The following is a 62,221-nucleotide window of genomic DNA, read 5'->3' as shown; positions in this document are numbered from 1 at the left end:
AGGAGGGCCCCGAAACCAGGGGGGTAATCACTAGGGGTGCCCAGAGAATGCGACGGGGGGAAATCAAATGATTGTGGTTTCCAAGGGAGCTGAGCAAGAACCTATTCTGCAGGTCCTAGTGGAGGGCAAATTAACAGAGATGATGGCAGACACTGGAGCAGGTTTTTCCTGCATAAAGCAAAAATACGCCGCTCACTTACCCCAGTCTGGACAGTATGTTCGGACGGTCGGATTCTCGGGAAAAACACAATTAATACCCACGTCAGATCCAATCTCTATGACGTTTAACAACAAGACCATAACAATACCTGTATTAATTTCGGACAGCACCCCGCGCAATCTCTTGGGACGAGATGCAATGTGTAAACTAGGCTGTAAAATCCTATGTACGCCTGAGGGGATTCAAATTGAACAAGACGTGTACCAAATGATGTTACAAGGGACAGGGGAGAAAGAGGCCACTGTGTTCTGGCTGGGCAACATAGATGCAGAGCTGCAAAGGGTCTGTGACCCCTGGGAGCCATTTCTGAAAACCCAACTGCCTCAGTCTAGACAAACAAACATGGAGGCACATTGCACACTACAGTATTTGACGAATAGTGACCTAGTTAGGAACAAGGCATGGTTGCAGGGACAGCCCGAGCAGGTGCAGATTAACTCATCTACGATAATTGTAGGGAGACAGGGCACGGCGTTGAGGGTTAACACAAGTAAGTATCTACGGGAACAACATAGACTAAGAGACGCCGCCCCACACATCACTCTGAGAATAAATCCTGGTTACGAATCCGAACATCTAGGTTCAATGATACAGGAATCCGAGACTCAAAGGTGGGTCTCCACGGAATCTCCGCTAATTTGGAACAGCGCAGATGGGAGTTTCATAAAAATAATGATTTCCTTTTCAGTTTTGGCAAAACCGCAAGTAATCAGATTACCAGGAGACCCTTGCGTTATTCCAGAGGCGGATGCTTTGCTGGAACAGGACATGTTGGCGCGCACCCCAGAACGGTTGTGGTCAAAACACGACACAGATGTGGGTCTAATATTGTCGGCACAGCCAGTGAAGGTCAGGTTAAAGAAGGGTTGTAGACCACCCTTTATCAGACAGTATACAATGAAGCCAGAGTCGGAGGAAGCTATATCACATCAGATTGAGGGACTGTTAAAGGCAGGAGTGCTCGTCCCTTTCAAATCCAGATGTAATACACCTATCCACCCAGTGCTAAAGGCGGACAGGGCTAGGTACAGACTGGTACACGATTTGAGGGCGGTGAACGACGTGGTGTCTGGACCAGAGGCGGAAGTCGCTAATCCACACACCCTCCTGACAAACATCCCGAGTAGCTCGCAGTACTATACGGTCATTGATCTCACGCAGGCATTCTTCAGTGTTCCATTGGAAAAAGAGTCTCAGTATCTGTTTGCTTTTACCCACAGGGGGAAACAATACTCTTACACCCGGTTGCCACAAGGGTTCGCGCACTCGCCACATTACTTCTCGAAGACGCTCAAGGAAGACTTGCAAGGAGTGTGCGACACACTACTCAGCACGGTCTTACTGTATGCAGATGACATTCTAATCTGCTCGGATACACGTCAGCAGTGCCATGAGGACTCCATCAAAGTTTTGAGTGGATTGGCCGTGGGAGGCCACAAGGCATCCCGTTCGAAACTGCAGTACTGCCAGCCAAAAGTTGAGTACTTGTCTCGCGTCATTCAAAAGGGCATAAAAAACATCTCACCCACGCAGCTCGAAGCTGTATCCAAGGCACCTAGGCCATTGACGGTCCGACAGATGATGACGTTTTTAGGGATGACTGGGTACAGCTCTGAGTGGGTGGAGGACTATACGATAGCGACAGCGCCGTTGAGGATGATGATAAAAGAGGCGGGTACAGACAAGCTTCGCGCTCCCTTGACATGGACCGAGGAGGGGGAGGACGCGTTCATAAACATTAAGCGTCTGTTGTTACAGGCCCCTGCCCTGGCGCTGCCGGATTATGAAAAGTGTTTCCACCTATTCGTCTCACATAGAGCGCAGCATGCAACAGCTATCCTGACTCAAACACAGGGGGGGAGTGGGAAAAAACAACCGATAGCATATTACTCTAGAGCTCTTTCGCCGGTAGAGCAGGGTCTGCCACCTTGTTATCAGGCCCTGGCCGCAGCACATTTGATGTATGAGAAAGCAACGGCCGTGACAATGGGATATGACATTTGCATTTGGACACATCACAAATTGGCAAACTTGATTGAAAGAGGCAAATTTGTTCTGACCAGCCAACGGCAACAGGCTTACATGAGGCTCCTGCAGTACTCGGATGTTACGATAAAAACATGCCACGGCAGTAACCCGGCGGATCTGGTACCACTCCCGAGCGAGGGTCAACCGAGGTGGAGGTACAGGCTTTCGTGAAACTCCGTCCTGATTTGGGAGTCGACCCGCTCGCGATAGCAGAACTCTCGCTTTTTGTGGATGGGTCCTGCTATCGGGAGGGGGAAAATTTAAGGTCAGGATACGCCGTCGTACAGTGCAAACATAACGGAGAAACACTAACAAGAAAGGCCGGACAATGCATGCAACCATGTTCGGCCCAGCTTGCAGAACTAATAGCACTAACAGAAGCATGCATAATAGCTAAAGATCGCACGGTTAACATCTTTACAGACTCTGCTTATGCGCATGGCGTATGCCACCTATTCGCGGCCATTTGGAAGGCAAGAGGCTTTAAAAAATCGGACGGCTCACCGATCCTTCACCACAAGCAGGTTGTGGCGCTTATTCAGGCTGTAAAGTTGCCCAAAAGCATTGCTATCGTAAAGTGCCAGGCACACAGAAAAGACCTGTCCTTTGTGACGACGGGAAACAACGCGGCGGACGAGGCCGCGAAGGCGGCGGCTGCGGTGCCGTCCACGGCTGTTCTGATGTTTGCGGCCGAACTGACGACTGAGGTAACTGAGGATAATTTGAGTGATCTTCAGGACTCAGCCACGCAGGCCGAGAAACAGTCGTGGACGGAGAGGGGGGCTGTAAGGGGGGCAGATGGTCTGTGGAGGAGTCATAATGGTTTGATAGTCGCCTCCATCGATCTTCTGTCCTTGGTGATACCTGAGGCTCATGGTGTTGATCACTGTGCAAGAGCAGAGACCCTGAAACGAATCACGAAAATGGGATTTTGGTCCCCAAAGCTTCAGGCACAAATTGACGTTACACTAGCCAGGTGTTTAACATGCTTACAGGGCAATGTGTGCAAAGGAGTACCGACAGTGGCGGCTTACACACCCCTCCCTGAGGGACCATTCAGACACCTGATTATGGACTACACAGATTAGGGAGGGGGTAGGCACCCCGAACCTCTAGTCTGTAACAGGCGGCAGTGGGCTCGCAAGAGTCTGGGCGCACGTTAAACACAATCCTATAGTGCTGGGGAGAAACTGAAGGCCCTCGTGCGTAACGAGGTATGAAATAACATACCACTGTGGTACCGTCTAGTCGGCCCAGGAAACGTTGCACGTAAGTTGGTGTGGGCACTGGGTGGTACGTGGGCGACAGTCCACACCTAGGAGCAGGGCGGTGCACCGTAGGGGGCACAGCTCCTGCCGTGAACAGGCAAGGCTGGCGAAAACGGTCAATATTTCCATGCCCGGAGCAAGCGGGGTGGGGACAAGACCGTCGGTTTCTAAACTGAGTGGCTGATAGGTACTACGGACAGTCAGCCGCTTGGGGTCCTGACTTGATGACGGACTATGAGGTCGCTATCGACTGGGTCGCCAGCCGGTTGGGAGAGCGTTATGACCCTGTTGATAGTCACAGACACGCGGGATGTGGGACCGTGAGTGACTGGACAACAGTGGCATGAATGCACCTGGCTCAATGTACAGTCAGGCCACAGTAACCTTACTAACCGATACAGGGTTAGTAGGCGAGTTGTGCTTCTGTGATCAGCAGGTTTGAAAAGAACCACTGGGAAGCAGAAGGGTAAGGGGTGTCAATTCAGAGGAATCTGGATTGTCTCTCCTAAGGTTGGAAAGGGACCCAGCCTTAAACTGCACCTGAAGGTAAAATAAGGGGACTGCTTCCGTTCATGAGAGGAGACCTTACCGCCGGAAGTGGAGACCTGCATCTCTGTTGGGGGAGAGGGGCCGACGTCGGACAAGGCAGTCCTAAGAAAGGAGCTGGTTGTTGCGTCGTAGCGGACTGCCTAAACCTTACGGGGAGAGGTGCATCTAAGTAGGGGAAGGAGTGCATCCGAACGGGAGGAGGGTACTCTTAACTGGAAGGAGGTTAAAAGGGTCAAAGCGATGATAACGCCAGTGCAGGGCAAACGATACCTCCTGGTAGTAGAGGACTGCTTTAGTCGCTGGATTGAGGCCATTCCATCTAAACACAAGAACGCGGACACAGTGATCAAGTTCCTGTGTCGCGAGGTCATTCCGAGATTTGGAATTCCCACGATATTACAAAGCGATAATGGCCGCGAGTTCATCGACAAGGTGGTTAAAGGGCTGATGCAGAAATTAGGTATAAGACAGCGCCTTTCCTGTGTCTATAGTCCCGGGTCGCAGGTAAAGGTGAACCGCATGAAATGCTTACAGGCCGCAGCATGCCAGCACCGCCATTTAGACACCTGGCTAGGGGCCCGGCATTAGATATTTTTGAGCAAGATCTGAAAAAATATCTTCAGCAAGTGACTAAAATACATGAAGCTGTGTTTCGACAGGAGCAGAGAAAGGAGAAAAGGGGGGTGAAGGAGGCGGAGAAGGAAGCCACCAAACCGAGGCTGATCCCTGGGGACCTGGTCTTCGTAAAGGTCCACAAGAGAAAGTGGTCATCACCCCGGAGAGAGGGCCCGTACGAGGTGATCCGATCAACTGGAACGGCAGTCCAAGTCAAAGGATCAGCGACCTGGTTCCACTTCAATCACTGCATAAAGGCCAGCGGCGATCTCTTGGGGGATACAATCGATCGCAGTTATGCAGAACCCGACATGGAGGGCCCGAGACGGCAACTGGAAGGTGCAGTGCCTGCTGATGCTCCCGCAGATGTTGGCAGCAGTGTGCGGACGGTCGGCCGGGGGCAACGACGTCATTGAGAACCGTCACGGTCGACCCGTCCTTGAGGATGACGGGTTTGAGTGGGTAGGAGTCCCACGGGGTCCCGCTCAGGCTCAAGTACCGGCAGGCTTTCATGACCAGGCTCAGAATCAGGCGCCCCCTCTGCCCTCCATCGAGGAAGGGGGGGAGAAGATAAGACTACAACCAAAAGGGGTGTTTCCCGGAGGACCGCAAGGGCATGTTTTTGATTTTGACCATTCCCCCGTTACAGGCGGGGATACTTACCACTATACTAACGAGGATCGGGTTGTGAAATGTGCGGTGTCAATGTTGGTGTCAGCAATACGCCCTCAGCAGTATCACAATATGTGTGTAATCATCATCCATTGGAGTGCAGAGCGTAACAGAATGAGATTGAGTTTAGGGGTGGGACGGTGGACGGTGACGCTAAAAGAGGCAACGAAGTTCTGCTCGCTACCATCTGCCTCTAAATACTACTTAAGATCCGTTTCATGTTGGGCCGCTGAATGCACGGTGCGCATAGACCGTCCTGAGAGGCATATAGTGCGTGCATATGCCAACGCTACATTGACGGAGGTAGTAGACGTGGACGGGAGAGCTGACGTCTCCATTTGCGCAACTGCGGTGGGGGTAGAAAGGAGGGTTGAGCCTGTCCCGAACCAAGCACAGGGGACAGGGGTGAGGGGAAAAAGGGAGGTCAAGGACACTGAGTCGGAAGAGGTGGGGGGACAGGATATGTTCCAGAGGACAGCCGGAACGTTGAGGGACTCAGTGGGCTCACTCTGGGCCAGGTTGAGGGGTTTGCTTCCTCCCGGGGAACAAGATGGGGGCGACTATGACTATGACGAGGAAGACCCGGAGGCTGACCCGATGTATAGGGCGGCTTTAGGGAATGAGTGGTTTAAGTGGGTCCAGTACACGAGCGCGCAGAATCAGATAGAGGATTGTTATGTCTGCTCCAAGGCACGTCCGGATAGGCTGCTGGTGAAGGGCACGAAGTTCAGTTGGGCTCAGTGTGACAGGGACGCAGAGGCATGGGAGGGGCCCCATAATAGTCGCCCTTGGTGCGAGGCAGAGTGTTTGGGGTTTCTCGGCTCTAGTCGTTTTAAGGCGGCAGGAAACGTCACGGATTTCAAGGATGTCACTATGCGGGAACGTTGTAGGAAATTGGATGTACGTGTGCAGGGGGTAGCGACGGGGTTGCCAATACCCAGAGGTGTCAAACTATGGCTGACCAAGGATTTCGAGTGCTTGCAAAAGGAGGGGACCCGGGACGTAGGGGAGGTGGCAGAGGGGCGGTGCACTACTATTTGGAGCATCACGACTAACTGCACGAAAGAAGGAAAGTGTGGACACGGGGTCGTGTTAAAGGGAGTGGATACCAACCCACGGCCTGTAGCTTGCCCTTTTCATGTCCAGGATATAGCACTGGCGGACCAATACTGGCTCTGCGGTGGTAGGAGGTTGAGGAATACACTTCCTTTAGATTGGTCAGGTAGATGTGCCCGGGTTCAGGCGATCATGCCAATGGTGGTCCTACCATTATCAGTGACGGAAGGACCTTCTGAGTCTCCTATCTCTCGAACGAAGCGTAGCTACAAGGCAGACCCAAGGGTGTATCTGGACAGCATAGGACAGCCAAGGGGCATTCCAGCCGAGTTCATGGCTAAGAATGAGATTGCGGCAGGGTTTGAGTCTATTCTGCCATGGATATCGGTCAATAAGAACACCGGGTGGATCAACTATTTGTTTTACAATCAGCAGCGGTATCTCAACTACACCGAGGAGGCGTTGGATGCAATGGGGGACCAGATGGACGCGACCAGTACGGTGGCGTGGCAGAATAGACAGGCTCTGAACTGGTTAATGGCGGAGAAGGGTGGAGTCTGTTCCATGTTTGGACAGTACTGCTGCACATTCATTCTGACGAATGTGGGGCCAGGGGGAAAGTTCTCCGAGGCCATGGCTAAGCTGAAGGATTTGAGGGAGGAGTTGAGGGGGAATTCTGGCCGGAATGAAGAATGGTGGGGGAGTGGGGTGTTGGAAAGATTGGGACAGTGGGGAAGCATAATGATGCAGACGGGGATATCCATTGGGGTGGCAGGGTTGATATTGGTTCTCCTTTTCTGTTGTGGTATGCCTCTCTTGGGTAGGCTGGTAACTTCACACGTAACGAGCCGAATGCTGATGGTGGGGCAGAAAGAGATTGAGCCACCAATCGGGCCATGCCCTCAGCTCTATGCTGCCTTAAAGGGAGACGAGGGGATGGAGGATTAGGGGTATGGTGAGGAAGGGACATTTTCTTTTTGTTTTGTTCAGTTTTGTTTGTTTTATTCCTTTAACTAGGCGTATGGTGAGGAAGGGACATTTTCTTTCTGTTTGGTTCAGTTTTGTTTGTTTTATTCCTTTTACTTCAAAAAAAAAAAAAAAAAAAAGAGAAAACAACATGTAAAGGTTTTTTGAAGACATTTTGTATTGGTTCTTTCCTTTAAGAGTGACGGGGGATGGTCTGAGTGATGGTTTATTTTTTATTATTTTTGTTTATTTTACTCATGGTCCTGGTCAAACCGGAATGGGAAGGGGCATCGGTATGGAATGGTACGGAGTGTCGGTTCTGAGCCTGAGGAAGCATTGAGAAGAAGTGTTCTGGGGATCGGTTCTGGGGACTGAAGGGACAAAGGGGGGGGCTGACGCAGTGGGCAAGATGGGCACCTCCCGTCGAAGATGGGGGGACACGTGGTGAGGTCGGGACCAGCGCCTCCCGTCCAGGCATGGGGACATGCTTCTACGGGGACTGGAGGTGTGGCGTGGTGGTTGCTGTATTGGCAAAATGTGACTTTTGGCGATACGGTGAAGAGACTATGGCGTGGGCATGGAAGGGGGGCTGAGCGATGGACACTAGGACTCAATGTTATGGAAGAGACAATGTCATTTTTTTTTGGGGAGGGATGTTCTATGTTTAGTTCTGACGGTCAACTTCTCCTTTCCCTGATGAGAGTCGTGGTTTCCGGCCGGAACTGTGGCTCATTTGGTAAGCAGTGGAGGTTGGGGGGATTTGTCTGTCAGGTTAGGATTATAAATTGGGGTATTTTTTTTTGATGTTTTGTTATTACTCTTGTTTTGAGCGGTTTTGTGTTTATTGTGAGAACGGTAGTCAGCCTTTGTTGGTCCGTTAGGGGTCCAGTGAATGAAGTAAGCGTTCTTGTTTAGTTAGACATTTAAAATTTATTAGGTTTCTTGTTTAGACGTTCACATTTTCTTGGTTATATGATTTGGGTGGGACTAGGGATAGCCCCAAATGGGGGAATGTTGTGGAAAATGTGTAGATGGAGTGAACTAGTTTAATATAGGTCAACTAACAGTACTGAAAGACACTAGGGCGACGGTCCGGCTGATGTTCTTAAAACAGCTTTAAGATAGACAGATAGACATTTCAGTACATCACATCTTGTGCTTTTAATCCTGTACATCATATCTTGTCCTTTTAATCTTGTAACATCTTGTTCTCTCTTACACACACACTCATTTCTCTTTCACACACACGTCTCACTCAGTCACATACACACACACTCATTTTAATCTTGACTCTCTCTTTCACACACACACATATACACACACACATCTCACTCAATCACATCTCTCTTCGATGTTAAATCTATGTTCTTCTTAATGTCTTTATCTCTCTTCGATGTTCTTAATGTTTTTATCTCTCTTCGATGTTAAATCTATGTTCTTCTTAATGTCTTTATCTCTCTTCGATGTTAAATCTACGTGTCATCTTAATGTACGTCATGTCATATCTGATATAATATGACACGTCATCATATCTGTCATGTGGGGGCAGGGCTGAGAAGGGGTTTATCTGACAAGCACAGGGGTTGAGGAGTTAGAGTGTTTTTGTTCAAGCCGTGGTGACCGTCTGCTCGATCCATAGCTCTGCTGTTAAAACTTTCTTTCATTAAACAAATTGCCTGTTGAAATTGGAACTATCGTCTCCTGCTGTGTTAACAACCATCAGCCACAACAACACTCAAAGGTTTGAGTGTTGTTGGACACTACTAACTCTACCATGCAGGCTGCATGGTCTGGTAGGCCTGAACATTATACATGGTAACACACATGGTAACATTATACACGGTACATTATACATGGTAACATACATGGTAACATACATGGTAACATGATACATGGTTACATTATACATGGTAACATTATATATGGTAACATTGTACGCGGTAACATTATGTTGGGGCTAATGGACTGTAAAGCTGACAGGACCGTTCTTATTGGTTTGAGATGATTTTTGTTGTACCATATGTTGCTATGGGGTGCCCCATTTATTTTGATCCTCCTTTTGGTTAATACAACACTTTGAATTTAACACTGTTCCAGTACTCTCATTCTTTATAGCTGAACAGGTTTGTTTATTATTTCAAGCTTGTTACACCGTAGTGGCATACACATGACACACATATCCACCACATCAATCCCAGCGAAGCCCGGACCGACCCGGCATTTTCCCCCCGGAAAAGCACAAAGGTACCAGAACAGCAGATCTGCGCCCCGGCTGACAACGGGTTAACTGACTTGGTCCGGCATGACCAGAACCAGTCCCGCATCCTAGTCACGCCGCCATCCCCAGTCCTAAGAGGGGGGTAGGTACGCGTGTCGATTCAAAACCTCACAGAGGGCGCCACCAAGATGGACAGAACGTGAATGCGCTGCTCCTGGCGGCCCACCTCATGGGCGTGAGACCCCTGCGCCAATGTAATGATCTACTCCGTCATCTCCCCCCGGAGATGCACGTGAGTCATCGAGTGTTGCACTGGCGCTCGCTAGAGATAAAAAATCTTCTTCCTAGTCGCCCGTATAAAAAAACGCCATTTCTATGAATTGGGCAACCAAGGCGCGCCGGCCCAAACGCGTGGTTCCACATTGGAAGCACCCAGGGCCAGCGCTATATGAACCCGAAACACATCAATGGTGAATTCTAATAAGAAAACACCAGACGATGTTCCCTCCATGCTGTCTGGGACGAGCAGCAGGAAGCCGGTCAATAAGACACAGACACGGGCCTTATATGACACGACTGAGGGCAACCCCGTCAATGCTGCTCCTCACATAAGAGGGGAAGACAGAAGTTCCCCCAGAGAGACCTCCACGTGAGTACAATTTAAAAAGAAACATGCAATAATAATTGGGCCAAGTGACCAACGGCCCAATACACACTGTAATAGAGAGCAGAGCAGAAAACGAACAGTTTTCGAATGCAACGCATCATCCAACTTTGACAAAGACAGCGGTCTGCAGCACAGAGCCTGTAACCTCACGGATGCACGAAACGGATTGTTTTTTCATCTGTACATTTCCGTTTTATACCGTTTTGAAAAACGGAGGTTTTTGAAAATGTCCAGAAAAAAAAAGATTCTGTGATAATAGCTCTTTAGTGGAATACACAAAACACGTTGTCATTTTTCGGCCTATTTATGAATCGTTTTCAAATAAACGCTAGATTATCGATAGTATATGTGTACTTATGCACGCTAGAGAAGCGGGCTGAAAAATCGGTTATCTATTTCCTGGTCAGCGCTAACGTCATACACGCACACACACACAGAGACACGTTGAGATATATGTGAAAAATACATCTGATTACCACAAGACTGGTAACATAGATTCCTTACCTCACATCAGATGTTCTGCAAAAAGATTATTTCAATTCCTGATCGCCATTCCAAATATCGATCGCGTTTACTGATCGAACGTTAGGTACTTGAAACACATATTCCACGCTGTTCTGAGGGTCTACAATGAATCCGATCGGCTCGGGTTACATGCCTGAGAAGTAAAATGTGGAATCCGGATTTTTTTTTCTCATACATTTTCATTGAGTCCAATCCAATGGGTGCATTACCATTCGGGAGACGATAGGGGGCGGTATTTTCCCTGTTCGAGCTCATAGACAGTCCCAATGGTAACGTGAGGCTAGATTGATGAAAAATGAATGGATATCGCTAATAAAAGCAATAACGATTAAATAACGAGACTTCTCGTCATTGGCACTCAACGCATCGCATGAAATAACGAGATTTCTCGTGGCTGGCACTCAAAGTGTTAACAGCAGCATTTACCTCCATTTACCTCCTTGGCAAATAACCAGCTGTATTTCGTTTTCCATAAGGTCCACTGACTCTGTCCCCATCATTGTGGTGGTTGAGCAGCAGCCAGGTCTAGTGGAGACTCAGGTCTGGCCAGTGGCTAACACTACTAGCAGTGTCAACTTATCCTATAACCATAGTTATATGAGTATAGCGAGCGCTCTGCACTCTAGTGAAACTATCCCTTTATCCAATCTAGCACTGAATAATTTTTCTCCACATGTACACACCCATCCGCCTGGCCACACCCACATCCGCTCCACTACATAACAGCTCCTTCCCAAGTCTTTCACCACCGAAGGCGAAGACCACGGGGTCCTCAGTGAGTCAGTGCAGAGCGCTCGCTATACTCATATAACTATGGTTATAGGATAACCGTATGTTATATTATCGTATAGCTTCCGTTCTGCACTCTAGTGGAACACAGGAGCTGAGCAGAGCGGAAGCTCGACAAATGTACCCGCTGAGGCCCCCCACAACCATCAGAACCGGGGAGGACCCGAGCCCCCGGACACCCCTAGAGGAGGACGGGAGGGAATCGGATCCGACTGTGCGAAGAGGGTTTAGCACCTCAACGCACAGGGTGAGCAGATCGTGGGACTTACCTTCACAGAAGGACCCGCAACCACTCAGGCGCGCATCCCACATGCCACTAGGGAACGAACGGGAAGAAAACCCCCGTTACAGCTCCCAATATCAAGGGGGTCAAAGGCCAAGAATCCAACCCTGTGGCAAGGCCGTAGCAGCGGAGCGCGGAGGAAGACCCAGCCCCAGGAACAGCCTGAGGGCCAGGACCCCCCGAAAAAGGGGGCCCGGTGAGGTCAACGATGCCGTAGCATCGGGACCCCACCAGACGGTCACTAATGACACCACCCCCCCACATCACCAGCGTATCGGACAGGGCCCAAATCAAGAGTAGGCCCTTCCCCCCTTTGGCACGCCGCCCTGAAGCACTCCAGCTTACTGCACCTGGTATTCCCAGGGGGTCCCCCATCCAAGAACTACCAGGGCTGAACCTGCTTAGTTTCCGAGATCTGACGGGATCGGGCGTGTCCAGGTTGGCATGGCCGTAAGCCCCAAGAGGCTACCCCCCCACAATACTGTGGGGCCAGACGGTGCGCCGGGGAGACAACCCCCAAGGGGGTTGATCCCTCAATCCAGGCAACAGGCCAGAACTCGACCTGTGCCTGGAGCACTGCGGACTAGACAGGCGCCTAAAGGGTCTACTGTAAGAACAATACCCGGCGGAAGGGGGTGTTCGGTATGCTGTGCACCATGTCATGACCTCAACAAACCCAACCCCTCCAGCGGGGTCGAGGTTCAAAGGAGAAGCCGACACAATTGGCAGACGTCATGAAAAATGCGGGGGCACACTCTCGGGCAGACGGGGTCAAGCCCGGCCTCAACCCGAGAGTCGACTCTGCTACCAACACACCGGAGAACCAACCACCTCCCTATGTTTAGTTTAACAAGAGGCGGTTGTTCCCTTAACCCACCAAGAAAAACCTAGAAACAAAGTGTTTCAGTTTTCAAAGGGTTAACCCAGGCCAACAGGTAGACGGGAACGAGTCCGGACCTGGGCCTGGCGGACCGGGACCTACACAGGGATGCCTAGAGGGGTTGACAGCAACCACCTCGACAGCCCCCTCCCATACCTGCCCAGCAGGGGGAGGGAGGAGTGAATACAATGGAGAAGGACCAGGCCCCCTAACACAGCGCAACGTACAACACAGTATGGACCAAGCATGTCACTGTTATGGGCAAGCCGTAGTGGCATACACATGACACACATATCCACCACATCAATCCCCGCGAAGCCCGGACCGACCCGGCATTTTCCCCCCGGAAAAGCACAAAGGTACCAGAACAGCAGATCTGCGCCCCGGCGGACAACGGGTTAACTGACTTGGTCCGGCGTGACCAGAACCAGTCCCGCATCCTAGACACGCCGCCATCCCCAGTCCTAAGAGGGGGGTAGGTACGCGTGTCGATTCAAAACATCACAGAGGGCGCCACCAAGATGGACAGAACGTGAATGCGCTGCTCCTGGCGGCCCACCTCATGGGCGTGAGACCCCTGCGCCAATGTAATGATCTACTCCGTCATCTCCCCCCGGAGATGCACGTGAGTCATCGAGTGTTGCACTGGCGCTCGGTAGAGATAAAAAATCTTCTTCCTAGTCGCCCGTATAAAAAAACGCTGTTTCTATGAATTGGGCAACCAAGGCGCGCCGGCCCAAACGCGTGGTTCCACATTGGAACCACCCAGGGCCAGCGCTATATGAACCCGAAACACATCAATGGTGAATTCTAATAAGAAAACACCAGACGACGTTCCCTCCATGCTGTCTGGGACGAGCAGCAGGAAGCCGGTCAATAAGACACAGACACGGGCCTTATATGACACGACTGAGGGCAACCCCGTCAATTCTGCTCCTCACATAAGAGGGGAAGACAGAAGTTCCCCCAGAGAGACCTCCACGTGAGTACAATTTAAAAAGAAACATGCAATAATAATTGGGCCAAGTGACCAACGGCCCAATACACACTGTAATAGAGAGCAGAGCAGAAAACGAACAGTTTTCTAATGCAACGCATCATCCAACTTTGACAAAGACAGCGGTCTGCAGCACAGAGCCTGTAACCTCACGGATGTCTCCTGGCCAATAGGAAACGCACCCAGTGACGTATCCCATGGCCGGGGAGGGGAATCCTGTGACCCACCCATCCTAACAGGGAGTGGAACCAGGGACCCCCCCCCCTTCCCCCTCCCTCAGCCGACAGGGAAAACTGACAGGCAGGAGGTCCCACCTCCCGGCCAATCAGTAAAGGGGGTGGAGGATTTTATCATCCCACCCGTCATGACCCCTCACCCCTGATACGATGCAACGACAAAGCAGAGCCATGAAAGCGCATTATACCTGTTAGGGTAACAGCTTCACATTCTGCACGCCAGCCACAGACGATAACCTCGCCTGTGCAAAAACTGGTTTTATACATGGCTTCAGGCTCATGTGCGAACTTGCCACCTGAATTTTTACACCTTTACCCTAAAGGAAGAAAAACACAGACCAAGAGAGGGGCCAAGGGCCCTGGTACAAGAGCTACACATGCAACTTCTGTAGGCCAACACCTAACCCAGTTGTGGATCCTAAACGTGAATACGATACACACAACCCTCCATCACAACAAAAAAGGGCAAAAAGTACACTCTCACTACTGTAAGAGGAACGCCATTTTTTATGATGAGAGAAGACATAAGTCCTCGATTAAGTGCTGGTCACAGGCCTTGCTAAGTCTACATGACAGCGACCAAACAATTTTCAGAGAAATTGGCTCTCCCTAAGCAAGAGCACAACCCCAGCAGAAGCTGAGGGATTTACACCGTATCCCCAAAAATACATTTACACATTTTGTAAAGAAAATCATATTTGAGGGGAGGGGGGGGGGGGGGGGGGGGGCAGGGGCAAACCGGGGAATAATTTCACCCACCCCTCACCACCTTACCCCTGATACGACGCCAAATGTGTAGGGTAAGCTTTACATCATGCATGCCAGCACAGCCGAAGACCTTGTTTGAACAGGTTTCCCACAGCTCTGCTTATGTGTGAAAAAAACTTGCCACTTGTTATTTTCATCATTACCCTCAAGTAAAGAATAACAAGCTAAGAGAGGGACTCAGCCCTCGATCATATGCCACTATGCACAGCATTGTAGGGTAACCCAGCCAGTTGTGGGCTCAGCCACGGTGTCTAAACGTTACATGAAGACACACAACTTCTCATCATACAACAAAAAACCCAGTTAATTTTTACTCACGTAAAAAACAACGCTGTTCCTAGGTAGAGAGAAAGGCACAAGCCTTGGCCAACGCTAACCCAAGCTATACAAAGCGACCAAGACAATTCTCACACAGCACGCGTCGTATCTCCAAATGTAGTGAAGTAACATATGTTTTGTAGACAAAGACATCGTTATTAACACTTTGGTCGCCAGGCTTATATTCTTAATATACCATCCTCCGCCAGCTCTATTTGTCTATGGAGAAGTTTGCAGGGCTATAACTTTTTAAATTGTATTGCTAAATTGACATTACTATGGCCCATTCAACATCAAGTATCTATTGTTCAGGGTGTAGCAACGTTATACTTTTTCATTCACATATTCATACTAAAATACGGTCTAAAGTATAAGTATGTTTTTATCGTTTTCTGCAGCTTTCTCCAGAACGTGATTTATAGACCTAAATGCATTATATTGATGATCAAATACAGTTTGATAGCAATCTGCGCGAGATAAAAAATGTCAAATGGACGTGCTTCTAGAAGTTACTACTGATCATCTGATGTTGACCGGATGGGGGGGGGGTCGTTTATAATTCCGTGGCCAACGTTAGATGATTCATCTAGTGTGGGTGATATGATCATCAGAGCAGTTTATATCGAACACGTTAAAAAAAAAAACGCTGAATCTTACCGTAGCTTCCTCATAGCGTTGGGCGATGAGCGTGGAGCAGAAATATTCCTATTATGGGATGTAGAAATATGCGATCCATTTCCAGGTTGTATAATAGTATATACGTCCAAATCATGTTGTTTATCGAGTTATTGGTAACGGATTGCTATCCGTTGTGTCTAGCTCGAGTCCTGGGACTATTAGCGAGTGATCGGACCAAATTGAAATGAGCACCAGCTTCCATTTCCTGTTTCCGCTCTGGGCGATCCGCCGATCGGCCACCAGATGGCGCTCTTGAACCGTTGGAGAGTTGAGAGGGGATCAACAGTAGATCTCAAGTCTCCGGGGGAGAAATATGATTTAGATCACAGATTTTTGAAATATTGATATCAAAGACGTGGTACGGCGTCTTTGGCAGAATGAGCATGGCGGGGAATGACGTGGTACGGCGTTTTTGGCGACCATAGTGTTAACAAAAACATTCGGGAGGGGAAGGAAGGAAGAGTGGGGTAATGTCCATTGGACATCTTACCTGCACCTTACCTGGTCTCCACGTCGACGAAGGCCTCTCGCTGGCTAGGCCAGAAGAAGCTATGGCCGGCGCCTAGCTCCGGCGTGACGCCCCCCTCCTGCAGCCGGTCATGGCGCAGGCCCGACTACATCTTCTGCCAAAGATGACGTCATAGTCAGAGTGCCAGGGCCTGCTATTCTCGTCACGGCTACGCCAATGGTTGTAGCACAAGCTAAACAGCTAACTCTAGGCTAACTGATAGCATCAAGCTAACGTTCCCAGCCAAACGCAGGCGGCAGCTAACGTCGTAGCTAACAGCTAACTGGCTAACAGTTAGCTCAAACCGGCTATCGCTAGCCACTAGCTCACGCAGAAGCAAGCTAAGCGGCTACTACTGAAAACTGTACAACGTGAGAAAAGCAATACAGGCCAACACATCAGACAGCCGCTGTCTTTTCCTCTTCTCATCTGAAGAAAAAAAGGGAAAAAGGCAACACACGTCCCTCTTCAGAACGGTGTTTACCAGACACAGCGGTGTCGGCAACAAGTCCCTCGCGGACTATAGCCGACCTGAGCATGGAGATATTCTCATAACGAACACCAAGCTCACCTCACTCGCACCGGGTGTTTTTCATCTTGAAAAGCGGGGCCAGCACGGCGACAGTGGGTATCCGTTTGTCCAGAGACCCGTGGAATTGAACCGCAGATTCGGAATCACGGTCCCAGGAGAACAAAGCTCTTATTTGAGGAGGAGCTAATGTTATCGTGGGGCATCAAACTAGAACCCCCTCCACGCCGCTAAGGGGCAGTGAAAAAGATCCTAGCCTGGAGCCGACCTTCGTAAGCTGTGTAGTTGTCCCCCCACAACCGACACACCTGGCGCCCGCGTCGCAAAAACATCACTCGCCCAGAGAGGCAGGTCAGCCCCCACACGGCCGATCGCCTCCCAAGCAAAGTGTCCAGCTGCAGAGCCGGAGGCAATGCCGGTGGGGATTGCTCAGCGACGCAAGCCCCTAATGCGAAGTGCCGGTGGAGGTCAGAATGATCATCATCTTCTAGACACTCCGGTGGCGAAGTCATTATCGCTGTATTTCCTTGAAAAATAGTGAAAGAGAAAACAAAGATATAATGTCAATGCAGCTCCTTTTCTCCAAACGTAACTCCTTTCCAATAACTATTTCTATATAACTATAACTATCAGACTTGTCGGATTTGTAAATGGATGAAACTATCGAAGATTTGGAATCGTATATTGCCATGTTTTATCATAATATGTTGGCCAAAAAGGGCGCTGGGCGGGACAACAAACGTAGCAGGAAACAGCTTGGCTCTAGCGCTACGGAGGACCCGCTTCTAAAAGAAATTAGTCTATGACAAACATGCAAAAGCAGCTGTTAGATCTTTTGAAGAAGCTAAGTGACAACGTGGAGGAGTTAAAGAAATCGGTGGACAACTCCCTGGTCGAAGTCTTAAAGAAGGACAACGCTTCTCTCAGGGCTGACGTTATCAGACGACAGCAAGTCACAGAGGAGGTCCAAGAAGACCACTTTAATCTACAGAACCGAAGCATGAGAGATAATATACTTATACATGGGCTTCCTGAACAAAATGGTGAAGCAAGGGGAGGTAAGGAAGGTTACTTAAAGTCGGAGCAGATTGTTCGGTCTTTCTTGGTGGACAGTCTGAAGATTAAAAAAGCCAGACACGGACACAATCCGCTTCTGCAGAGTGCACGTGCACCGTCTTGGGCAATACAAGCCAGGGGTCCAGAAGTCTCGTGGCAAGGGTCACTGAGTCCAGCATGAAGCATGCCAGCATGGAGAAAGACAGACAGTTGAAAGGCTGTCTTCTCGATGACGGATCAATATCCACCGGAGATCATGAGGAGATGGCGTCTACTCAATCCAATTATGATCCAAAATTACATATTGGCTGACGGGCGGTGATGAAAAAGCACAGGCAGTGGGGTCTGGCAGCTAATGTGTTTCTCACTGCAGTAAACAATGGCGCATGCTTACACACGCAACCATGGTTGCTATGGTAACTATCCTCATTGACAGTAACATCCAGTTCCTAGGGATGTCTGTTGACCATTTATGTGTGTCCTGTGTTGTTGTAGTGTTTGTTACATATTTTTACAACATGTGTTAATAATCATCATAATCATCATAACAGTGTAATATTGTTATTACATTCAAAAAAAATATAAAAAGTCGATGTATATCTGTTAAAGGGGCAAAATTATGGAATAGCTTTGACAAAGAAGTAAAAATGTGTAGTTCGCTACATACTTTTAACACTTTCAGTGCCGGCCATTAACATGGTAAAGCATGGTTAAATGCCAGCACCCACTTCAATGATAGCGTTGTGAACGCATAATCTCTGTCTTAAATTATGGCTATATGTCTAATCTGCCCGTCGTTTATCAATGACTTGTTTGCAGTCAACATTGTCGAAACGGATTGTTTTTTAATCGGTTCATTTCCGTTTTATAGCATTTTGAAAAGCCCTCGTTTTCAAGGAAAATATAAAGATTCCGTGATAAAAGGCATTTACTGGAATATTCTGGCATACAGAAACACGTTGTCATTTTTCGGCCTATTTATTAATCGTTTTCAAATAAACGCTAGATTATCGATAGTATATGTGTACTTATGCACACTATAGAAGCGGGCTGAAAAATCGATTCTCTCATTTCCTCATCAGCGATCACAGCCACACACACACACACACACACACACACACACGCATAGGGCAAACGCTGAGATATAGGTGAAAATAGCTCTGATTATCCTAAAACTGGTAAAATAAATTCCTTACCTCAGATCAGATGTTATCCAAAAAGATTATTCCAATTCCTGATCGCCATCCCAAATATCGATCACGCTTATTGATTATAGTGTTGGGTACTGTAAATACATAATCCACGCGTTTTCCGGGCCGGCGAGCACAATGGATTCTTCAGTTGGCCTTGAGGGAAAAGTAAAATGAGGAAACTGCCCCCCCCCCCCCCCTTCGTCAGTCTAAAGTAATGGGGTGCCGTTACACAGGGAGAGACGATAGGGGGCGGTATCTTCCCAATTGAGCTCAGAGATAGTCTGCAGCACTAACATGAGGCTCGATTGATGAAATATGAATTCAAATCGCCAATAAATAAAAAATACGACAAACAAACGCTATATAGCGTTGCCGGGCATGAACTAACGCCAAAAAGCGTGGGTGGCATTCAAAGTGTTAAGAAATTACTCAAATATAAGGTGATACATAAATATAAAACATCATTATTATCCTAGCTATATTTTATCTATAACATAGCTGTGTTCAAATAGTGACAAAGGGAAAAAGAAAAACATATATATATATATATTATATAGAAAATAAAAGTATAATTTTTTTTAAACATAAATAAATGTGTATACGTTTTGTACATAAAACTATGAAACGTTTGTAACCTTTACTAAATGATATAAATGATGTTTTTTTATAATTTTTTTATCCTCCTTTTCTCCGCCTGATTTTCAATTTTTCTCCCCATCCCAATTTAGTCGTTATGCCAATTCCCCCCCTCCCCTACCTGGTTGTTGTGCGCATGTTCCTCCTACTGGTCGGTACAAGGGAACCCTGAAGTCCACCACATGCTTCCTCCGACACATGTGGAGACAGCCAGTGGCTCTCTTTCCACCTGGCAGCGAGGACTCTCATTGGTGAAGCGTAACGCGTGGGAGGTCACGCTGCCTTCACCATTTCCTGCCTTTCGCTGAGCAGGCGCCCAGACCTGACCTGTAGGCGTCGCTGTCCACAACGCCAGTTTACCACCAACGACTTCCCTCCCCCTAACTCAGCCAAACGAGTTAGTATGGTGACCGGCCCAAGCCGCAGGGCAATGCTGACTCCGGGAGTCGAGACCGCAGCCTCTTGCATTGCAATCTCCGCTACGCCACCCGACCGCCTAATTATGTTTCTTTTTTGTATTTTAATTTTTTTGTGTAAATAGTGTAATGTAAAAAGGGTAGGCAATTATAAGCCTCGGCTTCAGCCTATACACCTTTTCGGTCATTTTATAAACGAAATAAACTAAACTAAAGGTGCATAAATTATGCATTATTATATTCATCACAATATAATAGATATAGCTAGGCTACTGACATTGTGATAATGTCAGTAGTAGCTGTATATTGTTTACACTTGAAATGTGTATTTATTTATTTTGTCACAATATTATTTGGCTTAAATATAATTTTATATAAAGAAATAAGTTATTAATAAATTATAAAAAGGTGATGCCTGCGTTGGCCTGGGCTGTAATGCCTCCTACTGTATCAACCACATGATAAAGTTATGCATTTCATGGAAGATGAAATACATTGTATATTGCAGTCGTTAAGTGAGTGAGGTGCTCAGCCACGTTGCCATTCGCCCTCCAGTGGCTATTCTGCATATTGAACCATTACTGTTTTTAAATCAAAATTTAGGACACATCTCTTCCACAGTGCCTGATGTGTTTTACTTATGTGCTTTTCTTGGCTATTCTATTGTTTTAATTGATCTGCTTTTGAACGTTTTATTATGATGTATATTTTCATCTAGTATGCCATGTTGAAGCACCTTGAGATTACATTGTGTTCTAAAGTGTTCTCTATAAATAAAATGCATTATTATTATTACTACTTCTATTATATTTCATTTCACAACTTGCACTCAAGTCACACTGGAAAACTCAGCAACATTCCAATTCTCTGGCGTGACCCGTCATGTGTCCAGCCAAAATGTTAGTGTTCTTTGCTTCTCCTAAAGTTACTAAAGCAAAGGGCATTGTGGCATGTGAATAGTATACACTTCAATACTTACTGTTTGGAACAGAAGTAATGTCAACTTATTGTAGTTTCATAACACGTATTAACACAGAAATATCCTGATGAAGGGTGACTAGAAGGAAATAAAAATGTGGATGAGTCAGAATATCCTGAGGCATCATGGCAACCAATGTGGCGCAATAACAAATGTGTCGCAATGCAACAGCTCAGTACCCCCACCCCACCCCCGGTTGTCATTAATGACAATCATCTAATCTTTTTTTATTTCATTTGCAATCACCTGTTTGCCAACCAAAATGTCTGCAATCAAATACTATACATAGATTTAATTGAGATGAATCTCAATGAACTGTGTGCAGCAGTTGTCCCATTTGCAACAACATTCTACCACTAGTACCTATTTTTATATATATATTTTTTATTATCAAGCAGGCATTCTATCTCTATAAGACAGCAATGATAACCCCATAAACACATATGCATCTTACAGAGCAGAAATCTAGACATGAGAAGTAACAGTAATATTTATATGCAAATTCTTGGTATCGTTTTGCATTTCCATAGCTATGGTAGATAACTAGTTAATCCTGTCTAGGATACAAGTTCAGGCTCACAGGAAGAGTGATTCATAAATGGGGCGTTTCACCGAAAACACTGATTTATTTTCTACATAATCTCACACATATCCAAAGGCTCTTAACCATTTAGCACACATTCATTCAGTTTGACAGTTATTGAGTCAATGATTGTGAATATCTCCTTGTCTGTGTTAATTACAGCTCAATGAAATGATTTAAGAGCCCTTGGGTTCCTTTAATTAAAAGCGCCATACAAATTAAAATTAAATTAATTATTATTAGATTGAAGAGGTAAGGATTGCAATTTTTTCATCTACATCATTTTATTGAGCTGTAATTAACACAAGACAGGGATTCAGTGTCCTCTGATGACATCACTGGTGGCCATATGCAAACTCATTAACTCACAATGACTGTCAAATTAAATTAATGTGTGCAAAACTGTTTAGAGCCTTGGGATAAACTGTAAGATTATGTGCAGCAAAGTGAAGTGACCCTTTAAGACAACTACATTAAGAACTTGAGAGATTGGGGTTAAATGTAGCACATGTATACTGAATGATATACCATAAAAATAGCAAAATATAGCCTACTTTGTGCAAGAGAATACAATGATATTGTGGCTAATACGATACAAGACATATTATTTAAAACATTACAAAATGTGATTCTTTTATCTCATGTTTGTTATTCATCATTCCAAACCAGACGTAAAGTTTACAAAGGTTTAAAAACAAAACGTAGAATTACTATATATACTATACCGTAATAATATAGGGATAACTCAAAGCATGGTTATGAATTTACATATCCATTTGTTGCACACATATGCATAATTATTCACATATTTGATTTAGCATCTTTGATAACGTCAAGAATATGGCACAGATAGACCGTGTGTTTACATGTAAACAAACATCCCATTCCATAAGCTTTCATCCCGAATATGAGAAACCTGAGAAGATATGTGGAATAGACCAATATTATCTTGAATACTGAAGCATGAGTACCCCATCTTCTATTCAGGGATGGCTACCTGCTTAAACTCAGTTTCGATGGGAATATTCTCAATATTCCATTTATGCCATTTGTGATCAGATAGAAAGATGTGTATGAACAGTTTACGCTGAACAAGACCTTAAAGGAACACATCAACAATAAGCTGGTTAATTATACTCATAACCTCACACATATCTCATAAACTAAACCATTTGGTAGTTGATATCCTAATAATTGGAGTGGAGTGGTCCTTTAACTTGGACAATAGATGACATACTGAACAAGGTGTGTATGTAAATACACTTCATAATATATACACTTTAGCGACTATATACTATATCTGATATATTCTAAAATCATATTTCCACTTAAGAGACTGACATTTTGCTGTAGAACCGTAACACACATTAAAACAGCCAAAACAGTCACATTGCACTTGACCCATCCAGTCAGTAATAACACATTTGATCCTGTAAAAGCCTTCCTTCCCTGCTCCCTGCTCACAGTGTGAACGTTTTGCAGCACATCCGCAAGTGGGAACCCTGGACCTCACTGAATAATCTGGTAGTTCGTGTTTGGCAAATGCAATCAGCACAGCATGTAGGTATTGATTTCGGCTACTACAAGGTCCTTAAGCTCATATTTACACATGTAAGGAATTGAGTGTCAAACTATATAATTCCTGCAGACATTTCTAGCATCCTCTGGCAGCTATTTGCTGGCAGCATGATGTGAAATCCTTTCCCAGGTGGAAATCCCAATGTTGAAATGCTGGCTTTTCTCTCATAGTCTCATCGAAGGGTTTTGGTGATCCTGAGAATCGTGTACTTTTCTCCTCTCTCACAATTCATTTTGGTTCCCTTTTACTTTTATTAAGGTCCCATCTGAAATACAATAAAAGAGAAACAGAAAATAATTAGTGATGTCAGGCGATAAAAAAAAAATCTAATTAATTACAGGATTTGTAATGAATTCATCTAATTAATCGCATTTTAATCGCATAACCATTTTAGGCCCGATATTTTCATAATCATATTTCAAATAGCATGTGTCCGGATAGCAGAATTCAGTACTGTATCTACAAAACCTTCTGTTTAATCATCTTCCCTTTATTAATTTGCTTAGCTTTTTCAAGTCTGGTCAATTTTAGCATGGTGTTACTGTTATTCAGTCAAAGATTAAAAAAAAAAAAATGTATTGATATTCTCATTTGGTTCATTACAATTTACTCAAGCCTAGTAACATACACAGTATTTCTGACACTGGGAATACATTCCCTGAGATCCATAGATGTCCCTAGAATCAGATACCAAGAACATGCAAATGGACCATTTAAAAAAAAGTTTGTAAATGTTTATTCTACGTTCTTATGGAATTAATGAGATACATTTTTTTAAAGGATGTATAAAAAATATATATATATTTTTTTAATTAATTTTCATAACGTGATAATTTGCTGTGTAATTAATTAATCTAATTAACGCGATAAACTGACAGCCCTAAAACAATATTTATCACAGCAACACAAGCGGATACGATATAATACATTCAAATACGTTAGGGGTACAGGTCAGAGCTGGGTTTAATCCCCTGTAATAAAGCAAAATTTGAAATGATAAGAGTTCTTGTTCCTTCATCCATAAACGGACTTGGAAAGACAATAAAATGAGCTTGTGCTGAAAATGTAATCTGTATCTTTGGCCTGGATGCAGCAAGGGGGTGTCAGCCCTCCAGTCGCGCGAACTAAGGATGTACTGGTACATGACACGTCCTGCACAACAACAGAAAAGGGAAATCGGAGTCGCTCTGTTGAGCAGAGCAAATGGAAGAATTTGACAAGCAACTGTACAATCTCACATGCGACATGAACCTTGAGAGCTGAACATCGACAGAACAACAATGGCCAGTGGCCATTGAAACCTAAGGGGTTCTAGAATTCCAAGATAGAGTTCTGAGAAAACTTTACAAACAATGTACACTTGCGAGGGTTTATGAGAGGAGTGGTAAGCATGGCTTTCATGTAATGAAAGGGGATCATGTGAGTGGAGAAGGGGGGGAAGGTCAGTCTGACTTCTCTGGATAATGGAAGAAGAAACACAATGATAGGCGTCAGTGGCCTGTAGGTATGATGTGTGAGGCAGGCTGTAAGAAATGGGCCAGCTGATTCAACATAGCTCTCCCCTCAAAGCTATACTTATTAAAACTCTGAATATACGTTGATATCATGTAAATAAAACATTTATTCTCAATTACTTCTCGACAAGTGGGATGACACAGGTTTGTTTGTTCTAAGAAAACTGAATTCCTGGGATAACTGAAATGAAGTGAATACAGCACTGGTACAGTAGTAATAGTAATAATAATGACATCTTATTTTAAAGCTGTAATAATGATTTTCTGACCACTAGGGGGCCGCAATAAACAACTATAAACAAACTCCATTTCCCCAAAACCTTACCGCAACATAACTTAAAGCAACATAATGATATAATTAAACAAGGTAGGTAAATACTTCACCTACAAACACAATGCTGTTCAGACAGTACAATATTGATGCAATTAAGAGATTATTTTTTAATTCATAAAATAAAATATGCAGAGCTAAAGCGCGGACCGGGTTTTATCGACAAAGAAAATAAACGACAGGATAAAAGACTGGCCTGACTGGTACAGACTGGTAGCGTAGGTTCGTTGAGTAGGACACCATGACTCAATGAGACCTTCTGTTAGTAGGTGGTCACAAAAATACTGTTAGAAAATTGTTATTGCAGCTTTAAAAAGGGAAGTTCAGCCACTATCAAATGCAGGATAAGACTTGCAGCTACCTCATCACAAGTAGGACTAACATCCATAAAGAAAAGACGAAGATCGTGAGGATGTCGATGAATGCAACCAGTGTCGAACCAATCACACTTGAAGACAGCAGGTTCGAAGAAGTAGAGTCCTTTACCTACTTGGGGAGGCAAAATTTCCCAAAAGGGGTTATTATTAGGGGTGGAACGGTACGCATTCGAACCATACACCGTTCGGCACGACCTCCACGGTTCGGGGCGTCTGTGTATTGTTCGGTTCAGGGGATGCGCAAAAAAATAACTTCATTTGGCACGGAGAGGTGAGTGCTGGCTGCAGGCAGCAGCAGCAGCAGGTGCTAGTCAGTTTGTGGAAATGGCAAGCGCAATATAAATCAATCTTCATTACGACTTTAAAAACATAGCCATTAACATTAGATAGGCCTACACACATCTTGCCATAACGTTAGCACGGTTTGTACAACACAACGCATGTTTAACTATGGTAGCCCGCCAGCTCTAATACAGCCAATGAAATGTTACCGTAGCTACTATTAGCAGAGGAGAAAATGGGAGTCTGAGAGGCGGGGTGTTGAAAGACAATGATAGGCGTTTATTCAACATCCAAGAAGGCAAACATACAACTGTGTTTACTAACTCCAACCGGGACTATTGCCGCTTTTCCACTGCATGTTATCAACTCGATTCAACTCCGGTAACGTTAGAGTCAAGAAGGTCCGGAGGTACCACACGCTAAATTGTCCGTGCGGACCCCCCAACCCATCAACTCCCCGAATTACGTTAATCCACCACAGTTTCACAATAATTACTGTGTTAGTGTGTTGCACTCAATATTTAAATAATGTTAGTCTAAATAAATGTAGACGGACAATGTACGTATTTTTTTTATAGAATGAACAGAGCAGTGTTCTTTTGAAACAGTACAGTGTGTGTTAGTTTGATTTATGCTGCATTTTATATTGATGGCCTCCTTGTTTGTTTATTTATTTATTTTAAATAACAGTGACACTTTTCCTTTTGATAAGAAATCCAGCCATATTCCTTTCATTGTATTTCAAATACTGCACTTTCATTTCAAGCGGAAAACTAATCTTTCCATTTAAACATTGTTGACATTGTTTTTTTGTGTTTATTTTAAAGAAAGGAAAGTCTAGTGCTGGTTGAGCATATGCATACTTTATGTTGATGGCCTTTGTCTATAATGTGGCCACAAAAATAGAAAGGTTTAATTATTTTGTTTGTTTGCACTAAGTTAATACTTTGACAAATGTAGCCTATATTTGTCAGTCAGTTCGGTTTTTGTGTGGCAAATATTATTTAAGGCAAACCGCTGTAAACCTTTTATTTGTTTTCAAATAAATGAGAAGTATGTTTGTGTTAAATTCTTTTTTTATTATAAAAAAACAACGTATACCGAACCAAACCGAAAACCGTAACCACAAAACCGTGATACGAACCGAACCGTGGATTTTGTGAACCGTTCCACCCATAGTTATTATTATTATTGACAATATTTATGTCTACTATTACCATACCTGTACTTCCCCTCCCCCCTCCCCCATGCTGCTATGACACCCAAATTTCCCAGAGGGGATCAATAAAGGAATATCTTAAATGAACTTCTACAGCTTAAAACTTCAAACCAAGAAATTCACACCAAAACTATCTGAATGGATTTATTTTTGGTGAACTTCCCCTTTAAAAAGAACAACAAATATTCTATATATTCTTCAGAGATAGTTATATTGTTTACACTGCTTATTTTTTATCTTTACTATAGTTTTATTGCCTATATTTATGTCTTATACTATTACCTGTACCTCCCCTCCCCCCACCCCCATGCTGTTATGACGCCCACATTTTCCCAAGGGGATCAATAATTTCTCATTTCTTAACAACAAATCTTCATAACCAATTCAAATTTTTTTTGTAAAAAATAAAGTATGTGTGTAAATAATAATATAAATTAGGGATGTTCGATATTGGCTTTTTTACCGATATATTGTCCAACTCTTAACACATCCACCGCCGTTCACGCTGTACAGCGTTATTGCCCGCCATGCGTTGTCTGCCACACCACGCTGTACAGCGATATTGAGATCAATATTTAATTTTTTCACCATGGCATTCATAATTCATATATACACCTCCGGCGCTGCAGCTGGACCCTACGGCTCAATACAACGACTGCTCAATACCGCCGCCTGGTGGATGGTCGGGCGAGTTACACTGGTAAACAGGATATGGCTGCTGTGCGTCGATTCAATTCATCCGGCCATCAGATATTGTCGCAAGGCTCCCGACAGACACTATGTACATAATGGATCGCTTTATAAACTTAATAATCTATATGATTTCGGCGTTTATTGCGACATACAAACCGGAAATGGACCTAGGCGATCGACGTCCTATACCTGGGATCTTTCACCGCCAATCTCATTGGCGAACGGTAAGAGGACGCTGACGTTATTTTCAGCCCAATTGTTTATTCATTTCACTGCAAACCGATCTGATCAATATATCACCCATACTACATAAAGCATTTACTGACGATCACGGAATTATAAACGACCCCCCCCCCCCTTTCCTCCGCGCATGATGACGCATAACATATAGGATCATATACAGTTGAATTTTTTAATATAGCGTGTATCGGGAATAAACGGCAATCGATAATCTATATATGCGTTTATGCCTATTAACTCACGTTCTATGAATTACTGCAGAAAACGATAAAAACATACTTATATTCTAGAAGGTATTTTTGTATGAATGTTTGAATGAAAAAGTATAACGTTCCTACATCCTGAACGATAGATAATCGATGTTGAATGGGCCATAGTAATGTCAATTTAGCAATACAATTTAAAAAGTTATAGCCCTGCAAAGAAGGTGAACATCTCCATAGGCTTAGAGTGGTGGCAGACTGGCTATATTGATGGATATAACCAATGGCAGGGAATGTGTTAATTTCCGATACCGATATCAACCGATACCGATATCGATATCGTTTCCACCCCCCAAAAAATTAACATTACATATATCTTGTTATGGAATTAACAACATTATGCATACTTTTGACAATAAATAAAATAAGAATGTGTTCTTACTTGCTTGCCTGGGTAAATAAAGCTTAAATAAATGTAAAACATTTAAATAAAAATACTTTTTTGAAAACCGATACCGATATTTTCCGATATTACATTTTAATGCCAATATCGGACATCCCTAATATAAATGATTATAAAATGTACACACCTCAAAGCGGCTGTAGACCTTCCTCTCCTTCCGCATGCTCTGGAGCTTCTCCAGCAGCTTCTCCCGCTCCTGGGGTGTCTTGGACGGCACCTTGTTGAGTGACCTGACTCCCCGTTTCCCCCTGCTCGCACTCTTATCATCTTCTTTGTCATCATCAGTGACGGGCTCCTTGGTAGGCTCCATCCTGCTTTGGCTATTAGCGGATATTTGTCCCAATAGCAGCTTGGTGTCATCTCGGAGGTTGCTGCTCGAGAGCACGCTGGCCGTCGACGAGTGGTAGCGCAGCTGGTTCGCCTTCGGCTGCTTGGGCTGCGACGGCGGAGGAACGACTTCGGCTGACGTACTCTCTGTGGTATCGGTGCTATTGTTCTCCTGTGCTTTTTCCCTTGGGTTCCCGTGGCAGGTAGATTCCTGTTTTGTTTCGTTATCTGTGTCAGCGTCCATCTCCTCACTTACTGAGTCAGACTCTTTGCTTACTTCACATTTATTATGAACACCGTTGTTTTCCAGATTGGGCTCCGGGGGGCCTGGAGTATCTTCTGGGGTTGACTCAGTTAGGCAGTGATTAGAAGAGGAAGAAGATTCTGTTGATGTGGGCGTTAGTGATTTGCAGTCTGTTGGATTGCGTTCTGAAAGAGAACTGGTTTCTGATGGGCTGAGGTTAGTGGGAGTGATGGTCTTAGTTTTTTCAAGCTGAGGAGACACAGTTGATCCGTCTGGGACAGATCCAGGAGAAAGACATACCACTGATGTGGGGGAGCTGGAGCCTGTCTGGGCATCTTCAGATAAAGAGTTTGTTTGTGTTAATTTGAGTCTGGAAGATGCACTTGATGGAGACGAGGAAGACTTAGAGGGTATGCCACTTGATGGAGATGAGGAAGACTTAGGGGGTATGGCACTTGATGGAGACGAGGAAGACTTATGGGGTATGGCACTTGATGGAGACGAGGAAGACTTAGGGGGTACGTCAAAACCCAAGGCTGGACTAGGAACATAACTAGTTTCTGTTGCAGCAGGCTCAGGTGAAGATTCTGATGGGGGCAGGTTAGGAGAAGTAAGAAGCTCTGGTTTTTCAGATCTCTGTGACAAAATAGAACTTTCAGATATCGTGTGTGAACATGACGCAGTATGCTGCAGAGAGTCAGGGGACGCATTGCAAATCGTGTTTGGCTCATTTGCACAAGGCACAGAGGAAATATTAGGTTGCGGTGATGCTTGAATAGAGGTTTGGGGGGATTCCATTGGGGAGGGGCAAAGAGATTCATTTGGTTCCGTTTTGGCAGCCTTTGGAGACATCACCGACTCATGTAGGCTAGGGAGTGGACTATATTTAGAAGTAGTGGAGGGACGGGTACAAGTGAAATCTGATGGAATGGTTTGAGAAGAGACAGGCTCCTCTGTTGGTGTGACCTGAGAACTACACTCTGACTGAATGTTTTGAGAAGAAATTGATGCAGGTGGAATGGAAAGAGAACTGGATTCTGATCCTACGGGGGAAGCAGTGCCATGGGATTCAGACAGTTTAATGGGAGAGGAGGAGGTGCTGGATTCTAATGGCAGCTTCCCAGGAGGTTGGACGTTAGATTCTAACGTGGGAGGCTTAGAAGATGGTGGCAGCTTCGCTGAAGGGCTGAGTGAACTAGAATCCTTTGAGGCAGAATCCAGGGCTGGGTTTTCATCAATTCTTAGGAGGATAGGAGGATCTTTTACAGTAGGACTTAACCGCTTTGCTTCCTCCGGTAGTTGGCTATGAGACCCTGAAGAGACAGGAGTAGATACGCAGGCCTGGCTGCTCTTCTGTTCCATCTTCTCAGAATCAGTAGAGGCACTGCTGGAAGAGGCGTTTAAATAACTTCCGAGTCGATTTTCCTGCTTTTCAGATTTGTTCTTATCGTCCTTGACATCTAGACCGACCTGCTTTGACCCGTGTGTTCCCGTGGATGTGTTACCCACTCCATCCGGCGGAGTCTTCTTTTCGGACAAAGTCTCAGCTGTCGTAGCTGGCTTTTTGACCGAAGAATCTGCAAGATTTTGTGAGACCTCGTCACGTGCAGGTTCCTCCTTCTCCACAGTGGTGTGTTTTGATTCAGACGCTTTCCCTGTGCTCTTCTCAGCCGCCGCAGCCTTGGCTGCCTTTTGTTTCGCTGCCAACTGCTTGAAAAACATGAGTCTTTGGTCAGGATCATTCATATCTAAATAAGGCAGATTGCTCAGGAACGCCTCGGGTGGCTGCTGAGCTTCAAAAGGGTTGAGCGCAGGTACAGAGTTTGACAATTTAGTTAGCTCTACTTCCACAGGTTTCGATGGTTCCTCTACATCCCGGTTTCCTGGATCATCCTTTAACGTCTCGTTCTTTGGTAAATCCTTAACGTCTGCTTTATCTGCCACATCGCTATCTTTGGAGGCCTCTGTACTTGCATTGTCAAAAGTGGCTGACTTTATGTAACGGCTCCACTCAATAGGTTCTCTTGCTGATCTCCTTAGGCTCAAAACCTTAGAGGCGTAGGGCAATTCTGGCTGTTCCTCTTTTTTGACAGTTTCCTCATCTGGTTGGCTTTTCAGGTCATCATCAAAGTCTTCCAGCTGAGAGCTGAATATTAGAGAGGATCTCAGCCTGGAGTTCCTCTGCACTGCAGCAGTGTATTTCCTACGGAACGACTCATCTCTTCGAAGAGGATCTTTCGGTTCCCTCAGTTCCACCCCCTCTGCCTTGTCCCCTTCCGTGGTCGAAGATGATTCTGATGGTGATGGTGTCGTTTTGGTTTCCGCTGCCATAGGAATGCAACGGTCAGGTAAATTCTTTGAAGGCTCTGGGGCAGTGGGCTTCAGGTAATTTGGGACTTGTCTCATCCTGGGTACCGCTGGGATCTTAAACTCTCTGGTATTCGGAATCTTCAGAACTGATAATTCTGGGACTGATGACCGCCGCTGAAAGGGTTTAGGGGACTTTTCAAAAGGATCTGCTGCCATACCTGGTTGCAGGGGTGGGTTCTCATCGTCTGTGTCTTCAAATGCACTGAGGTACGAGCTAATCCTCCAATCTCTTAGCCCCTGCTTCACGCTTGGATCTTTGCGGTCCATGTTCGTCTCCTGGAAAAACTCCTGCTGGTCGGGTTGATTCAGGGGTGTGGGAGAGCTCTGACAGGCATACGGCTGCCCAGTGTTCTGTCTTTTAGCATGAGACAAACCGAATGCTGCTTCCCCTGGAGGTAAAAACTGGTCTGAGGCCTGGTCTAGCTCCACATTACTTGTCGATAATAGATAATTGGCTACAGGGTCAAAGCCATCAGGTGGTTCCATGTCTTGTAGAAAGCCAGGCTCAGGAGAGTACTGGTCCCCTGGATGGTAGCCTTGGCCCCGTAACCTATCATAGCCACCGTAACCCGTTTCAGGTCCTGCCCTCGGATATGTTTGCTGCTCCCTTTGGAACTGCCTTCCCTGGGTCTCGAAGTTTGGTATGCCTGGCTGCTGCAGGAATTGTCTGCCATGAGCCCCTTCGGCATAGCTATGCCGCTTGAGCCCGGCACTCTCCATCAGGTTGAGGGGCATCCTGGAGTGGCCCTGCTCGTAAGGCTGCTCTGTTTGTAACAGCTGGGGGGAGTACCTGTTGTACATATCTCCTGAGCCTTGTTCTCGTGACCTGTGGATGGACTCGTGTCTGCTCAGGGGCATCTTTTTCCTATCCATATCTGTGCGTTCATCGTAGGAGTATCTGGCCCAGTCTTCTGGCTCAGGGATGTCCATGGGCACCCTGATGTCTCTGTACAGCGGTGTCCCGTCACTGCTGTATTGTGCGTCAGACGCGCGGCTTAAATCCTCCATTTGAGCGAGGACATTTTCAACGATCAAGGGCTGGGACTGGGCAAACAGAATCCGGAACTCCTCATCAAAAGTAGTCACAAGTTGTCCGAGGAACAGGTGAGCTATGCAACGGTGTAGCTTCTCAAAGGACCACATGTAGCTGCAGGTAGACAAAAAATATCTAATTAATATGCGTGAATCAAACCATTATTTTCTTGGCGCATATATGGTTTCGTCCCAAAATGTAATAATCCATTTTAAGACAAATATAATTAGTTACATTCAATTCGCAAATCTTTTTTTTTCTTTTTTAAATACAGATGAACTCATGCTCAAACATTTTATTACTATAATTAAAAAAAATAAATGGTATGCCTCACCTGTAGTTACCACTCAGTACAGCCCTGCAGTCGGTCAGCAAGAAGCGATCCATCATTTGACCTTTGAGTGTCTTTCCTGAACGGTAGCGGTAAGTGATGCCAGACACCGTTCTCACACGCAGAAACTGTGAAGACAGGCATTGAATCAGCCACACAGGCGACATAATATACATCAGCTTTAAGCTACTGCCACACCCATCAGTATCATAACACTATCGCCACTCAGCTAGAACTATTTTATTGCACTACACTATTTTATTCTATTAAATAGAATATGTTATGCTAATTCTATGCACTGCGTTTATTCCATCTATTTTACTAATTTTATGTCAATTCTCTGCTCATTTTATGCCAGTCTATATTTATGCCAATTTTATATAAAAAATGTGCCTATGTCTATTTTATGTCTACATTACTGCTGTGAATTATTGTATGAAATGTGTTATACAAATAAGGTTTATTATTATAATTATTATTATAACTGTGGAGATATTGTACTGTTCATAGTTTCTTCAACATTTCACATTTTCGCTGTGTTTATACTTACTATATAGTATAACTTACTTTTACTAGCCAGACAATATCTTTTCACAACATCTTGATATATCTAGTATATACTTAAGAGTTAAGACGATTGTAATAGTTATAGCTAAACTCAAACGCAAGCTAGGTGGCAGCACTGTACTGAACTGAGGCTCCTGAACAGGAGGAACGTGATGTGAAGTGACAGCATCATGTTATGTTCCCATTCCAGATACAAAAGGTCTTGAGGACGACTACAGGGTTCCTGCGGGTTTCAACAAGTCACATTTAATTAAGACTTTTTAACCCTGAACTAATAAACCAAAACTCTTTATTATCAATCTTTATTTAATCTCGAAAGATCACTGAGAGCAGGCTCTGATTTACAATGATGTCGAGAGGTACAATATAGTACAGAATACAAAAACAATTAAACAATTAAAATCAATCAAAACTACAGACTGAGTGAAATGGTTGGCCGTTATAGATTTTAACTGACTAGGGATGCTCGATATTGGCTTTTTTACCGATACCAATATAGTCCAACTCTTAATTTCCGATACCGATATCAACCGATACCGATATATGCAGGGTTTCCCCCCCCAAGAAACGGAATCATTTCAGGTAATTAACATTACATATCTCTTGTCGTGTAATTAACACAACATTATGCATACTTTGACAATAAATAAAACAATAATTTGTTCTTACTTGCCTGGGTAAATAAAGGTTAAATAAATGTTTAAAAAAAAAACATTTGAAAACCGATACCGATATCTTCCGATATCACATTTTTATGCCAATATCGGTAGGCCGATAATATCGGACATCCCTATAACTGACCAATGGATACTAAAGTATTACGTTTTAAAGTGCTTTGCAAAACATTCCACGTGTCGGGGGCACAGAAGCTAAAAGCAGATTTTCCTAATTCAGTGCAAACTCTGGGGACCTTAAGCCTAAAAGCCAATCACCAGAGCGAGTATGATAAGGTCCAGAATTCCAGTCCAGTAATGAAGTGATGTAGGGTGAAAGGTCATCAATAATAGCTTCATACAGAAACAGATGCCAGTGCAAGTCACGTCTCTCTGCCAGAGAGGACCACCCGACCTTAGGATACAATGATGGGCACCATAACTGAGAAATCTATGGGAAGAATGATATAGAGAGGCTGTGTATGTACAGTATGTATATAAAAACTCACTTGGATGCTCTCGAGATTGACCCGGCAGTTCAAGACCATGCTCATGAAGTGATGCGTGTTCTGTTCGTCTAGAAGGATGTACACGGCGACGTTCCGCGCGGCAGCATCCAGAATATCCGCAAATATGTCAACGTCTGTAAACATGTCCATTACCACAGCGATCACCTGTAGAAAAAATAAATAATACAATAATAAATAAAAAAAAAGACACAGTCAAGACAATTGGGAAAAGGCAATACTGGTTTGTCGCCGGTGTGTGATTTGAATGTCGTTTTGTAATATGATCACAGGAAAATGGATGCACAGATACCGATATCATACAAAGCTAAAATAGGGCGTTGTTAACGGGAGGATTTACTCAATACTAACGTTTCAATATCAAGAGCGCCATGTGCAACATTGGAAATCAAAGTAAAGCGTGTGATTTTCTGAATAATTTGACACGTAGAAGGATATATGATATTATTACATGGCGTTTTCACATTCGCCGAAATGCTTGCTTGTGATTGGTCAACAGCCCCCCGACAGCGGTCATTATTTTTCAATAATGACCGCTGTTTTTTCAATAATGACCGCAGTGCGCAGCTGTTGGCAATCAAGCCCACTGACACACACTGTTTCAGTGCAATTCAGTGCTGCCGGCGATGACAGGGGGCGGAGCGACGAGCGGAGCCAGAACACAGCGGAGCCAGAACAGGCTGCCCGCGATAATAATAATCACTTTATTTGGGCTGACAGAGCCACAGAACAACTGCGATTTGTCAAATGAATTAGGTATATTGTTAGTAAGTTAGCCATGTAATAAGCGGGATAATGTATAGCTTTACTCGGTCATTGTCGCAAAATAATTGACCTTCACTGACGTTTAAAACACCTCGCCGAAGCGGCTCGGTATTTTAAACTACGTGTCGGTCAATTATTTTGCGACAATGACCTCGTAGCTATACATTATCCCTTACTTAGATGTAATGGTAAGAAATGTCATATATCTCAAGCCTGTTTATCCAGTGAGCCAAGTCTATACCGTTAGGTAAAAGTAATTCATTGGATCAGTACTTGGTATTGGTAGATATTTAAGTTTAGTATTTAGAATCGGATTCAGCAGTGATAAAGTTGTTCCCTATAATAAAAACAACTGCGGAGCACGGCCATGTCTGCTTAAAACAAAATCAATTGTAAATTAATAGCCTAAATATTTGCCGTACATCATACACCCCCCGGAACTTTTTTGTTTGTACATTTTAAAGTTTAAAGCAAAATAAAGAGGCTAGATCTATGATTATACAACTGTGGCGGGACTAATTAGACTGGCGGGCCGCCACAGTCTAGGTCATTAATGGGAAATCCTGAGACTACATCCTGAAGAATGTGAAAGACGGGCCGTCCTGGTGAGTCAGCTACGTGGCTACGGCACATGCAGTACCATGTACTCTCAATGTTGTTGGTTTGAATCCCAGTAGCAGTACCATGTACTCTCAATGTTGTTGGTTTGAATCCCAGTAGCAGCACCATGTACTCTCAATGTTGTAGGTTTGAATCCCAGTAGCAGTACCATGTACTCTCAATGTTGTTGGTTTGAATCCCAGTAGCAGTACCATGTACTCTCAATGTTGTTGGTTTGAATCCCAGTAGCAGTACCATGTACTCTCAATGTTGTAGGTTTGAATCCCAGTAGCAGCACCATGTACTCTCAATGTTGTAGGTTTGAATCCCAGTAGCAGCACCATGTACTCTCAATGTTGTAGGTTTGAATCCCAGTAGCAGCACCATGTACTCTCAATGTTGTTGGTTTGAATCCCAGTAGCAGTACCATGTACTCTCAATGTTGTTGGTTTGAATCCCAGTAGCAGCACCATGTACTCTCAATGTTGTAGGTTTGAATCCCAGTAGCAGTAACGTGTACTCTCAATGTTGTAGGTTTGAATCGCAGTAGCAGTAATGTGTACTCTCAATGTTGTAGTTCAAGTTCAAGTTTCAAGTTTCTTTAATAGTTGTCATACAGAAGTACAGAATACTTTTATACAAAATGCTTCTTACTGTTACGCTCCAGAGACTGTGCTAGACAAGATAGTATGAAATAAAATAGTATAGCATGTAAAATAGAAGTACAAAAGGTCACAGTGTTCAGTATAGACATATGTACAATGTTCGATGCAGAATAGAAGTAACTGAGTTACCATACAATATTCTATGCAATGTACTAATATACAATACTATATAGTGCAGAGCAGAAATGGGATGAGGTACAATTTAGGTACAATTTACAGTAAGGTGTACGAGTTGTAGTGCAAATCCTTTACCAATAAATATAAAGTGTAAAGTGTGTTTAGGTGATCTAAAGTGTGTAGAGTGGGTGCTGCAGTGTGTTGTTTGTTTAAGTGAGTGTGTGCGTGTGGGTGTGTGTGCTGTGTGCATTTGATGGTTGTTGCATAGTGTTTATTGTTCGTTGAGCAGCCTAATGGCCTGGGGATAGAAGCTTCTTCTGAGTCTTTCTGTGCTCGCCTTAAGACTCCGGTATCGCTTGCCTGACCGCAGTAGTTCAAAGAGGCAGTTGTTCGGGTGGCTGGAGTCCTTGATGATTCTCTTAGCAAGCCCCCCTCCAATTGTGCGTAGGTTTGAATCCCAGTAGCAGTAACGTGTACTCTCAATGTTGTAGGTTTGAATCCCAGTAGCAGCACTGTGTACTCTCAATGTTGTAGGTTTGAATCCCAGTAGCAGCACCACATACACTCAATGTTGTTGGTTTGATAAAATAGATTTTATCCATCTCTTCTCTTTAAGCCTAGTCTTTTTTATATCTTGTGAAATGCTTTTGTGGACATTGTTTAAGAAGAAACTGCATAAAAAGTTGTTTTATTATTATGATTATTATTACAATTATTATCCTCTAACAGAGCAGAAATGCTTGAAAGACAATCAGAGAAAGTGAAAGACCTACTTGCTGTGCGTTCTTGATCAGTCGTCTGGCCTGCTCCTTGATGCTGGGCATGTTCTGCTCCGGAGGGTTCACCAGCGTGGTGACCTCGGTGGGCCCGACGAAGCGGTGCTGTTCGGGCCAGCCGAGGTCCAGGCCCGGGGCGTCCAGGTCAGAGTGGACGGGCCAGTACGTGTCCGAGGAGCCCTCGGCCCCGCAGTCCAGATACGGCAGTTCGGGCTGCCTGGTCTCCTGCTGGGGGACCTGAACGGTGCCCTGCTGGATGTATTCCACCTCAAGCCTGCAGAGGAAGTCCACCACATCCGCCTGCTGGAGGAACTGGTGGTAGCCCTCCTGGTCCTCCTCCACGAGGGCGTCGATGGCCAGCCGGTACTCCTCGCGATAGTGAGGGGGGAGATAGTTGGGGTGCAGGGGGTTATCCCCCGCGGAGGAGCACTGAGAACGCCGCGCCATGTTCTGCTACCTGAGGAGAAGTCACAGACAACGGTTAGGAAGAAGAAGAAGTCTTTATTTAATGAATAGAATAGAAATACTTTTAATATCCAGAGGGAAATTTAACACTACAAATCGCTCACATTAAACATTTAGACAGAACAAGTCACGAATAAGAATAACAAAACAAATTGCCTAACAATAATAGAATAAAATATACAGTACAGATATACTGAAGTCTACAGTAAGTCTATAAGTGTGAGATATAGAGAATTCAACCAAATACTCAGAACAATTTAGACCACAGACTGTCAGTCACTCCAAATAATGCAACAGCGTGGGTAACAGGAGAAAGGATGCATAATAATTTCACCTAGTAAACCTGAACCTGTATGCCGTGACAATTAAAACTCTTGACTTGAACCCGGGATGCAAGTTAAGGTCAAGGTCAGATTTAATTATATAGCACATTTAAAAACAACCGAGGTTGACCAAAGTGCTGCACAATACAAAAGTACAAAAGTAATGTAAATACAATTTACACAAACAGAAATACCACTGCAAACAGTACTACACACATATAACAATACAAATACAACAGAAAAATACAATATAAAGTCAAAAGCACGGATGTCAACCCAAGCAAGGCTTAAAAATCGCTGCAGGGTTGCAGCAGATCAAATACCGGTATGTAAAAGGTGAACTGTTCCACAGCTTGGGGGAGAAGCCACCCTAAAGACTCAGACACCTTTAGATTTGATTTGATTTGAATTCTTTATTTCGAACATGTAATAAAATACAAACAATATAAAATCAAAACTAATTGAAAAAGAAATTAAATGGAAAAAATATATAAATAAACAAAAAGCAAAACATAACTCAATTTACATGTTCAAAAAGGAGTAGGAAGAAGTATACACTTATTTAAATCCTACCCCTTTTCCACTACTCAAATGAGTGTACTAATTTAAAATCTTCAAAACAAATATATATATATGCAAAAAAAGAAAAAACCGATATATGTAAAACATGAAAGAAATAAAATAAAAATGTAAACACCCGTGAATGTCAAATCCCTTCCTCATCCCTGTACCTCGTGAACATAATTTCCTTATAATTCAATTTGAATTGTCTCATACTTGGACATTGCTTTAGCAATTTTTTGTATATTTAGATTTGAGCCTAGATTTTAGAACATCCAGAAGCAACTGATTTGATGATCTCAGTGCTCTAGCTGGCATGTGAAGTGTCTGCCCCCCCCCCCCAACTTTGCCTGGTTCTGTGGCTCTGAGTGTTTGCATTAGATTCTTGTGGTGGTGACAGGCCTGGGTGTGGGATAGACATAAACAACAGTGGTGAAAAAAACAGTGTACTTCCAACACAACACAGGAAACACTGTCTTCAATGTCGTGATAACTATGTTATTGTTGCAATTTGTGCGGTCTGTTTGTGGCGTGGGCCTGTCTGATAATTCATGCCTGTACGAAAATTCATACTGTACAAATTAATAACTTAATGGAACCTTTATTGCCCCCAAGGGGAATATGCTTTGCACCATGAGCATAAAAACATCAACAACCATACATACTGTACATATTGACAGCACATAATATAACATAACATGAAAAGCATAGAAAGCATATGTAAAATAAATAAATAATAATAAATGAAATGCAAGTGCTAAAAAGTGCCAAAATGCAGTTAATGTCATGAAATGTTGGTCAGCTGACAGCTGTGTGGAACAAAAGATGACTAAGAGACACTGGCCTACAGGAAATGGAAAACATGTCGGATATTCTTTCATACCACAACCCCTGCAATGATACAATGAGGGACTGAGATGGAATGTGAATATAAGAGGGGGATATGGAATGAAAACCCCAAACCACAATTCAGAAGAGTTATGGGCGCGGCTCCTCCCTCTGGCCAGACAGCAAAGTCCTCCATTTGCAAGTTCATACTGTATTGCCTATTGCCACATGGATGAGAATTTAAAACTGAACAAGAAAAGTATGACAACTTCAAGTTGACAACAGTACAATGGACCAATGGACCCTTAATGATTAGAAGAAAAAACGAAACATTTGGGGTTATCAGTAAAGAACAAATCCGTTGGGATCCGACCAATCTAGACCTATTGATTTGTTAGTTGTGTTTATATTTGAACCCAGGTGATTTTAGCTATGATTTTAGTTTTTTTAGATTATGAAATGACACAGTGGCAACTTTATAACACATACTGTACCTACAGTAGCAAAAGGTAAGAAGTTTGATTCGCCATAATTGCCTTACCTTACAGACTTCTTCCAGCTGATGTTTTCTTTTAAATGAAGCCGGTCATTGTAGCTCACAGCAGCCTACTCCCAAGGTCTGTTTTCGCCCAGAATGAAATGTGTCGCATTCCTAGTCCGCAGCAGCAGGACTCGTCATAAGTTTTCTTGCTACATTGCTTTATCTGCACCCCGTTGAACCAGTTCGCGTTCGCGTGCTTCGGGCATGTTGTTGGCGAGAATGTTAGCAGCGATACGAAACACAGAACAGACTCCAGTCGTCAGTCAGATAGTCTCTCTCCGCCCCGCCTCTCCCGTTGCAGCTTCGCACCGATGTCTTGACTTTCCGTGGTCCTGTTGTAAACTTTATTATTCCGTTACAGTGAGTCAGGACGCTGCTGAACTCTGGCCAGGCTCAGCAGGAGCGCGTCCCGTGACGTGCGATGTAACCCTTTCACTGCCACACTACACTCAGTGGCGGCTCGCCACCGGGGGCGCTAGGGCGCCGACCCACCTGTTAAATGAGAGAAGAAGAAAAAAAAACGTGTTTGTTTTTTGTTTTATAGCCCTATAAATAATATAAACATGTTTAAAATGAATAATATTTACTCATTTTAAGTATGTTTGTGTTTCCAATGCACAATATAACTTAATTTTACAAAGATTAATAATAGTTTTCCTGAACAGGAAGTGACGATTCTGTCTGATATAGACCTTTTCATTACGTAGCCGCAGGCATTTCTCCTCGCCGTATTTCTCTCTGGGCTAGGCGCAATTGCGCCTGGAGTGCGCGTGCCCGCCGTGCACTGGTTCATCGCTGTATCCGTCGCAGCCACGCGCTTTGCGTTGAATATGATGTATTATGATGGAACTCGGGCGCTGGTTTGAAACGACCTAGCAAGCAGCCGAGCGTCTAAAAGCTCTCTGATTGGCCGACGCGGTACTTTCCGTAACCGCAGTTTGCAACATGAGTTTATGCTGTTGTTGTGTTGTGTGATGCAGATATTTGTCTTGGAGCGTGATGGCAAGTTCTTTCAACGGTTAGGCTTAGGCACTCTTTCAAAGTTGGTTAAGGTTAGAGTTTGTCTTAGAGCAGGGCGATAGAACACCAGGTAGTTTGCAGGCTGTTCGAGGCGGACATGGACAAAGGAGGGACATGCATGGACAATGGATGGACATCAACACAGGCTGGATGGACAATGCCATGGAGTGGATATACTTTATCAACAAGCCAACAACAAGGTTAGCGATCTTAACTCTAGTTTAATACATGATACGTTGTCTACTGATGCCGCATAATATCAACAGCTGATTCGTTGTAACGTTACAGCTTTCAGCTAACGTTAGCTACTGCTAGCTGTTAGCTCCATTAGCTTAGCTGGCCACTTTTATAATTACTGCATGGAAACGGAGTAACGTTAACATTTAAACGTTATGTCGAGGTCATACAATACTACAGTCGACATAAGGTTAACGTTACCCCGTTTCCATGAAGTGTTTAAATAGCAGCAATCTTGTTGAAAATGTAACGTTACTAAAATGCTCTCTCTCTCTCTCTCTCTCTCTCTCTCTCTCTCTCTCTCTCTCTCTCTCTCTCTCTCTCTCTCTCTCTCTCTCTCTCTCTCTCTCTCTCTTTCTTTTGGATTGAAAATACGTGGATTATGGCTTGTTCAATATCGTCTATGTTTGAATGAATGAATGAATGAAAACTTTATTAACAGATTGCAGAATGGGTACAATACAGTACGGCTCAATACACACAATTGTTAAGGGGATGCAGACCAGAGAAAGACGTTTGTCTTGTTTACATCAGGGTCCCAGATTTTCGATTCATATCGATAGTTTAATAGCTAGCCTTGGCGGATATCGGGGCTGAGCGATCATGGAGTAGACGTGTTTCACATGAGCTCCCTTCTACCGTGCTGAATATACGTTTCTCCCCATTAGTCTTTATTTTATTTTTATTTGTTTTTTATCTGTTTGCTAGGTCGTCGTGTTTAGTATACATTCATCAACTTTTTTCGACTTTCTACGATGGCGGGGGTGGAAACCAGAGCCATGAAAGAATTAGGCACGACACCGGCACCGCCGAGCATGGCCGCACCGTCTCCCGCTGTCGGGGAGTTAAGCGAAGCTGTGCTCTTGGTCATGACCAAGCTACACGCAGACTCTGAGACACGCATCGCTGAAGCACAGAAGAAAGTACACGCAGACTCTGAGGCACGCATCGCTGAAGCACAGAAGAAAGTGTTGGCGGATTTCTGTATCAGCCTCCGTCGTGAGATATCAGAAGAAATACGGCTGGCGGTAGTCCCGCTGACAGACAAGATGGAGACGATTCACGCTGCCTCATCGGCTAATGCTAACGAACTAGCCATGCTAACGACGGAGGTATCATCACAGTGTGAGAAGATGGCGGGTCTTGAATCCGCCCTGCTGGCTAGGCAGGCTGAAGTCAACAAACTACAGTCGGCGATGGAGGAGATGCAGTCCCGGGATAGACGCCACAACGTCAGGATTGTTGGAGTACCGGAGACCAGCGGTGAAGGCCGTCTCTCTGAGACCATGCCCGAACTGCTGCAGAAGATACTAGGGACGGACGTCCTCCCTATGCCTCCTATCTGTGAGTCGGCCTACAGAGCGGGCAGGTTTTCTCCCGGCGTGAACAAAGAACCGAGGCCCATCATAGTCAAGCTGAACAGACTCCAACAGAGAGAAATCATCATGCGGTCGGCTCGTACCAGAAGGGGTACTCTGAGACTTGGCGATCACAAAGTGGCCATTTTCGAGGACTTTACACCGGAGGTTCAAGCTCAGAGAGCCGAGTACAAGGTGGTCCTGACTAAGCTATGGAAACTAGGCCTGAGGCCCACGTTATTCGCTCCCGCGAAACTATCTGTGTTGGAGAAGGTCGGTGGTCAGCGTTTGTTTTGGTCGTTGGCTAAAGCGAAGGAATATCTCGCGGAGACACCCGAGTCTGTTGCTTGATATCTATGGAGGGTGAGTGACTTGGCGGTTTGGGCCTATATACATTGATTAGGTCGACTATTCACAAACACTTGCTGTCATGCCCAGACATGCTAACTGTCCTCTGCCCATCCAACTAGCGGGGCTTCCCAATGACTTCTGTTACTTGCTAAAGCTGACCTCATGGTCGTACTTGTGTATCGCCTCTTTGGAAGCTAACGAGCTAGCTGAACAATGTACATAGTAGGCTAACGTGCTATCCGGATTCATCACTAGCTTACGCGCTAGCCTCGGGCTAGCCAGCGGGCTTCGTCTATGGTCTGCGCTGAGACATTCGAGACCCGTTAATGGTTTCGTATTTTGGTAGCTGTTGCTGTTCAAGGGGACATTGGTTTGCACAGTTCAAGAGTGACCGAGTCCCTAACTAACTTCTGGTATGCTTTTTATTTTTATATCCAGGTTGTTTTGAGCTTTGGTGATCCAAAGTAGACGCCAAGGTCGGTTGAATATGCATATACAATATTCGATAACAGGTTGGGTCGGGTATGGCTTGCACTTCATGGCTATATGGTTATATGGCTTGCACTCTAGCCATTACCCTCTTTTCCTTTATTTTTTGTTTCCTATTGTCGCTGTTTTTATGTCATCTATATGCGCGATTTAAATGTGATCCGGTTCTACCTTGGACTAACTGCTGACTCGCCTTAATTTTGTTTTGAATTTTCCGTGAGGCACTTATGCTATAACGTTGATACATTAATATGCAGACTCCAAGGTAGATGGTTACAGGTTGGTGCTGAGTAATTATATAATAATTATTGTCGCTGTTTTAATGGCATTTGAATGAGCAATTTAAATGTGATCCGATCCTACCTTGGACTAACTGCTAAATCTGCCTTAATTTTGTTTTGAATTTTCCGTGATCCACTTATGCTATAACGTTGCGACATTAATATGCAGACTCCAAGGTAGTTGGTTACAGGGTTGATGCTGAGTAATTATATAATAATTAGTGTCGCTGTTTTAAGGGCATTTGAATGAGCAATTTAACTGTGATTCGATCCTACCTTGGACTAACTGCTCCGACCGATATCTTTATTGAAACAATGTATGATGACAGGTGGTGTCAGGTGTTGCCTATTACCATCCCCGGATTGATTAATGAATGATTGTGTTTAATTCTATTCTTACATAGGTTAGGTCATTTCAGCCGTTGTGCCTGATCAGAGGGACGGCTAAAGGGGTGCACTTTGACCATAACCCTTTTTTTCCCTTCCTCCTTTTTTTTTGTCATGGTTTAATTGACACTGTTCACACAATTTTGCACAATTAACCTGTGACCCGAACCTGCCTTAGACTATCGGCTGGGATGCTTTAATTTAATTTTGTTTTGAATTTTCCTATACCCTTTTGGGCTATAAAATGTGATGTTGAAGCGCAGATTCGGAAATAGAGGGCTGCAGGTTGATGCGGAGTTATTATTTAATAATGGCTATTTTTACCATTATGGTTGTCTCATGTTGGGGCCAGGGCTCAGGTGGGTTTCGACCGATATCTTTATTGAATTTTATTTTATTAATATTTGTGTTTATTGGACTAGTGGGGGTTTACTCAGGGGTTTATCTAGAGGGGGGTGGGAGTGGGAAGCGTCTTATTGATCCATGTCTCTAGTGGGAAGTGATAGGAAGATGACCATCCTCAGTGGATGGGGCATAGGGTGGGGATTGGAGAGTGGGTATAGGGGAACTTATAGTAGGACGGGTGGGTTAGGGTTTAGAGTAGAAGGAGGGGGGGTTGTAGCTGGGGTGGTATTTTTATGTGTTCTATGTACTGTTGTCTTATATATGTGTAAGTGTTCCTCCTCTGAACTCCTGGGATTGACCGTCCGGGCCCGCCGGGATCGGCACCTCTGTACTCAGCCTGGCTGCACGGGTATGTTCTCTACGCACTTATACAAGCTCGACCATGGCTAAATTGAATATTTTAATTTGGAACGCAGGAGGGCTTAACGCCCCACACAAGCGTGCCAGTGTCCTTTGGCTATTGAAGAGGAGAAATATTGACCTTGCTCTCCTTAGTGAGACGCATTTAATGGTAGGTGACGTGTCAAGACTGGCAAATCGGCAATATCACGTTATCTCCTCATCCTCAGCCGATGATAAGACGAAAGGAGTAGTCATAGTTACAAGACGTAACCTTGATATCAAAATCTTGGATGTATGGTCGGACACGGAGGGAAGGATTACTATAGCAAAAGTTGAATTCTTGCATAGGAAGATGGCTATAATAGCATTGTATGCTCCTAACACATTTGATTCAGCGTTCTATAATACAATCACGAAGAATATGTTGGAACTTAATGGATACGCTCTCATTGTGGGTGGCGATTTTAATGCGTGCTGGGATGCGGAGATGGATAGGTCCGGGCCCGCTGAAACGAGCGACCAGAAACGGGCCTCTAAGGCCCTCAGGATGTGGGCCAAAGACACGGGGCTCACAGACCTCTGGCGCTTATGCAACCCCACCCTCAGAGATTACTCTCACCTGTCAGCCAGACACAAAAGCTTCTCTCGAATTGACTATGCATTCGCGTCCCCTAATATGTTTGATAGTTTCGATGTCTCATTGGTTCCCTTGGCTCTCTCAGACCACAAGGGGATTTTCCTTACGGCAACCTTTGGCAGGCTCTCCGCAAGAGCTCCCAGATGGCGTTTTAATTCGACCTTGCTAAAGAACGATGACTTCTGTTCTGAGTTCAGGAGTAAACTAGCTGAATTTTTGCAGATCAACGTTGGCACAGTAGAAGACCCTAGGGTCCTGTGGAACGCATTGAAAGGATTCATCAGGGGTCATGTCACACTATTTGCCTCCAATTTGCGAAAATCCCGGTCAAAAAAGCTAGAAGGACTGGAATCATTATATGCTGACCTATACGCATCCTTGCAAACTGACTATAATGAACGACTAAACACACAACGTAAGATAGTCAAAAAAGAAATAAACTCCATACTTAAACAACAGTCTGAGTTTTTGATACATAGGACAAGACAAAATTACTATTTTCACGGCTCCAGACCTAGCCATCTATTGGCAATGAAAATACGCTCAAATGATCATTTCTCAGATATCCCCTCGATTAGGACGAGCCAGGGTGCAGTCACTACTGATTCGAAAAAGATCAATGACACTTTTAAAGAGTTTTACTCACAGTTATATAGCTCAGAGGGTAATCTGGATGACTCTAGATTTGAATCGTTCATTGGCGGGCTTGAGATACCCCACATTTCTGAGGAAGAGGCCAAGGAACTGGGGAGACCGATTACTCTCGTAGAATTGAGGGAGACTATTGTTGAAATGCAGAGGGGTAAGGCGCCAGGCTGGGATGGTATTCCACCCGAAGTGTATTTAGCTTTCTGGGACCAACTGGGTCCATTGATGCTCGATATGATCAATTACGCTATCGAACAAGGGGAGTTCTCAAGAGATGTCAATATGGCGTTGATTTCTTTACTTCTCAAAAAGGACAAAGATCCCAATGATTGTGGTAGCTATAGACCCTTGAGTCTTCTCGGGGCCGATTTAAAGGTGTTTGCCAAGGTGCTGGCCCGTCGCCTGCAGAGATTTATGTCTGTATTGGTACACTGCGATCAAACTGGTTTTATCCCGGGGCGTCTGGCTGCAGATAATCTTAGGAGGCTGTTGCATGTAATCGATAACAGTAAAGACAATACAACTCCATCCACAGTTCTGTCTTTGGATGCCATGAAGGCGTTTGACAGACTTGAGTGGTCATACCTGTGGAAGGTACTTGAGGTCATGGGTCTTGGAAAGAGTTTTATTCATATGATTAAAGTCCTGTATGCCTCGCCGTCTGCGATGATACTCACAGGCAAAAACTGTTCCACACTCTTTCCAGTCTCCAGATCTTCTAGACAGGGTTGCCCTCTGAGCCCGGGACTGTTCGCGCTTTCCCTCGAACCTTTGGCCCAATTTATTAGGCAATCGGAGGACATCGTCCCCATAATGGTCAACAATACTCCACACAAAATTGCTCTCTATGCGGATGACCTGCTGATTTTCATGGACGACCCCTCCCGGTCGGCCACAAAATTATTGAGGATAATCGACGACTTTGGTAAATTGTCAGGTTTTAAGATTAACTGGAACAAATCAGCCTGCCTACCTCTTAATGAACTGGCCAAGGCGGTACGACTACCAGCTGATATCCCCATAGTAGAACATTTTAAATACCTGGGCATAGAGATATTCCCCACGCTGAACCAAACTACTAAGTACAACTTCACGGGTACTTATGATAAAATACGCCAGGATCTAGACAGGTGGTCGTCCCTTCCTAACTCCTTACAAGCCCGGGCTTCCATAATCAAAATGAACATCCTGCCTAGGATAAATTTTATTAGCTCAATGCTCCCCCTGCCCCCTCCAATAGACCACTGGCGCAAGGTACAATCGATGGTATCTAAGTTTGTCTGGAATAACAAACGCCCGAGAATCAAAAGGGCTACTACTCAACGTAGGAAACAAGATGGGGGCCTCGCAATCCCTGATTTTAAACTTTATTTCTGGTCCTTTTCACTGAGACCTCTGATGTGCTGGCTAGACCCTGTAGAGGCTGTATCGTGGCGCTCCTTAGAAGCGGCGGCGGTATCTCCGCTAAGATTGCAGGATGTAGTGTACTCCACTGTCTCTATTGCGAAATGCCGGCTGAGGTATGGACCGATCATAACTCACGTGATCCAAACGTGGCGTAATGTACAGAGGTCGTGTGGGGTTAAATGCCCTTGGCACCTGGACTCTCCAATTTTTAATAACCAGCAATTACTTGTTGGACACAAGCCGGTTAATATTCCTCAATGGCAAAGGAGGGGAGTGCATACTCTGGAGGATATTTATGATAAGAACGGCCTCCGTGCGTTTCAGGACTTAAGAGAATTTTATGATCTTCCCGGCGAGTCCTTCTTTCTTTACCTTCAACTAAGGTCAGCACTGAGGGCGCATGGCGTACCGTGGGCTCAAGCCTTGCACCCACACCCCTTCCTCAGGCTCATAGTGGACAGGACGACATCCAGAGGGTTTGTCTCCGACTTTTATACGCTCTTAATTCAATCCACGTATAAAAATTTATCATTGGATACAATCTGGCGTGTGGATATCCCGGAGTTGGACCCCGAGTTTGACTGGGATGATGTTTGGGCAAATGTGGCATTATCTTCCCGCAACCCCAATCACCAGCAAATTAATTTTAATTATATTCATAGGACCTATCTTACACCTAGGAAGCTATTTGCTATGGGACTGATAACCGACTCTCGGTGCACTTTGTGCTCTCAAAAGGCCACTGGCACTTATATGCATATGTATTGGGATTGCCCACCAGTGGCCCGCTTCTGGAGGTCAATAACGGACAAACTTTCAGATCTGTGTGGCTTAACTATCCCATTCACAGCTGTTACGCTACTCCTGAACGATATAACGACACTACCCGCGTCCGTACAACTGAAAAGGGTTGTCCTAGCGGGCGTCACAGCAGCGAAGAAGCTAATAGCAATGAGATGGAAGGAGCCTGAGAAGCTTACAATGATTAACTGGTCCCTAACTCTATTGGATGTGATTTATCTTGAGATATCCACAGCCCGGGTGATTGGGGTGGGGCAGGCTGGAATTGACCTGTGGTTCGCAGCAGCTGAGAAGGTAAAGACCGCAGTGTGCGGCTGAGCGGGGTTGGGGTGCGTGTTCGGGTGAGTCCGGCGGTCTCTTGGGAGGGGGAGGAGGAAATGTTTTTGTCTGTCTTGTCCCTTGTCTTGTCATCTTGAGTTTAGCTGGGGATATTATGGGGGGGCAGCTATTTAACTAGTTCTTCACTGTTTGGCCACTTTTACACGGTCTCTGAGTCTATGGAACACCTCTACAGGTTTTTGTTTTTTCATGAAGGTTCATTGCTCTGTTTTCAGGTCGTGTTCCCCCAAAAATGGTCCTTGTGGTAGGTTGGAGATGTACGTTTTATTAATATGGGGTCACACGGCCGGGAATCGGGACTGAACACTGGGAAAGACCATTTATTAGATAGTACCCCTTGTAATTAATTTAGTAGGTTGAACTCTGGTTTCTTTTCTCTTGTCTGTATAATTGTTAGTCATTATTATTATTGTTTTTGTTATTTTCTTGTGAAGTTCTATGTATTGTGATTGTGGTTAATGTGTTGTCTTGTTTCGTGAGAATGTCAATAAAAAAATTTGATCAAAAAAAAAAATAGCTAGCCTTGGCTCGTTTAACAATATGCAAAATATGTGTACAGCCCTGTACTCATACTGAAGTTATTCTTGGTATATAATACGTATATACTAGGTCTGATTGTGTAACGAATCGATTCCACGTCGCGCTGTGTGTGAGAGAGAGAAGGAGAGAGAGGGAGAGATCTGCGTGTGTTTGGAGACGGAGCGAGTTTTGTTTCTAACTTTTCTATTTATATATTGTGTTTCAAGTTGTGAATTAGACTATACTTTATTTGACTGGTTGTGTGTTGTTGTAGTAACAGCTGAGCGACTCGTTCATAAGAGCCGATTCATTGCCGTGAGCGTGAGTCGAATCGCTCACGTCTTGCCATGAGTCGGTTGCGTGGTACTGTACATGTTTGCAAAATGTTTTGGTATAGCGCCCCTAGTGGAGAGAGAACCAGCAGCCGCTACTGAGGTTAACCCTTTACTATCACCGACGGTCGGCTGTTGTTGTGTGGCAGTGAAAGGGTTAACCTTCACTGCCACACACGACAGAAGGTTAACCGGCTGTCGTGTGGCAGTGAAAGGGTTAACCTTCTGTGAATTGTCGCAGTGAAAGGGTTAACCTTCCCTGCCACACACGACAGAAGGTTAACCGGCTGTCGTGTGGCAGTGAAAGGTTCTGTGAATTGTCGCAGTGAAAGGGTTAACCGTTTTGGTAGCACGGCAGTGAAAGGGTTAACACAATTTTCAATTCATCATGTAATGAAGTAAGTAAAAAAAATTACTAAAGTAAATTACTCTGTAGTCATTTGTATAATTTACATGTTGTATACCCCGTTTAATCACCTGTACATTGTAGCCTATATACTATTGCACTTACTGTGTATTACTATTGCACTTTACTGTTACATTTGCACTCTGTTGGCTAGTGTTTGATGCCTTAAATAATACAGTCTGTGTGTTTTGGGAACCAAAAATCCCCAGGTAGGCGAAGAGGGCAGGTTTCCAATAGGGGGACTTGTCTTGGTATTTTCTTTTTTAGGCGGCCGCAAAAACGTAGGCAGAGACAGGCACTGGCATAGGCGCTTTTGTCCTCTCGGGAGCACGTCTCTGGCTCAGAGGAGTGGCTGTATAACAGGTACTTTTTCTGCCCAGAGAGTTCTAGTGCATCAGTACCCCCTACAAGTAGTGGCACGAAGATTGAGGTTTTGAGGTAGTTAGTTAGTTAGTTAGGACCTGTAGTTAGTCAGGGTGGGGAGGTTCATTGGATCAGACTGTCTTATTATTGGTGTTCACGCTTCATGGTCCCGACATAGGTTTGGTTTGTTTGTAGCCACTGGTACAGTACATTATGGCTTCTGTTGTGGAGGAATTTGCGCAGTCACCATCAGTAGAACTGATTGATCAGTGTACTAAGGAGCAGTTATTAGCGATTGCTGAGAATTATGATATTGAGATACCTGTTAGACTGTCGAAGGTGGCAGTCAAGGCCACTTTAAAGGCAGAGTTGGTGGAGAAAGGTGTTCTCAAGCCAGCTGGGGTACCGCTTCTCAGTTTTGAGCAGCAGAAGGAACTTCTGCTACTGCAGGCAGAGGTCAATACAAAGGTGCAGCTTGGTAAGCACAGACAGGAGTTGGCTTTGGAGGAACTTAAGCAAAAGACTGAGCTTGCCAAAGTAGAGGTGCAAGCTCAGGTGCAGAATAGAAAGCTAGATTTGGTCGGGGAAGGAAATTGGCTCGGTTCTGATGTTACTGATGGTACTGGGGATCCGTCTCAGGGGGGTAAATTGGACGTTTTACGTGAACTGCGTTTGCTTCCTCAGTTTAATGAAAAGGACCCAGATGTTTTTTTTTCATTGTTTGAACGTTTGGCAGATGCAAGGCACTGGAGTAGTGAGGATAGTTATGATGTTACAGTGTGTTCTCACTGGTAGAGCCCAGGAAGCGTACTCTGCATTGAGTCCCACGGACTGTAAGGTTTATGTGCGGGTGAAATCGGCAGTGCTTAAGGTGTACGAACTTGTACCTGAGGCGTACAGACAGCGGTTCCGTACGTGGAAGAAGAGGGACAAACAGTCTCATCTTGAATTTTCACGGGATTTAAGTACCCAGTTTACCCGTTGGTGTGTAGCGTCTGGTGTCGATACCTTTGACCAACTCTCTGATCTGCTGGTGTTAGAACAGTTTAAAAACTCTGTTCCTGTAAATGTGGCAACTTACATTACACAGCAGGGTGCGGTGACGCCGGGGGAGGCTGCAGCATTGGCAGATGAGTAGATTCACAAGGGTAACTTCGGTGGTTTAGCTATAGATAAGGCTCATAGCAGAGAGACTTTTTCTCCTCGTCCAAAGTTTGGATCGGAGAGGAGGGGTGATTGTGACACACGGTATAGACAGCCACCTGCATCTGACACACGGTATAGACAGCCACCTGCGTCTGACACACGGTATAGACAGCCACCGGCGTCTGTCAAAACATGTAACTACTGTAAGCGTTCTGGACATTGGAAGGATGAGTGCCCACTTCTTGGCTCGAGGGGTGGGTTTAAGGCACAAGTAAAACCTGCTCTGCTGGCCAATTCCCTCACCCAAAGGATGGTGTCACCATCGGTACCGTCTGCTAAGACCATAGGACAGACGTGCCTGGAAGAGTATGGTGCGTTTCTTTCTGATGGTTTTGTGTCTTTACAGGGCAGTGACGTTAGGGTGCCGGTCAAGATACTGCGGGACACTGGCTCAATCGATTCGTTTGTGCGTGAGTCGGTGTTGCCTTTTTCAATTGATTCTGACACAGGGGATGTTATCTTGATTCGAGGGAGGGTGATGTCTGTGTTCCCTGTTCCTGTGCATAACATTTCTCTTGTTTCAGGTTTGGGGAATGGTGATGTGCAGATAGGTGTGCGTGCTGAGTTGCCTGTTGATGGAGTGGACATAATTTTGGGTAACAATCTGGCCGGGGTACGAGTGTGGGCCGATGGGCCTCTCCCTAATGTAGTCACCCAAAAGTCACCTAGTCCAACTTTGTTAGACACTTCATCTGATGTCATTGTGTATCCAGCCTGTGCGGTTACGCGTGCCATGACAGCGGCGGGTGACACACCGGGTGTTACCCAGGCGACAGGTGTTGAATCGGTTCATGTGGGTTTGATTCTGCCTGAGCAACTCCAGTCCATGTCGAAGGCTGATTTGGTTGCAGAACAGGTGAATGATCCAGCTTTACGAGAACTGTTTGAGAAGGCCGTGCCGTTTGAAGACATAGGTAGCTCGGCGCAGGGATACTGTCTTCATGACGGTTTATTGTTTCGGAAGTGGATACCGCATGGGGATGCTTTCGTGGGTGACCCCATTTTTCAGTTTGTGGTACCATGCAAATTTCATACATTGGTGTTGCAGACCTGTCATGACAATGTGGCAGGGCATCTGGGAATGAGGAAAACGTATGACCGTGCGCTGAGACACTGTTTTTGGCCCAGTTTAAAACGTGATATATCCGCATATATCAAAACGTGTCACACGTGTCAGTTAACTGGGAAACCGAGTCAGACCATCACACCGGCCCCGCTCTCTCCTATTCCTGCTGTTGATCAGCCATTTGAACATTTGATTATTGACTGTGTTGGACCATTGCCGCGTTCCAAACAGGGACATTTGTATTTGCTTACGGTAATGTGTCAGGTGACCAGATACCCGGCAGCGTTTCCGCTTAGGTCAATAACGACAAAGTCTGTTGTTAAGCGCTCACACAGTTCATTTCTGTGTTCGGGGTACCCAGGATCATTCAGAGTGATCAAGGTTCCAATTTCACCTCACACATGTTTGCGGCAGTTCTCCGGCAACTGCACATCAGGCACAACAAAGCGTCAGCGTATCATGCCCAGTCTCAGGGAGCGTTAGAGCGTTTTCATCAGACGTTGAAGTCGTTGCTGCGCTCCTATTGTGTGGAGTTAGGGGGTGACTGGGAGGAGGGCCTGCCCTGGCTTCTATTGGCCTCCAGGGAGGTAGTCCAGGAGAGCACGGGGTTTAGTCCTAATGACCTGGTTTTTGGTCACAAAGTCCGTGGTCCCATGGCTGTGTTGAAAGACAGCTGGGACATGACAGAACCCCCTCGGAAATTGGTTGATTATGTCAATGGTTTCAGACGCAGGTTGTTTTTGTCTGTTGAGTGTGCGAAGGAGAAGTTGGGGAGGTCTCAGGGAAAGATAAAGTCCCTTTATGATCGTCGCACTGAGCTTAGGCAGTTTAAGGCTGGCAATCAAGTTTTGCTTTTACAGCCGGTAGTAACGTCTCCCTTTCAGGCAAAGTTCACGGGCCCTTACACTGTTGTGCGGCGGGTGTCTGACCTGAATTATGTTATTGCCAAAGGCAGGAGGGCAAATAGGGTGTGTCATGTGAACCTTTTAAAACCCTACTACTCTGGCCGTGCTGAAGGGGGGGTGAATGATGGGGAGAATAATGGGGAGACTGAGAAGGTTTCTCTTTGTACCACTACAGTGGACAGGTCCACCTCTCCAGTAGCCGGCCCTGAGGAAGGAGTAAACCCGGATGTGGTGTTGCAGGGGCGGTTGAAAAATTCAGAGTCATTGGGGAGGTTGGATGTGATTTTGGCAGATTTGGATGACTCGAAGCGTGTTGAGTTAATAGCTCTGATTAACCGTTTTCCTGCTTTATTTTCAGATGTACCCTCACGCACACATCTAATTGAACATGATGTGGATGTGGGAGAGGCAGCCCCAATAAAGCAGCGCTTCTATCGTGTCTCACCCGAGAAACGCAAGCATTTGGACAATGAGGTTCAGTATATGTTGGACAACCAAATTGCCGAATCATGTTCGTCAAGTTGGGCGTCGCCTTGCCTGTTGGTCGGTAAACCCGACGGAAGCTATAGACCATGTACTGACTTTCGTAAAGTGAATAACATTACCAAACCAGATGTCTTTCCTCTTCCCCGCATGGAAGACTGTGTAGATCAGGTGGGATCGGCTACTTACGTGAGTAAGTTTGACCTTTTAAAAGGTTATTGGCAAGTCCCGCTGTCTAAGCGTGGCCAGGAGGTTTGCGCTTTTATCACTCCCTCTGGGTTGTACAAATATTTAGTCATGCCGTTTGGTCTTCGAAACGCCCCCGCTACTTTCCAGCGCCTTATGAACAAAGTACTGGCTGGTCTGGATGGGTGTGCCGTCTACCTGGATGATGTGGTGATCTACAGCGACACATGGTCTGAACACCTTCAGCGTATCCGGGCACTGTTCAAAAAATTGGTCTGGGCACGGTTGACTATTAACTTGGCCAAATGTGAATTTGCAAGAGCCACTGTCACCTATTTAGGAAAGGTGGTCGGTCAGGGCAGCGTACGCATGGTTCAGGATAAAGTTGTGGCTATTGGAAAGTATCCCCCTCCAGCGACAAAAAAGGATTTGATGCATTTTCTGGGTTTAGTGGGCTATTATCTGAGTTTTTGTCGCAACTTCTCATCCGTAGTAGAGCCGTTGACTAACTTGTTGAGGAAGGACTCCAAGTATGTCTGGTCAGGCAGATGCCAAGTGGCATTTGAAAATGTGAAGGCCCTATTGTGCTCTGAACCTGTGTTAACTGCTCCACGTTTAAATGACTCCTTTTCATTACAGGTGGATGCCTCCAACGTGGGGGCAGGGGCAGTCCTCCTGCAGGCGGATGTGCATGGGGTGGATAAATCGGTGGCCTTCTTCTCGAGGAAATTTAACACCTACCAACTTAACTACTCAGTTATCGAGAAGGAGGCGTTATCACTGATTTGGGCACTCCAACATTTTGACGTGTATCTGGGGTCAGGGGTGACTTCCCTGGTGGCGTACACGGATCATAATCTTTTGACCTTTTTAAAGTCCCTCCAAAATCCCAACCAGAGGTTGATGAGGTGGGCTTTGTTTTTACAGCCCTATTCTTTGGACATTCATCACATTAAAGGGTCTCAGAATGTGATTGCGGACGCATTGTCCCGCATACCCTAAGTTGGTCCCATGAGGATACCTTGTTTTGCCTCTCTCTATCTGTTCCCCAATCCCTACTGTCTCCTGCTCTCTTAAATAGCTTCTTAGGGCCCTATGTTGCTGAGAAGGGGGGGGGGCAGGATGGTGAGGGGAATGGGTGAAGGGTAAAACAATTTAATTTTTTATTTGAATATAGGGGACAAAATATTGTGTTACTTGAGTTTATGTATGGATTTAGTTTGGTTAGTCACTTGTATATAAAAATGTAATTTGTTAATAGGGAAGAACCCTTTTCTTTAGGGGGAGGGTGTGACGACCCCCACTCTACCTGCTAAATGGAGAGTCTGACTCACCAGGAAGCATGGTGGAGTGGGTGGCTCGTTAACTGTATGAGACTCACCTGTGCAGAGCAGAGCTGCCTGCACCTCAATATATGTGTCTCTGTCTAATTCCCTCTCTGTCTGCTTTCTCCACTCCCAGGCACAGGTTGTACCAACACCCAAGCTGCATCCTTTAACATATTGTAACACTGATACTTACACCAAACACACACCACAGCATATCTACTCACTCATCCACACACTGCACTCACCACTGATTCTAATACAAAACATTCCAGTGTTCATGTGCTTATGTTTTTGTGTGGTTAGATAGGTTTAAATAAATCATTCTTTGTTAAATTGTTATCACGTGTGGACTCCCTATTTGTCATAAATTACCTGTTTGTGACATTTGGCCGGTTTAATTTCACTCTGACCTCTGTCAGTCATTAACCCCTCAGTTGTCAGACTCCAGCTTCCCTCCCATATGCGCATTCACCCCTCATTCCATGTCTCCCAGCTGAAGCCGGTGGTCTCCAGTCCCCTGTCTCCCCCAGCTCCGGAGCCTCCCCTTCCGCTGGTCATCGTCCTACATCGTCCGGCAGCTGCTGGACGTGCGTCGCCGCAGTCGCGGCTTCCAGTACCTGGTAGACTGGGAGGGCTACGGCCCAGAGGAGCCTGGAGGGTCGCCAGGAGGCGCCCGTAGAGGGGGGGTCCTGTCATAATCACGGCGAGAGCCTTCCTCACCCGTCCTCCTTCCACACCATCACGGCGGAAGCCTTCCTCACCCCTCATCCTCTCTCACCCTTATATGGGCAGCATCCGATCCCCGGATTCCCACGCTGCCAGTGGGACTCTAATTGACACGGCTGTGAGGGATTCCACGTCAGCGAGATCATACTTCAGCCCACGGATCCTGCTCTACCCTGCTCTCTAACTTCCTAGGTACGACAACGAACCCTAGCCTTGCTACTCAAACCTTGTTGAATTACCTTGCCCTAATCTTATTCTTTCTGTGCCCCAGGACCACCGCTCCGGTACTCCACCCACCTGGATGCCCGTGCTGCACAAGGAATGCACCACCCCTCGTCTATTGCACATTCTTGTACCTGTCGCACATTCTGACCTGTAAACCTGTCTGCTTGGGGGTAACCATTAAAACCAACCTAAACCGCTCCATTCTCTCTCCTCCTGTGTTCTGCTATTGGGCTCCGCCAACCCCTATCCTAACACTTGGCTTACATCCAAGGGGCTAAACGCCTTAACACTCGCCAGGCCAGGTGGGCGTTATTCTTCACTCGATTTTGATTTTCCATCTCCTACCGGCCTGGTTCCAAGAATGTCAAACCTGACGCTCTGTCTCGTCAGTTTGATACTCCGGACCGGGAGGAGAAGCCCCACCCTATTATTCCACAGGCCCTTATTTTGGCGCCCGTGTCATGGGGCATACCTGTAGATAGGGTGGTAAGATCGGCTCTGGCACGGGAGCCCGATCCCGGTGGGGGTCCTCCGGGGCGGATGTATGTGCCCAAGGCTGCACGCTTGCGACTTCTGCAGTGGGCACATACCTCTTCACTCACCGGCCACCCTGGGGCCGCCAGGACCCTGGAGTTTATCCGTAGGAGGTTCTGGTGGCCTACAGAGGAAGGGGATATGTGTTCCTTTGTGGAGGCCTGTCCGGTGTGCACTCGTAGTAAGACCTTTCGCCGTGCACCGGCGGGTGTCCTCCGACCGCTTCCTATTCCTAAACGTCCCTGGTCGCACATATCCCTGGATTTTATTTCTGGCCTTCCCCCGTCAGATGGGTTCACTACCATTTTGGTGGTAGTGGACCGCTTCTCCAAGGCGGCCCACTTCATTCCCCTTCCCAAACTTCCCTCGGCTCGAGAGACTGCTGACCTGGTGGTGCAGCACGTCTTTCGGGTCCACGGGTTACCAGTGGATATTGTGTCTGACCGGCGCCCTCAGTTCGCCTCCAGGTTCTGGAAGGCATTTGCCTCCAGCCTCGGCGCCTCCTTCATCCGCAGTCGAACGGGCAGACGGAGCGCGTCAACCAGGATCTGGAGGGTGTCCTGAGGTGTTACGTTGCCGGGTGTCCGGCAACGTGGAGTAGGAGGTTGGCCTGGGCTGAGTACACGCATAATACCCTCCTCTCCTCCTCTGCTGGTATGTCTCCCTTTCAGTGTCAATATGGTTTTCAACCTCCTCTGTTTCCCAAACAGGAGCAGGAGGCTGAGATACCATCGGCCCAGGCCCACGTGGTTCGCTGCCGCAGGACGTGAAACCGGGTTCGGACGGCGCTGCGGAGGGCCTCGGTTAAGGCTCAGCACCAGGCTAACCGCAAGCGGCGTCCGGCTCCGGTTTTCCGTCCTGGGCAGCGGGTTTGGCTTTCCACCCGTGATCTCCCTCTCCGGGTGGAATCCAGGAAGCTAGCTCCCCACTTCATAGGACCATTTAGAGTGGTTTGTCGGGTGAACCCTGTGGCTTACAGGCTGCGGCTCCCGGCCTCTATGAGGGTCCACCCGACGTTTCATGTGTCCCTGTTGAAGCCATTCCTCTCATCGCCCTTGTCCCTGCCACGTCCTGCGGTTCCTCCACCCCGCATCCTTGACGGTCAAACGGTCTACACGGTGTGGAGGATCTTGGGTTGTAGGCGGAGGGGTAGGGGGTTCCAGTTCTTGGTGGATCGGGAGGGGTACAGGATAGAAGAACATTCCTGGGTGCCTCAAAGGGATATCTTAGATCGCAGCCTTATCGACGATTATTGCAGGCTACATCCCGAGGCACCCAGATGAACGTCAGGTGCCGTTCATCGGGGGGAGGTACTGTAACGTCTGGGCTTTCTCTCCCTATTCAGGATTGGAAGCTCTGCTGTCATCCTGGAATTCTCACTCTGTCTCTGTAATTATCTTGATTGTCGTCACCTGCTGTCTCTGTAATTACCCTGATTGTTGTCACCTGCCTGTGTTTGTGTCACTGGTTCTAATTGGGTCTGCTGGCTGTATTGAGGCCTTTATAGTAATACCTTGCCTCTCTCTTTCTGTCGGTTCTTCAGCAGTGTTACTGGGAACAGCCATCCACGGGCAGAAGTCGGATATCTCGCCCGTTTTCATGATTTAAAGTTATCTTTGCTTAAGGTCGAGAAGTCGGATCTCTCACCACCCTTTTCTCTCTTTGCTTCTTTAAATTGTTTATCTAAGTATCTTTCCTTGTATTACTATTACCTGCTTTACCTTGTAAAGTAATGTTATCGCTCAAAGTGGTTCTGATAATAAAAGAACACGTATTCGAGAAGAGCAGCACCCTCTCCGTCTCCATTCTTTCGTGCCACACTTGAACTCAACATTCATACCTGGATTCCTAACAACTACCCTACTGCCCACCGCCCTCTAGCGACTAGAAGTGCCTCTACCCTCCTGCCCACCACCCTCTAGAGACCAGAAGTGCCACTACGCTGCTGCCCACCGCCCTCTAGCGACCAGAAGTGCCACTACCCTGCTGCCCACCGCCACCGACTGCCCTCTAGCGACCAGAAGTGCCACTACCCAGCTGCCCATCGCCCTCTAGAGACCAGAAGTGCCACTACCCTGCTGCCCACCGCCCTCTAGCGACCAGAAGTGCCACTACCCTGCTGCCCACCGCCACCGACTGCCCTCTAGCGACCAGAAGTGCCACTACCCTGCTGCCCACCGCCCTCTAGTGACCAGAAGTGCCACTACCCAGCTGCCCATCGCCCTCTAGCGACCAGAAGTGCCACTACCCTGCTGCCCACCGCCCTCTAGTGACCAGAAGTGCCACTACCCTGCTGTCCACCGCCCTCTAGAGACCAGAAGTGCCACTACCCTGCTGCCCACCGCCCTCTAGTGACCAGAAGTGCCACTACCCTGCTGCCCACCGCCCTCTAGCGACCAGAAGTGCCACTACCCTGCTGCCCACCACCACCGACTGCCCTTCAAGGGTATGACTTTGACATCCAACATTGGGCAGGGCAACACCATGGCAATGCAGACACGCTCTCCTGGCACCTCTGTAGGCTTTGGAGTGCCGCTATACTGCCAGCGGCAAGAGGAACAGGGCCAGGTGACACGGAGGTTGGCGGCCATCCAGACCATGCAGCAATGAGGGGTGGCTCCTGTTGACCATGCAGCAACGAGGAGGGGTGGCTCCTGTTGACCACCAGCAACGAGGAGGGGTGGCTCCTGTTGACCACGCAGCAACGAGGAGGGGTGGCTCCGGTTGACCACCAGCAATGAGGAGGGGTGGCTCCTGTTGCCCACGCAGCAACGAGGATGGGTGGCTCCTGTTGACCACCAGCAATGAGGAGGGGTGGCTCCTGTTGACCACCAGCAATGAGGAGGGGTGGCTCCGGTTGACCATGCAGCAATGAGGAGGGGTGGCTCCTGTTGACCACCAGCAATGAGGAGGGGTGGCTCCTGTTGACCACCAGCAATGAGGAGGGGTGGCTCCGGTTGACCATGCAGCAATGAGGAGGGGTGGCTCCTGTTGACCACCAGCAATGAGGAGCGGTGGCTCCGGTTGACCATGCAGCAATGAGGAGGGGTGGCTCCTGTTGACCACCAGCAATGAGGAGGGGTGGCTCCGATTGACCACTAGCAATGAGGAGGTGTGGCTCTGGTTAACCACGCAGCAATGAGGAGGGGTGGCTCCTGTTGACCACCAGCAATGAGGAGGGGTGGCTCCGGTTGACCATGCAGCAACGAGGAGGGGTGGCTCCTGTTGACCACGCAGCAACGAGGAGGGGTGGCTCCGGTTGACCGCGCAGCAACGAGGAGGTGTGGCTCCCGTTGACCACCAGCAATGAGGAGGGGTGGCTCCGGTTGACCACCAGCAACTGGGGAATCAGCAGTAGAGATGTGCATGACTGACCAAAATCTTTTTTACTGTTCCACATTGATGGCCATTGGGGCCCATATAATGGTAGAGGGCCAGCAAATATAAACAGACGTGGGGCTGTTTGTAGAGCTAAATCTATACTTTATTGCTATCTGTCCATTCTCATTGTCAATTGGGACCATAAACCGTCCCTTCAAAATGGATTAAAGAAATAATTTTTTCATCAATACGTTCTCATTTTATAGCGCCGTGAATATAAGCGTTATACGGGATTTGGTCTAGTATATTTTCTGGGAGGCGAGATAAAGGGCTAATAGCTAATAACGTTATATCCAATGGCATTTCCGTTATACAAATGCTACAGTTAAAACTCACACTGCATATGATCGGCACGATCCTCAAGCATGTATGCATGAAAGGCGGGGGGCGGGGGACGTCGTTTCTTATTATTGATTACCAATAACCGTGTTCGTCTAACTAGCCACATAGGCCGATTGGATGGATGGCTATCAAAACAAGGCCAGATCGGGATGTACTTTACGTGAAAAAGATCTTACCGTGGTCCGGTGGGATCCCCCTGAGCATTTCCCCGTTATCGATCGCCATCTGGTAGATCGATATGTCCATTGGCTGATGATAAATCCCCTTATTGCATGGTGAAATCTGCGATGCAAAACGTAATCCAAGGTACAGGCTACACATATAGAATCCAGCTACTGGAAACTCCAAAAAAAAAGTAAACAAAAAGAATGCTCCCTTCAGCCACAGTGCACACTGCATTATCGCGATAGCGCCCCTAAGAGGATCTGGCCGGTATTGCACCTTCTCGAATTCAAAGAGTAGGGTAAATCTGCAGTGCCGCTCAGCGACCTTGAATAGGTTATTAAAATGGAATAAAAGCAATAACAACTTCCCTTCTGTCCACAACGGGTGGAATCGAAACACGGAGATATCCGTTGTTCGTCCCCATTGTGTTAAGACCGAATATTCGAACATTCGAATACAAATAAATAATAATAATAATAATAATAATAATAATAATAATAATAATAATAATAATAATAATAATAATAATAATAATAATAATAATAATAATAATAATAATAATAATAATAATAATAATAATAATAATAATAATAATAATAATAATAATAACCGGGTGCTATAACCTGTCACTGTTTACAATACCGACATTTGCACTTTTATTTCGTATTACTTATTTACTTTACTTTATTTATCGTCTTTTTATTTTAATTTTTTGCTTGTTTGTTTATTTGTTTATTTGTACCTGTGCGTGGTCGTGTGTGCGCGCGTGTGTGTGCCTGTGTGTGTGTGCCTGTATGCGCGTGTGTGCGCGTGTGCGTGTGTGTATGTCCCAGTGTGTGTAAGCATGAGTGAGAGATGGGAGAATGGATTGAGTGGGGACTGGAGCACATTGAAAATGGTTCATGAGAGTGACACTGAACATTCTGTAGATCTGTCGATTGAATGTGAAACCTCATGAAAATAAAAAGATTTAAAACATAAAATGTTCAAAAAATTGCACATAAATAGGCACTTCAGATAATCCTTCAGAACGTTGATCGGCTCAGTTGACCGACAATAAATCAAAATGACACCATTCACCATCGTAGCCTATAATAACAGCATTGCATTGGCCTATCATCCGGT

At 45.7% G+C, this 62,221-nt stretch overlaps 1 protein-coding gene across 1 annotated transcript; it reads right to left on the bottom strand.

The window, feature by feature from the left end:
- Positions 1-21,656: 21,656 nt before the first annotated feature.
- LOC311234461 (protein FAM83H-like) lies at positions 21,657-40,551 on the bottom strand. Its single transcript, XM_084321647.1, has 6 exons — positions 40,228-40,551; positions 37,507-37,966; positions 34,569-34,733; positions 32,843-32,967; positions 28,662-32,622; positions 21,657-23,477 (listed from the first exon to the last, which is right to left on the bottom strand). The coding sequence occupies exons 2-6, from the start codon at positions 37,954-37,956 to the stop codon at positions 23,466-23,468; spliced, it is 4,713 nt and encodes a 1,570-aa protein (XP_084177773.1). The 5' UTR covers positions 37,957-37,966; positions 40,228-40,551; the 3' UTR covers positions 21,657-23,465.
- Between the last annotated feature and the right edge of the window lie 21,670 nt (positions 40,552-62,221).

Source organism: Notolepis coatsorum, assembly GCF_963971535.1.
Source record: "Notolepis coatsorum genome assembly, chromosome: 9".
Lineage (NCBI taxonomy): Eukaryota > Metazoa > Chordata > Actinopteri > Aulopiformes > Paralepididae > Notolepis > Notolepis coatsorum.
Note: the sequence above shows the minus strand (reverse complement) of the source record. Positions and strands in the feature narration are given on the sequence as shown.

Excerpts from the sequence above, each read along its gene's own strand:
- LOC311234461 (XM_084321647.1), bottom strand. The coding sequence starts at position 37,956 with ATGGCGCGGCGTTCTCAGTGCTCCTCCGCGGGGGATAACCCCCTGCAC. Across the intron at positions 34,734-37,506 it reads TGATCAAGAACGCACAGCAA|GTGATCGCTGTGGTAATGGA; the intron begins GTAGGTCTTTCA and ends TTTTTTCTACAG. Across the intron at positions 32,968-34,568 it reads TCAATCTCGAGAGCATCCAA|TTTCTGCGTGTGAGAACGGT; the intron begins GTGAGTTTTTAT and ends CTGTCTTCACAG.